General features: G+C 55.6%; 4 protein-coding genes and 1 long non-coding RNA gene across 9 annotated transcripts; 3 read left to right on the top strand and 2 right to left on the bottom strand.

Annotated features, from left to right (window-relative positions):
* Window positions 1-846: 846 nt before the first annotated feature.
* CFAP73 (cilia and flagella associated protein 73) lies at window positions 847-7,663 on the top strand. Of its 5 annotated transcripts, XM_019467394.2 has the most exons (8): window positions 847-1,062; window positions 2,673-2,787; window positions 3,306-3,410; window positions 3,739-3,939; window positions 4,444-4,665; window positions 4,953-5,111; window positions 6,656-6,741; window positions 7,611-7,663. In XM_019467394.2, exons 1-7 carry the CDS (start codon window positions 1,007-1,009, stop codon window positions 6,728-6,730), a joined length of 933 nt encoding a protein of 310 aa, XP_019322939.1. In that variant the 5' UTR covers window positions 847-1,006; the 3' UTR covers window positions 6,731-6,741; window positions 7,611-7,663. The 5 variants fall into 5 exon arrangements, with proteins under 5 accessions (XP_019322939.1, XP_053758034.1, XP_053758036.1 ...); XM_053902059.1 differs by having other exon boundaries at window positions 6,656-7,657; XM_053902061.1 differs by having other exon boundaries at window positions 5,043-5,111; window positions 6,656-7,657.
* Window positions 7,664-7,671: 8 nt separating this feature from the next.
* On the bottom strand, window positions 7,672-26,816 carry DDX54 (DEAD-box helicase 54). Its single transcript, XM_053902057.1, has 20 exons — window positions 26,604-26,816; window positions 23,647-23,776; window positions 22,202-22,272; window positions 21,441-21,629; window positions 21,303-21,352; window positions 20,466-20,507; window positions 20,246-20,341; window positions 19,472-19,593; window positions 19,300-19,361; window positions 19,088-19,219; window positions 17,486-17,696; window positions 15,199-15,333; window positions 13,534-13,764; window positions 13,365-13,438; window positions 12,435-12,641; window positions 11,216-11,358; window positions 11,006-11,119; window positions 10,236-10,340; window positions 9,897-10,009; window positions 7,672-7,956 (listed from the first exon to the last, which is right to left on the bottom strand). The coding sequence occupies exons 1-20, from the start codon at window positions 26,775-26,777 to the stop codon at window positions 7,724-7,726; spliced, it is 2,634 nt and encodes an 877-aa protein (XP_053758032.1). The 5' UTR covers window positions 26,778-26,816; the 3' UTR covers window positions 7,672-7,723.
* Window positions 26,817-26,921: 105 nt separating this feature from the next.
* RITA1 (RBPJ interacting and tubulin associated 1) lies at window positions 26,922-31,574 on the top strand. Its single transcript, XM_019467397.2, has 4 exons — window positions 26,922-27,263; window positions 27,432-27,578; window positions 27,987-28,352; window positions 30,793-31,574. The coding sequence occupies exons 3-4, from the start codon at window positions 28,042-28,044 to the stop codon at window positions 31,298-31,300; spliced, it is 819 nt and encodes a 272-aa protein (XP_019322942.2). The 5' UTR covers window positions 26,922-27,263; window positions 27,432-27,578; window positions 27,987-28,041; the 3' UTR covers window positions 31,301-31,574.
* A 1,202-nt stretch (window positions 31,575-32,776) lies between these two features.
* Window positions 32,777-39,385, bottom strand: IQCD (IQ motif containing D). Its single transcript, XM_019467389.2, is given in 5 exon segments — window positions 32,777-33,279; window positions 34,056-34,127; window positions 36,242-36,475; window positions 38,656-39,132; window positions 39,134-39,385. Coding segments are annotated over 5 exon segments (1,365 nt in total). The 3' UTR covers window positions 32,777-32,949.
* Window positions 37,868-40,682, top strand: LOC109277623 (uncharacterized). The gene is made up of 2 exons (XR_008422123.1): window positions 37,868-38,219; window positions 39,064-40,682. It is a non-coding gene; the product is annotated as an uncharacterized LOC109277623 (long non-coding RNA).
* Window positions 40,683-55,008: the final 14,326 nt, after the last annotated feature.

Genomic DNA, 55,008 nt, shown 5'->3' on the forward strand with positions numbered 1-55,008 from the left:
GCTCAGACAAAATGCTTAGGAGTTGCTTTAAGCAATGTAGGCATTATAAGCATGGTTTTTCCTAACAGTGTTATTCTGCAATGAGAAAATATATTTCTTTACATGAAAAAAATTACTTAAAATAGAAAAATAAAACGATCGAAAGCACAGACGATGAGATGCTAGCGTGTATTATTTCTGGGTGGAGGACCCATGGGTATCTGCAGTTTTGGTCTGGGCGCTTTTCTCTAATACCGTCCCCCAGGGTGCCGTTTTTAGGAATTAACTTAGACATTGCATAGAAAGCGCTTAGCACAGTGCCTGAACAACAGTAATCGCTCAAGGTATGTCAGCTCCTCCCCATCCCCCAAATCTGGGGCTCCTCCAGCCCGGCCTCCCCTGGGTGGTGCTGATCTCCCTTAACCACACTGGGAGCTCCACGAGACTGGGCCAGGGTAGTCCCATCCCCAGCAAAAGGTGTTGACCCTCGGAGGGATGGAACGTAGTAGGCCCTCGGCACTTTGCCAGGGAGTGAATAGCCCTGCCCAGGACCTGGCAAACAGTGGGTGCCCAATAATTACTCTTTGAACAGACAACTAACCGTTACAACCATGATCGAGGCGTCCCGTCCCATCCCACCCGGCCGGGAAGAGGCTTGACCAGACATGCGGCACCAAATGGGTAAATTTTTGGCTGAAGGACCCACCTCCTCTCCACTGCACCCCAGTTTACATTGGGACTTAAAGCCGTCTCTGGAATAGGCAGAGTCTGCTCTCCGCCCTACCCGCCTTGGGCGGCCCCCTGCCCTCTCCCCTCCCAGGATGGACTCCTGAGGCCTCAGGCCGGCCCGTGGAATGTTGTGTGGTTGGTTGCCCCGGCAACCAAGGCCGGCTAGGTGGCCGCCTTCTCGGAGCACAGAGCCCGCTGCCACACAGCCCTCCATCAGAACATCAGAAGCCCCCAGGGCCCCCTGGGCTGGGGCAAAACTCCATCCGTGGAAAGAAAGCCCGGGGTGAATGCCGGCACAATGGCGGTGCCCTGGGAGGAATACTTCCGACTGGCCTTGCAAGAGAAACTGCCTGCGTGAGTGTCTTGGAATGGCAGGGAGGGCTGGAAGGAGGGCAGAAGCGGGCGGGATGACCCGTGCCTTCCTCTCGCCCACCGTCTGGTGGTGAAGCGTCTGGCTTCCTTGGGCAACTCCTGCTGGGGTATCACCGTCCCCACTTCACAGAGGAAGAAACTGAGGCTCAGAGGAAACCGGTCTCTGGGCTAGTTAGGGCAGAGCTGGGTTAACAGCCTCTGCTCCGGATCCCCACCCCTGGCTGCCATCCGGCTGCGATTCGATCCTTTGCACTGAGATGGGAATCCCTGCAAAGCTCTGCGCTTTAAAGGAGGAGTAGAGGAAGCTTGCCGGGTGCCTGCTTTGGGCTCAGCAGTGACCGAGGGGCCCAAGCTCAGTGTCGGTCTGGACCGGACCGGTGCCGGGAAGGCCCTCCGGCACATTCTGTTGGAGCCTCCCTTCTGCTCTCTACACAGCGCCGTGGAGGGCTGTGTGCAGCACTGTGCCCCCCCCCGCCCCCCCCCCAGAGCATGCCTCCAGATCCCAGCCTCCTCCTGGAGCCCTCCCAGGGACGTCTGAGGGAGGCCGAACAGCCTTCCCAACGCAGCTTGGCCGCAGCAAGGAGCTGGTCTCCCCTGCGCCCCATCCAGACTTCCACCAGCACCCGCCTTCCGGCTCTGAGTTCATCCTTCTCTCCTTTCCCCCCACCTCCAATCACGGCAGCAGCTCTGCTCTCACGCTGTAGCCGGAACCTACCCTCCTCGCCTCTCCCCTACAACCACCTGACCAGCACCACACTATCTCTGTGTTATCCCGGAACCCCGTCACCGGTCCCCCGGCGGCTGCCCTGCCTCTCTTACGGCCCTTGCCCCCCAACAGCAGCCTCCAGCTCTTCCACAAACCAAGATCCTCCTCTCAGGGCCTTCGCAATGGCTGTTCCCTGCAGGTGTCCACATGCTCACTCCCCCTTGCCCTTCGCGTCTCTGCCCAGACGACCTCAGAGTCTCCTCTGAGACACTTTTTCATCTCCCTATTGAAAGATTTCCTTTTGGGGCGCTTAGATGGCTCAGTCGGTTGAGCCTCCTTAACCGACTTGATTTTCGCTCAGGTTCGTGATATTGAGCCCCGTGTCAGGCTCTGCGCTGATAGCTTGAAGCCTACTTCGGATTCTCCCCCTCTCTCTACCCATCCCCAATTCGTATGCACGCTCTCTCTCTCTCAAAATAAGTAAATAAACTTAAAAAAAAAAATTCTTCCTCCCTCCCGCTGCCCCTCCGCTTGTGTGCACACTTTCTCTCTTTCAAAAAAAAAAAAAAAAGGGGGGCACCTGGGTGGCTCAGGTGCTTAAGCGACTGCCTTCGGCTCAGGTCATGATCTCACGGTTTGTGGGTTCGGGCCCCGCATCAGGCTCTCCGCTGTCAGCTCGGAGCCCGCTTCGGATGCTCTGACACCTGCACCCCTCAGTGCCTGGAAAGATGCCTGGCACAGAGTAGGTGCTCGGTACAATTTATTGAATGAATTCAATAAATTCAGCAGCTAGCGTGGGGCCAATGGGGGTATTTCAGGCACTAGTGGGGGGGGGGGGGTTGGGGGCCCCACCCTCTGCCTCCTTCATCCCTGCCTCCTCCTGGAGCTCCTCCAGGAAGATCCCGGAGCAAAGCGTGGACCACTTCCCGCCGGTGCTGCGTCTCCTGGAGAAGAGGCAGGAGCTGGTAGACGCAGACCGAGGCCTGCAGGCCCAGAAGGAGGTGAGCCTCCACTGCAGTCCCGGAGACGTTTTGGGACCCCAGACCAAAAAAACCACAAGTGTCCAGGTGGGGAAGCACTGAGAAGACGCTGCGGGAGCCCAGAGGAAGCCTCTATCTCCACGAAGGGGTGGTCAAGGAGGGCTTCCTGGAGGAAGTAATGTCTTGGGATTGGGAAAGGGCAAGCGAGTCGGCTTGGCCAGTAAAGGAGGGTGGGGTGAGGAAGGAGAAGCAGGCAGAGGGAACAGCACATGCAAAACTGGAAGGCAAGGACAAAACACAGGTGGATGAACGTCTGGAAGGCAGAGTGTCAGAGGAAGTAGGTGAGACGAGGCCAGAAGGACGCACAGGGAAGCTGGCTGCGGGGGGCATTTGGGCTTCATCGGGGGTGGTGGGAACCATGGGTGGGTTCGAGCAGGGGTGTGCGGACAAGCTCAGGAACAACAGATAAGTGGGATCCTGGAAGTTCTGGATAACCTGGACCCCCAAACACACAGACACCCACTCCTCCCCTCCCCCAGGTGTTCCAGACCACGAGAGCAGCGCTGAAAGAACGCTGGGAACAGTTGGAACAGAAGGAGCAGGAGCTACAGGGGTCCTTTGTCCGCTTTGACAAGTTCTTGAAGGTGGGTGGAGACTGCTGGGGGGAGGCAGGTCAGCGGGTCACCGAGTCTCTCTCCTGCAGGCGCAGCCTCGCTCGGGAAGTTTAAAAGTGTGCTAATACAAGAGGTTGTAGAGTAGGAAATACACACGCACCGCCTGTCGTATTCGAGTTTTCAAAACGCGTGGGGGGAGAGGAGAGGGACCAAAATCAGAGCTACTGCTCACTCTGCCCACGGGCCACCTGGCTGCTACCACGGCTGGGCGCGCCAAGGGTTGGGGCGGTGGAAGCAGCGAGCCCCGCGGGCTCCCGGGTCCCGAGGGCGGTCGCCCCCGCTCCGTCCGCCTCCTCAGGACACCGAGGCCCGGCGCAGCCGCGCCCTGCGGAGGGCGGCCCAGGAGCGGCTCCGGGCGGACCGCCGGGAGGCGGAGGCCCGACGGCTGCGGGCCCAGCTCGAGGAGCTGCAGCGGGAGCGCGCGCGGCTGCGGTGCCGGCTGGAGCGCCTGGAGCCCTGCGCGCGCCTGCTGGGGCGAGTGCGGGAGCAGCTGCCGGAGGTGAGTACCCTGCGGAGGCTTTGGGTGTGCACTACTGGAGCGCTGACTGTATGCCAGGAATCACCACTTATTGAGCACTGACTGTATGCCAGCGACAAGGTTTGCTCTGAATTCTCCCCAACGCCCGGTGATGTAAGTCCTGTTCTTGTCAACCGCATGGGGGAAAAGCCGGGTGCCCCCGCCCATTTTTACAAACGAGGAAACTGAGGCTCAGAATGGTAACTCTCACTCAGGGGCACACAGGAGAAGGAGGGGGTGTGCCCAGGCACTCAATAGGTACCGGTTGAACGGAACCATAAATTAATACTAATCACAGGCAGTGAAGTTGGCTAGGCTTTATGCTGGAGTGGGGAGGGGCGACAGTAGTCCTCGTTTCTGGGGTAGGGGCCGTGCGATACCCTCATTTTGCACGTGGGCTAACCGAGGAGGCGCCGCAGGGCCGGAGGGCGAGGGGAGGGGAGGGGGCTGCGGGCCGGCTGAGTCCCCATCTTGACCGCACCCTAGTTCCAAGAGGTCCCCGAGCTGGTGGCGCGCTTCGACGGCCTGGTCGATATGCAGGCGGCGCTGAGGCTCACGGAGCGCCAGCGGCTGGCGGAGCTGGAGGAGGCGCGCGCTCGGCTGCAGCGGCTGCGGGACGCGGGGCAGGGCGAGCTGCTCGGGCAGGGCCAGCGGCGAGCGCAGCTGCTGCAGCGCCTGGAGGCCGCGAGGGAGCGCACGCTGCGCTGGGTACGGCCGGGAGGGGGGAGGTGGGCGCCCGGGACCCCAGCCTCCCACCTCCGGAGAGGAGTGCCACGAGTGCTAAGAGCAGAAGGCAGTGGTTACCCCGGAGGGGAGCTGCGCTAACGCGCTTCCGGACACAGGAGGCCAGTCCTAGTCCAACCTGACGCCCAATTCCTGCACTCCTCTCCCGGAGGCGCCCCGGCGCGCCAGACTGGAGGGAAGGGAGGGGCCTCCCCCCACCCTCCTCAGCAGGCCCAAACCTTGATCGGGGAAGGGGGCGGGGTGTTCTGCAGGAATCCAAGTGGATTCAGATCCAGAACACGGGGGCAGAGAAGACCCTTCTCCTGGGACGCACTAGGATAGCAGCGCTCAACCTGTTCCAGCTAGTGTGCCGGCACAAGACGCACCCCCCTGCCCTGGACATCGAGGACACTGAGGGGCAGCTGGAGCAGGTGCGCTCCCTCCTTACGTGCCCTCCAACCCCCAGATTCAGAACTTCACAGGGCCTGAAGTCTCCGGGTTCAGTATGACCCTCTGTGATCAGGGCACACGCTTCCAGCCCCCCCACACCCCGGGGTGGGGGGGACGTGGGCTCTGTGGCCACCTGGGAACCCTGCCTAGGCGGCTAGATTGGTCTTGGCTCAGCGGGGCATCTGCTCTGTGGCCAGAAGCAAGCCGCCAGGCCCCTCTCCGGGTCCCAGGCCTCTCACTTGCGCCCAAGGGCCGAGGTGTGTGACGATATTGTACTTTAGGCCAAGAGTCTGTCTTTCGTCCCAGGCTCAGACAGCATTAACAAGTGTGACGTCAATAAGAAACCAGGTTGAGACTCACCCTTGCTCCTGGCAGGGACAGGCCTCTGCTTCCCCAGGGAGAGGGAGGGCGGGGCCGTGCCCTCGTCTTTCTGCACAAGGGCACCAGCAATGGCACTGTGGCCCAAGTCGTTCAGGTTTGCAAGGCTGCAGAATATGTGACATGGTTTACAGAGGGAGGGGGTTTCGGACCCCTCTGTTGTTCCTAATGGGGACCCAGAGCATGGTTCCTTTAAGCGGAAGAAACACAAAAGGAGGCACCCCAGCCCCTGCCACTCCTGTCCTGCACCCAGCACCCTCGACCCCAACCAAACGCCAGGAACTGGGGCCCCGGGAGCCTACCTTTGTTCCACACCCGGAGAGGGATGGATGTCTCCGCTTCTCCCAAGTGTGGCCCAGCACCCTGCGGTGCACGACTCCAGAAGGGACAGAGGCTCAGTTATGACATAGCAGGCAAATGCCCGTCCCTTTTCAACCAACCCCGATTCTACCAAAGAGAAAGGCTCATTGTGGGGCGACTCTACCTTTAACCCCTGTAGTGCTCTCTGGTCTCTGGGCCTGGGCCTCACACCCCGTGGAGGCGACAGCGGCCGACCAGAATGCAGAGACTGGGTTTTGTGTTCATTGTAGCATTTTTCCAGTTGTCCTCCACTTACGACAAGGGGTAACCTCTCTCCTATCTTTGTTAGAAATATAGTTTCCCTCTCTGTGACAAATGCTAAGGGAGAACCCAAAGATAAGTTCATTCAAGCTCTAGCTCTTGGCAGTGGACCCATGGGCGTTCATGAAGTTCGTATCAATAAATAAGTTTAATTAGGACAAAATCTGGGAGCGTTTGGAGAGGAGAGCAGACCAGACACCGGTGAATATGCCCGATCTGTTTAAAAGGGGGGAAACGAATCGTTGCAAATAAAAATACTTTTAATTGTAACGCAAGTGATAGCCAGCTAGGAAACTATGAGGGTACCTGCCGACAACCACAAATCATTTCGGGGGTTGGGACGGAGACCCGAAGAACCAAGAACAGTTTAGGGCAGGTTCGCCTACCTACGTGGTAACCAGCACGTTGCTGGCTTTTAATAGGGGTCTCCACCCCCAAACCCTGTGTTGCAGCATCCTGGGGTGGAGGGTGGGGACGGGATACGCGGGGGCTGGGATGGGACTCTGGCTGTGCTGGGGACCCCCAGGTGAAGCTGTTCATTCTGGACCTCTCTGCCATGCTGGCCAGTCTTGGGCAGGCCAAGCCCACACCTGCCTGCTAGCCCTGACCCAGGTAAGCAGGGGGACAGGGGGGCCCCCTGGAAAGGAAGTGCACACTTCCTGCGGGGTATGTGCTGAGTGGCTCTCACCGGAAAGTTGGGACGGCCGTGCCCGCTGGGGCTGCCGTGGGAAGTGCATGAGAGGTATACAGCAAGAACTAAATAAATGTGGGCTAGCTGGGGGGCACCAGTCCCTCATCCACCACATGGCCTGGCACCGGGTCCTGCCTCCCAGGACAGTCACGGCATTAAACAAGCTGATGTCTGTCAGGTGTTTGGAACGAAGCCTGGTGCAAATTCTGGCAAATTCTAGGCGGGTGTTTGGTGAGTAAAACAGCCTCGGCAAGAGAGCCACACAGCAAACACCCGTTCGCGGGGCGCCTGCTCACAAAGGCTCTCTTGCGGACAGGCACAGGTGAGAACCCAGCTGCTGGGGGCTGCCTTGACCGTCCCAGGACCCCAAGGCTTGGAGGGCAGAGGCCAGTACAGCTTCTGACCTCTGCCGAGCGGTGGGGACGTGTTAACCCCTTCACAGCCGGAGGGGAACAGCTGAGCCCTCTGCCCCCCACCCACTTCCCCTCCCCTCCCCCAGCCCATGCCCTCACAGCTCGTCAGGCCCCTGTCCCTTCCAGCTCCTTGGGCCGACTGCGCTCCTGCTCCACGGGGGGTGCTTGATAAAGATTTATTACATTAAAAATACATCACCGGGCCTTAGGCACTCAGGGCTCGGACCCGTGTGGCCGCCACCTCCGGGCTCAGGAACCACCCAGAACGCGGGGAAGTGGCAGTGGCGGGGTCGCCAACTCGGGTTTTGGCCGTCCCGACCTAGCTGGCAAACTCCCATGCGCCCTCAAAGACCGTTTAAATGTCTCGTCTTGGGCAGAGGCTGCTGGCGCTCCGTGGCCGCACGACACTCCTCACGGATGACGGCGCCCGGTGTAGACAGGGGACGTCTGCCGATGTCCGCGCTTGGGCCCGGGGGCCGGGCCACCTTCCTTACATGCTCTTCCTCATCTTGCCCTTCTTGGAGCGCGCGCCCCGGCCGAAGGCGCCCTGCCGCAGCTCCTGGGCGCGGCGCCGGTTGCGGGCGGAGAGCTGCTTGAGGCCCCCACGCTGCAGGAAGCGCAACTTCTGGGCTCGGCGCCGCTGTTTCAGAATCTGCTGCTTGGTCTTGAGCTCTGAGCGCACGCGGCCTGCAGGGCCAGCTGGGGTGCGGGGCTGGGACGCGCCTGCCAAGACAGGGATCCAAGGAGCTCAGCCTCCGGGATGGCTCCCGGCTCCTCCCCTTCCGGGGGCCTCCAGACCGCCCCTCGGGGGGGCCCCACTCCCGTGCTGTGCTCACTGCTGTGGCCCCAGGGTCTGGCACGTCGTAGGTGCTCAATAAAGCTTACACAGTCTGCTGCTGTGGTCAATAGCACGGAACCCCAAGCCAACCCTGCCAGGGTTCAAATCCCAACTGGGACCTCTTGGACCTCGGGCAAGTCACTTAACTTCTCTGAGCCTCAGTTCCCCACTCTGAATGACAGATAATAGCACCTGCCTACTGGGTCCCAATGAGGAGCAGACGAGTTACTATGTGGACAGTGCTCAGAACAAGGCCTAGCCCAGAGGAAGAGCCTCCTGAGGTTAATTATCACGACTACAGATCATCCAACAAAGATTTCTTGAGCATGTGCTCTATGGCAAGCAACTGGGGACCCAGCACTGGCGGACAAAGACTCCAATCCTTGTCTCCCTGGATTGCATGCCTTAGGCTTGTTAGCTTAACCTTCCTTTGGTAGCAGAGCAGTCACAGAAGGCCAGAGAGGGGAAGGGACTTGCCCAAGGTCACGCAGCAAAGTGGCAGCAGCCCAGGTCAATGGCCTCACCTAGGCTGCTTTCCCAGGTCTCCAGAAGGGCACTTAGCCCCTGCCTCTTGGCTCCCCACGAAGCTCTGGGTCCCCCTCCTCTACCATGTTCCCTCTCCCTGCCTGGCTCCTCCCTTCCCACGAGAGTGACCTTTTCAGGGCTCCCACACGGATGATCATTAAAGCGGCCCCAGATGTCTCCACTGGGGCCGGGGTGCCTGACAGGGGCCCATCACCTCCTATGGGGACAAAGCTAGGAGGGAGAACAGCTGCTCCTTCCCAAGGCCCCCAGGCCATATTCCCCTCCCCACAAGCCGCCCGCCCGCAAGCCCAGAACAGCGGTCTGCTCCATCCCAGGTGGGCAGGGGCTGGGCAGCGAGGGGTGAGAGAGCCCAGCGGAGGCAGGGCCACATCACAGAGGCGCAGGGAGATGGAGACACAGACAGAGACACAGAGAGGGAAAAGAGAGACCTAGAGACACAGGGAGGGGGAGAGACCAACACTGGGAGATGTGTGTGTAGAGAGAGGAACAGAAACAATGAGGGAGACAGCAGAAGACAGAGAGGACAGAGAACAACCGAGAGATGTGAAGAAAGAAGACAGAGAAAGAATGAAGAGAGAGACAGGATCAGGGACAGGGATCTAGAGTCACAGATGCAAAGACAGAAACTGAGACCCAGAGAGAGGACGCTTCTGAGAAAACCACAGACAGACCGAGAGGGATGGACAGGGCAGGCCCAGCCCAGGAGGAGGAGTGCCGACAGAGAGGGAGCACGGCCTCCAGGAGGCCCGGAGTGAGGATGGGGACGAGTCTAGCAGCTGGGACATGGAACAGGGCCCGGATGCAGAGGCACCCAAGAGGCAGTGACCAGCCCTGCAGGGTTCCGGGGAGGCCTTGGATGGGAGCACCCAGGCTGGGTCGCTGCCCTCACCTAGAAGACGTTGTATCTTCTCGCCCCCAGGTCACGTGTGGCATGCCCAGCATAGAGGCCGTTCCCCCAGAGCAAGGGGGAGCCCTCTGACAGACAGCAAGCTCACTCCCAGAGGTGAGGGCAGCACGGGGGCCATCGCCCCTCAGGCCATGGCAGGGGTCCTGACTGCTGCCACCAGGTGGCCTTTCTGCCCCACAGGGCCGACCCGGCCCTGGCGTGCAGGGCAGCTGACCACGCCGTGCCTGGGGAGCGCAGGCCCTGCCGACACAGCCCGTTCAAATCCCACTGCAGCCTGGCGCCGGCCCAAGGGCTCAGGCCCCGATCAAAGAGAATCAAATGCCCAGATGATCTAATGGGCCACTTGCCAGTCTGTTCTGAGGACCGTCCTACCTTGGCCTCTGCCCCGCTTCCCCCCTCTTCGCTCTGGGCCTCGCTGCTGGGATGTCCCTTCGTCCTCTGAGTCACGATCATCGACTTTCTGCTTCTGTTTCCACTTCCGGTAGCTGGGAAACGGTGTTAAGGAGGCTGCGTGCTGGACCCTGGTGCCCTAGACACCTACGTAGCAGGTCCTGCCCCGCTGGCAGACACAGGTCCCACCTCTGGGGGGCAGGGGCAGCAGGAGCCGCTTGGCCCCACCCCCTGGGCCCCACGCCCCCACCCAGCTCCCACCTCCAGGGGACGCTGATAGAAGCCGCTTGGCCCCACCCCCTGGCCCCACCCCCCGGATACAGGTCCCGTTTGTAGGAGCTGCTGATGTAGTGGCCACTCTCCGTCTTGATCTTCTTCTTGTCTTCCTGGCCTGACTGTCCCACAAAGCGCTTCTTCTTACGGTCCCTGCGGGAGAGGGACTTGGGAGGGCTGCCATGGAGGGAGGGGGCCGGGGCGGCCCGCTTGCCCTCGGTGCCTGTTTCCACCCCGGCCCTCTCACTGCCTGGCTGAGAGGACTCAAGGGAGGCAGCGTGCCTGTGCCTAGCACGCAAATGCTCAGTAAAGGCCTGTTCCCTGCCCCTGCTCGTCTCTTCCTGGCAGCCCAGGTGTGGGGTCACCGGGAACTGGGGGGCCTGGAACAGTCTTAGGGGCCCCTCTGGGAGGGTCCCAATCCTACTCTGCCACCTCCTGGCCCTGCGACCCTGGGTGGGGTCCTATCACTCCTCTGGAACCAGAGTCCAAATAGGAGGAATGGGTCACGGGCTCTGTCTAGAAAGACGAGCTGGCAAAAAGGACAGATGGGTCAAGATGGATCATACCCTGTTGTGTATGATGAAATTCAGGGGGCGGGAGGTGGGGGTGGGGGTGGGGTCACTGTCCTCTCTGTGTGTGATCACGTGGGACAACACGGGGGGGGGGGGTCACCATCTAGGCTGTGCACAAACGGGGCGGGGGGGGATTTCCCGCTCTAGAGGATCAAACAGGAGTCAGGATGGGCAGGGGGCCACGGGCCTGTTGTGTGGGACCACGTGGCAGACGGGGGCACGGAGGGCGCTCGCTCGCTCGCTTACCACTTGAGCTGCTGCCGGCCCCTGGTCAGGTTCTGGTCTTCATCCCCCATCAGGTCCAGGACAGCACCAGCCACCTGCTGCTCGAATGCCCCCGCAGCCCCACTGATGCTCAGGCTGCAGGGGGCGGGGGGGGGGGGGAACAGGTCACAGGGTCAACGGCCAGCCCATCAGGCCCGACCTGCCGCACCCCAGGACCAGCCAGCCACTGACCCCCGCTCGCTGTCAAAATCCTTGGGCCGGTAGTGGATATAGAACTCCCGGTCCCGGTGCCGGGCCTCCTCCCTCCGCCTCTTGGCTCCCCGCTCAGGTCCCGGCTGCTGCCGCTTCCGGCCTATGACCTCTGTGAAGACATCCTGGCGGACAGAAGCCCCGGTCACACCGGCAGCCCCCGGGGAGCCCAGCTGGCCTCTCCACCCTCCAGTCCAGCCGGAGTCGAGAGCCAGGGGCTAAAAGTTTGGTACTGCCAGTTCCGCCCTCAGTTTCCTCGTCCGCGTTCCGGCACCGCCTCAGCACCGGCAGAGCGGACCGGGTGGGGGACAGGGGGGCTGTGGTGCCAAGCGGGGCAAGACCCACCCTCCAGCCCCAGGCTGGTCCCTCAGACTGCGTGACCAAGGCCCTCTCTGGGCCTGGCCTGGCTCTACACAGTATGGACTAGTCCCAGGGTTTTCACCTGTAGTTTCTGGCCGCTGAGCCCTCTGTCCAAATCAAATAGAAAAGGGGCATGCTGGTGGACGAGCAGATCCAGGACCTCGCCCACCAGGTGGACAGGCTGTCCGTGTCCCCCCGGCCTGCCTTCCGGCACGAAGGTCCCACGTCTGAAGCTGCCTGCGTCATGCCCCACTGCTCCCAAGAGTCCCCTCTGCCCCTTTCCTCCTGCCCCGGGCCTCAGGCTGAGACGGTCACGGTGACCATGACAATGATACAGCCAGCACTAGGGACCCTTGGGTGCCGCCGTGAATCTGCCCTGCGGGCCCAAGACCAGGGACCGTTGTCAACTGGCTGCTGTGCCCTGGTCCACAAGGTTCTGAAAATGAGCTTCCCTGAAATGCACTTGGTGGCAAAGGCCGAGCTGAGCCACCAAGAGGCTGCCCGTCACCTCGGCGTGGGGGCCGCACGTCACGTCCTGTTGCAGGACCTCCGATGCCTCCGACAGCAGTGACCCCCCAGACCTCCGTGGGGTGTTAGGTCTACACAGGGCACCCACCCTGAAGATCCTGGATCCTGAGACACCTCCAGCACCGGGCTTTTGGGCGAGGCACAGGGACCACTCGGCGACGGGGAGGCTGAGGCTCCGAGTTACCGATTCGCACGTGTCAGGGGTGGGACCCGGCATCCACCCGCAGCGACTGCTCAGAGCCCTGAGAACAGCCCCCACTCTGCCCTTACCCCCCAGGCCCAGAATCTAGGGTCCCCAGGGTGGGGCCCATACCTCCAAACTCTCTCCCGCTGCCTCTTCCTCCTCCTCAGGCCTCTCTTCCCGGGGTGCCGGGCAGCCTGGGCCTGGGCCGCCTGGGCCCTCCTGCCGCCCCTGCCGCCCCTGCCGGAAGGTGGCGATGGCCTTGCGGTCCTTCTGCCGCTTGGCGCGCATCACCTGGCTGCTGAGGTCCCGGCTGGAGGCGTTGATCTCAAAGATGGTCTGCGGAGGGGACACAGGAGTCCTTCACCCACGGGCCGCCTCCTCCCCGGCCCTGCCCTCACCAGTCTGGGGGGCTCCCTATGGCATTTCTCTCCAAGTCCTTTCAACGAGGTGGTTATTCTCATTACCTGCGTTTCGCCACTAGAAATGGGAGGCCCAGAGAGGGCAAGTAACCAACCCAAGGTCACACAGCTGAGACAAGCCAGGGTGGGATCTCAAGCCCAGTTCACGTGGCTCTGAAACCAGTGCTCGTAACGATGACACTCTCCAGCTCTCCTCCCCTGATACCGGCTGCCTGGCTTGCCCACTCCCGGGAAGGTCTCTCTGTGTTTCCACGTGTGCCCCGCACAGGCACCAGGTGGGGTGCTCAGGGGGCGTCAAGAGGGGATGACAGGCTACTAAAAGCCAGCTCCGGGCCTCTGACACGTCACTCCCCGCTGTGAGCCTCAGTCTACCCCTCTGGAAGTGGCAGGAGATGGCTACCACATGGTGAACCTACTGCAGACCAGCCGGGAGGGTTCTAGAACGGGAGGCGTGTCTAGAGATACCGATGAACCAGAGCTGAGAACAAAGAACCTGCAAACTCCGAAGGAAAAGCCCCCCCGGGGTCCCGCTGGGGGCGGGGGGCTCGGCCGGAGTCCCGGCTCCACGGCGGCCACCGCGTGACCCCAGGCCGCAGAGGGCCTCGCCCCGCCCCCCGTGTGCTCTCACCCCCTTACTCACCGCCCGCGAGCGGTAGTGCTTGACGGTGTCCACCAACCTCAGCCGCTGCAGCTCCTCCTCCTCGAAGCGCGAGCCTGGTGGGCGTGGGGAGGAGGTGTGAGGCCAGCGGCAGGCTCAGCGGGGCCCACCCACCGCCCCCCCCCGTCCCGTGTCCCAAGTGGGGACTCACTGAAGAGGGGGTGGAGGCCCAGCCCCGCGACGTCCAGCTCCTTGGCCCTCTTGATGGACTCGGGCGAGGGCGCGGGCCGGGAGCGCACGTACTGCTGCTGGGCGTTGTCGGCCACCCGGCCCAGGCCCCGCAGCTCCAGCGACGCCGACAGGGCGCTCCGGAGGCCGCCCTCCTCGTCGTCCACCACGCTCTGCGGCACCCGGCCCAGCACCCCGTCCCCACCGACCGCACCTGCCGGCACACACGCAGAGCCCGTCCGGCCCGGCCCCGGCCTGCGGCCGGCCCTCCCCTCACCGGCCCCAGAATCACGAAATGAGCCGCAGGTACGGAGCAGCTCCCACCGCCAGCCGCGCGGATGTGCCCAACCGGGCGCCCACGGTTAACGGCCCCAGGGCCGCCGCCTGTGTTTACGAATATAGTCGTACTGGAACTCGGCCCCATGGATCTGTTTTCTCACTGCCCCTGGCTAACTTGTGCTCCAAGGGCAGGGTTGAGCAGGTGCCACGGACCATATGCCCTGCAAAGCCCAAGCTGTTGGCTACTGCCTTCTGCCGACTCGCCCACAAGACCACCGAACCGCCACGACACTCCCCTGTTACAGAGGAGGAAACTGAGGCTCAGCAGGGGTCGGGAGTCTTGCCCAGCAGCTCTTCGGCCCCCACGCTGAGTCAGGAGCCTGCCGGCCGGCCTTCCTCTGCACGCAGTGGGCCCCGGGCCAGGCCACCCACCCTGGCTGGCGCTCAGGCAGATGCAGGATGGTCTCCACTGAAGGCCAACCACTCTGTGGGTGGCGTCATGCTGGGACGCTGCTGTGGGGGCTCCTTCCCTCTCCCTGCCCCTCCCACCCCCGCCGCCCGGTGTCGATCCGGGCCTGCCACAGGCTCCAGAATGGCATTTGGGTGCCGGGCCCAGGGGCTCGGCCACAGGGGCTCCTGACGCTCCGAGGCACAGAGGCGGCGCACGGTGGGTGCCCGGCGAGCACGTGCAGGGCTGTATGCCGTGTCCAGGCCCCGAGCACAGGGTCCGTTTACACCGGGCCTCCCGCCTCCCTGCTCGGTAACAAGGAACGCGGGATGCGTGGCTTGGCCTCACAAATTCTCTGACGAACGCACGAGAACGTGTGCGTTGAGGGCTCGACGGGTGGCAGGCCCATAGGTGGAGGCTGCCGTGACCGCCGTTTCCTGCCCTACGTGATCCCACCCCACAGAGAGCGAAGGAAAGTTCTGTGAGCTCGGCCTAAACCCGAGTCTCCCTCTACCTGCCTGAGACTGCCCCAGAAACTCAGTTAAGTGCAGGGTTTCAAACATATACCTCCAGCGGCTGGGCACACACGAGAAGTGGGGGGTGAAGGCTGCGGTGAACCAGGGGCGGGGGGGGGGGGGGAGAGGAGGGGGGCATCTATCCAGGCATGTGGCCTAGCACTGCCTATACAGCAACCCCAGGAAAAGGCAGACTCAGCACAGGCAGACCTGACTGTTTTCCGAAAGACATCAGAAACCTGGATTTTTATGTGAAATCCTGAATTTAAAATACGGGGATCTCGCCCCGGGGCCAAATCGAGGCCTACCTCCTCCCCAAGCCAGGACAGCGTCACCCCGGGCTGCACCAGCAACCCACAGGGGACCCACAGGGAACTCCTGTCCCGGTGCCCCGGCCTCTGCTCACCTGAGGGCCCTTCATGGGGGCGGGCAAGGGTGAGGGCACGGCCGAGGAACAGGTGCAGGTCCAGCAGATAGGGGACCTCGTCTGGAGCCACCAAAGAGTAGGCTGTGCCACTTCGGCCCGCCCGGGCCACGCGGCCTGTGGGAAGAAAAGGTCAACTTGAAGCAAAGACAAGGGACTCCACGGCCCAGCATGAGTCCCACTGGCCCCACTCTAAAGCAGCAAGCCAGGCCAAGGCCGCACCTCACCGAGCCGCTGTCCCCAACTACAAAAGGAGAAGGGGCACCAACGATCACCGGGGTTCCCTGCACGAGCGCATGAGTCAATACCGCGCTCTGGGAAGTCGGCAGAAACAAAGATAAGGCACCTCGCTCGTCGTCACTATCAGAAGTGTGCAGTGTCCCCACTTTGGGAGATCTTCCCCCAAAGACCTGACAGAGAACTGGCTAAATGAACGAGCTGGAAACCCCAGGGTGGGACTTACACAGGCGAGGAAAGGGGCCAGCACACTGTGGCCGGTGACCAAAGCCGGACCCCTGCCTATTTGTATAAATAAAGTTCCACAGGCACACAGCCACGCTCCTTCATTTACGTATTTTCAAGGGCTGCTTTCACGCTACAACGGCAGAGATCACTGAGACTCTGAGCCCCCAGAGCCTCAAATCTTTACTTTCTGGTCCTTTACAAACACAACTTGCCCACCCATCATAGAATGACGCTTAATGGTGAGCGAAAAACACGCACGACGTACACTGATGGAAGAAACAGGTTACAGGAAGGAATATCCGGCGACTCTCGTTCTGTGGTAAGCGAACCCCAGTGTGACCCTACTTTGGGCTTGTTTCTGCCTCTCGTAAAAACAAAGTGTCTCCATATTCAGGAGGTTCATCTGGGGTGGTCTGACTCACAGTTGGTCACAGAGCACAGGAGAAAGTCCCCTTGGGGGTTCTGTGGACCCCACAAGGAACCTGCAAGCCACCCCTCCCCAGAGCCATGGGAAGGAACCAGGGCACCACAAGCAGCAACCAAAGGGAGACCAGGCCCCCTGTCCCGCAGCAGGGGACCCAGATGGCGCCTCCCACACACCCCGAGTGGAGGTGGAGGCGGTTCTCCCGGGGCCCACCACGGGTGGCCACCGTTTACTCATTCAACGACGTTGAATACACGGAACCTGCCGGCCAGATTCTTCTCTCACGGACGCGTGGTTTCCTTACCGGCATTTACAAATGCAACTCGCACGTTCGTGAGTGAAAAGGAGACAGAGAAAGCAGAATGGTGGTGGCCAGGGCTGGGGGAGGGAGGATGGGGAGCTCGTGTTTCATGGGAACGGAACTTCAGTTTGGAAAGAAGGAAAGGTTCTGGACGTGGCTGGTGGTGATGAGTGCACAGCCATACGAACGTACTCCCTGCCCCTGAACTCACCCCTAAAAACGGTAACTGTGTGTTATGTATGTTTTACCGCTGTTTTTAAAAAGACAGCAGTGACAAGGGACACAGCAAAGTGACAGCCATGTCACCAGGGAGGCAAGAAGGGATGGCGGTGAAGAAGGGGTTCCAGCCCCAGCTGCCCCACTTTGCTACCTGTATGACCCCTGGCCAGTTATTAACCTCCCTGGCCTCAGCTTCCTCATCTGTGAAACAAGAGCCGATGCCGTCGACACCCGCTACGTAAGGCTGTCACAAAGACAAAAAGAGCGAGTAAAACATTGGCACCTGGCCCCGCAGGAGCGCTGGGGGACCATCGAGTGGCCATCACATCACTAACGAGAGGCACGTGACTTACTGCCTTCCATTGCTCTGTTTCGTTTTGTAGTTTTCCTGCTATGTGCGTGCCTTACTTTTATCACTGGAGATTGAAGAGTGCTTGGCCGGGAGGGCTGAGAGGAAGGGGGGCCCCACGCGCGGACTCGACAAAGTCAGGAGCTCCTGTCCGCCGTGGGTGAACAGGAGGCAGAGGGGTCTGCGGGTGTTTAAATTGTGTGAAGGTTTAAAGGAGAGGAGCTGACCAGACAAAGTGACAGAGTTGCAGGGAGGGGGCTGTGAGGAGGAGGGGCTCAGGGGACGTGTCATCGGGGACCATGACAGCAAAGGGAGGCAGCGAGCCCAGGACGGGGAGTCGAAGTGGGAGGGGGATCGGCGCTCAGAGCCGTGGGAATCGTGCCCGCGCCCTGCCCCAGAGATGCGAACGCACGGGCCCTTCCCCGTGGGCCCTCGAGTTCTCCAGCTGTGGCTCCAAGCCCCGCGGTCGCGGCCCCCGCCCGGGGCCCAGATCCAGCTCCCGACTCCTCACCCACGCGGTGCAGGAAAAGCTTGCCCTTGGCAGGAAAGCTGTAGTTGATGACGTTGTCCAGCAGCGGGATGTCCAGGCCGCGGGCCGCCAGGTCCGTCACGATGAGGGTGGAGCACTTGCCGTGGGTGAACTTGGCGAGGTTGATCTTGCGGGCCGTCTGGTCCAGGGCGCTGTAGATGTGCGCGCAACTCACCCCCTGGGTCGTCAGCAGCTGGGCGGAGTGAAGACGAGAGGGAGGGAGAGGGGTAAGGAGACTGGCGGGAGGCGGGAGAGCAGGCCAGGCCATGGCGGGGGTGCCACGGTGTGGTGGTAGGACCAAGGGTTCTGGGGTCGGGTCCCTGTGGTACGAGTCCCAGCTCTGGGGGTAGGTCCAGCCCGGTGTCTTCATCAGCACCAAGGGGACTTCACCCCACGTCTCTGCAGGGCTGTTTTGAGTACCGAAGCAGAGGACAGGTGCTGAGGTGTCCCCTAGAGAAGTACCGGCCCAGGACACAAACTCTGCCGCTAAGAAGCTGTGTGACCTTGGGCAAGTTACCTAACCTCTCTGTGCTTTAACTCTCCTTATCTGTAGGATGAGGAGACTAAGAGTTCCCTCTTTGTAGCCTTGCTGTGAAGATTAAATGAGCCAATACGCACACAGGGCTGAGCGCAGGGCCTGGAACGCAAGAAGGGCCGTGACGGTGTGAACTGCTCTTCAACAACTACTACTTTGGTTTTACTCATCAGTGATTCCAGCAGCTGCACAGAGGAACCACCGTTAAAAGCGCGTCAGCCAAGTGAAACCCAGTGAGCTGCGTCCTCAGAACACAGACCCCAGGTGGGGCCGACCCGGGGTAGGTGGTGACGACTGGCAAGGGGCCCCGGCAGCCTCCGGGGCACGCGGACTGCCCCACGCCAAGGGTCACAGGTATGTACGTATGGAAAACTCATTAGGCTGCTCCCGTAACGGGTGCCCGGGTGGCTCAGATGGTTAAACATCCGACTTCGGCTCAGGTCATGATCTCATGCTCCGTGGGTTCGAGCCCCACGTCGGGCCCTGTCCTGACGGCTCAGAGCCTGGAGCCTGCTTCGGATCCTGTGTCTCCCTCTGTCTTTGCCCCTCCCCTGCTTGCTCTCTGTCTCTTACCTCTCTCTCTCTCAAAAATAAACACTAAAAAAAAGAAAAAAAGCTGCTCTCGTGAGCTTAGGACGCCTTCCTTACACAGCTTCCAGCTTGCAGGGTACGTCTCCACTTTAAAATGTGAGATCTGGGGGACACTGAAAACCTACAAGAAACGGTAGGATTGTGGGGGATGTACTTCCAAATAACCTGGCTGCGGGGGAGGGTCAGAGAACTCAAGACCGGCTGCGAGCTGATACCCGAGTACTTGGGAGTCAGTCACGCCACCTGCCGATGTTAGTGTGCGTTCAGAATTCTTCACGATAAAAAGTTAAAGAACAAAAGGGCTCCGGCCCTGGCCTGCGTCCAGCTCTGGTGCTGCCCTCTGGTGGCCGCACACGGAGCTGCAGCTCCGGGGGGGGGGGCCTCGGAGGAGGCGCTGGCCCCCCCGGGAAGGGCGGCCCTGGACAACCCCGTCGCGGCTCCCTCAGGGCCCCTCTCACCTCGCTGAGGTACTCCGCGTGGTGCTTCGTGGCCACAAACACCACCGTCTGGTCCTGGGGCCGCACGACGGTGCGCAGCAGGTGGAGCAGCACGGCGGCCTTGGTGTCCTCACGCACGAGGAAGAAGGAGGTCTGTGGGGAGAGGGGCGGCGGAGGGTGGGCTCCCGGGGCCTCGGCCGCGGGCCCAGGAAGGGGCACGGGTGGAGCCTTACCTTGAGCTGCTCGTTGAGCTTGGCATCCACGTCGAGCCGGATGAGCACGGGCTCCGTGAGGCCTGCGGTCGGTCAGCACAGGGAAGGGGGGGTGGGGGGAGGGAGTCACAAAGCCAAGCCCCCCCCCCCCCACACCCGGCCCCCACCCCCAGCGGCGGCCCGGCTCACTCACCGGCCCGGGCGAACTCCACCAGCAGCCTGGGCAGCGTGGCAGAGAACAGGACCGTCTGGTGGCCCCCGGGGAGGCGGCAGAGGATTTCCTGCAGCTGCTCGGCAAACCCCATCTCGAAGAGCCTGGGGGACAGAGGGCGGGGGTCGGGAGAGGGGCTTCGGTTCCCGCGAGCCCCCAACCCGCGCCCCGGCCCCCACCGCACTCTGGCGTGCGGCCCACGTGCTCGACGCGCTCTCCGGCTCCCCTTTCCTCCGCGTGACCTCCTCAGCCCCAGCAGCACCGACCTAAAAACTGTGTCTGTTCTCAGGAATGCGCAGGGTCCCGCTGAAGCCAGTGCGGCAGCCCCCGCCCCCGTCTCGTGTCCTCGGGTACCGACTCTCCCAGCACCTGCCCGCACAGGCCGCTGGGTCCCCAGCCCGGGGATGAGCCCGCCAAGGCCCACGGACCCTCAGATTCACCCGAGTTCACGGGGCTGCTATGTGATCCCACCCCTGTCTGCGCTCCCAGCCGTGTGCTGCTCCTTTCTAGTTCTCTGACACCGCCTGTTGGTTGTTTTGCTGTTGTCTTTGGTGCCCCTAAAAGCGAATACCGGAGGCAAACGCAAAATAAAAACCAGAAGGCCGTGTCAGCTCCGGTGCCGCCTCGGGTCTGTGGCCCACGTTTGGGAAAGCACTGCTCTGGGCAGGCCACGCGCGTCTCTCCCGGCAAAGTCCTTCCTCCCGGCCCTGGAGCCAGCCTTGACGCGGGTGCACGGCGGGGCACCCGCGGCCTCACCTGTCTGCCTCATCGAACACCACGTACTCCACGCTCTGCAGCTTCAGGTTCATCTCCACAGCCACGTGCACCAAGCGCCCGGGGGTGGCGATGATTCTGCAAGGGGGGGCGCGGGCTGGGTCACCCGGGGCCAGGGCCGCCGGCAGAGCCCTCCCCGCACGCCCCAGCAGTCGGCCATCGGGGAAGGGGCCCCAGACCGCCATCCTCAACCCAAACTCACACGTCGGGATTTTCGTGCAGGGCTGCAAACTGGTCTTCTATCCTAGGGGGGAGAGGAGGTGCGAGCGAGACGGAACGGGTCACTTTAGTCCCTCTCCATAACCAGGCACCCAGGCGAGGCCCACACCCCAACCCGAGGCTCAGACGCCGGGGAAAGGCTATTGCTGTCGTACTAGGCAGAGGCACTGCCCTGACAAGACTTACAAGTTCAAACATACAGAAGGACCGCTACCACAAAGAACTCCCAACGGGTTCCCGTCCTTGCCCTCAGACCCCTGGGCACACAGCCCTAACTTGAGTCCTCCTCTGAAACATCCTCGGGACCCCTGGCGGAGCCAGAATTTTGAGTGTGGCCTAGCACAGCCCAGGGAGGCGTTTCTGGCGATCACAAGCCCCCACTTTCCCAGGGTGCTCATCTGTGGGACAAGTGTGCTGTGTGCGCGCGCGCGCACACACACACACACACACACACACACACACACGCACACACACACCCGCCAGAAGGTGGTACCAGCACATTTTCCCACTGGGGCGATTACAGACCTCCCTGATGTCTGGGCAACAGCTCACAAGTACGTGCACGTATTAAAACACGTACAACCGAGCTACCCATTTAGTTGACCCTGCGCACTGGTGGCTCCTTCGGGAGCCCCGGATCCTCGGTCCGAGTTCCGGAACCTCGGTCGGAGCTGTGTGGGAAATTCCTGGTGTTTTACTGCACGTTTCCCTCCTTTGAGGAGTGTGCAGGGACACTGTTCGTGAGCAACCCAGGCTCAATCTGATACCCTGGAGACACGGGGTATGGTTCCATGGTGGCACGGGGCAAGGGCACACTTACTTGTCCCCGCCCAGGATCAGGGCGGTCCTGAGGCCTGTGAACTTGCCCAACTGGAGAGAGAGAGAGAGGGATGACTCAGCCCGCGCAGGCCTCCCTGACCGGCCCCAGCTCAGCCCAGCGGCCCCGGCCCCAACACACCTCCTTGGTGAACTTCATGGTCTGCAGGGCCAGCTCGCGGGTGGGCGAGAGGATGAGGGCACGGGCCCCAGTCTGGGCGCTGCGGGTCTTGAGCCGCTCAAACATGGGGATGAGGAAGCAGGCCGTCTTGCCGCTCCCCGTCCGGGCCATGGCCACCACGTCCTTGCCATCCAGGATCATCGGGATGGTCTGGAGAGGCATGAGCAGGGGAAGGGTAGGGTCAGCCCCACGCGATCCAGAGTGTCGAGTCCCCCGGGGTGTGGGCGAACTGGGGTTCTTGTTAAGTGGGAAGGGGCTTGTTGCCCAGTCCTGAGCCCATTCCTGCCAAGGCTTATTTGTACACTTGCAGGGACAGGCAGCTCACTACCCCCACCTCTTTCCGGGGCTGAAACACCGTTCTTTAGGTCAAGCCAGACTCTACCTCCCTGTCTCCTCCTCCTCCTCCTCGGGACCCCAGAGAATCGTTGTCTACATCTTGGCTAAATGTCCGAGGACAACACCCACAAGCAGGGGGTGACAATGGGGTGCCTGTGAGCTGCCCGGGCGGGGGCTCAGCGGTAGGCAGCCAGGGGGAGGCTCAAATGGCAAAGAGGCCCGACTTTCTCCACCTGTGAAACGGACCAGCTGTGTGGGGCTTCAGCCAGACTAAGAGGGGATCAACGTGACAGCCGGGACAAGGGGTGGCTGTCAAGAGGCTGGACAGGAGGACCAAGTCGGTCATCCCCTCCTCCCCAACTCCATTAACTTGCCCCATCTCGTACCTTCCTCTGGATGGGTGTTGGCACCTTGTAGCCCTTCTTCATGATGCCCTTGAACACTGGGTAGCTCAAGCCTGGGAAAGACACAGGGATGGTCAGGGGGAGGGGAGACCCTAGGGCCCATTACAGAAAACTACACGGGACAAATGACTGTGTCATCAACAAATTAACAGCCAGAAGAAAAGAAAAGCGACAGGATAAAACTGAGAGAGACTCGGGAGACGTGCCTGCTGACTGGGGGGGGGGACATGAACCTCCTGGGGATTGCTTTGAACACACTTAGTGCCACCACACAACTGGGGTCTGAGAGTGGCGGGGGCTCGCAGGGTGCTGGGGAGCTGTGCCTGTTCAGGCGTGGTAAGCTCCTGCGTCTCCTGGAGGCATGTGGGAATTATTCAGGGATACCAGAGCGGAGGTCTGCGATTCGCTTTAGAATCCTCCGGGAAGACGGGGACAGAGGACACAGGACTAACTGTTGAAACTGGCAATGGGTACTGGGAGCTCACTGTTTTCTAGTTTTTGATACGTTTGAAATTTTCTATAGATAAAAGAAAGGGTGGTAAGTTGCCAGGGCCCGTGATGGGCACGGGCGTGGGTGCTGACAAATGAAGCACGTGGTCCCGTGTGAGGGAGGTGGCCTTTAGAGACTGAATGGGACGGGCCTTGCGGCAATGGGACGGCAAAAGGAGGCCTGGGGACAGGGAAGTACCATGGTTGTAGCTGGTTTTTGGTCAATCCTTCATTTTTACAATTCAGAAAGGCAGAGAGTAGCCACGTGTAAATGTTTTTATTTGCTTTTTCTCTAATTATTGATGAAATTTAGCACAGTTTTAGTACATGAACCTGCTGTCTAAATTCCTTTTGCGAGCCGACTATTCATTTCCTTCACCCAATTTTCTATCAGGGTATCTTTTTCTTATTGATTCGTAAAAGCTCTTTGTATATCAAGGATATCAACCCTGTATCTGTCCGAAAGGTTGCAAGTACATCCCTGAGACAGCATTTACTTTAACTCAGTTCACAGCGTTTTTCGGCATACACATGTCTGATTGAAAACAAGTCAAATTGGACAATGTTCAGATCATACTTACAAAGGGCTTCTTTTTTTTAGAATTACAAAAATATTCACCTTGACATTTAAATCTTTGTGCCGGGTGCTACTGATTTGTAAAGAGCAAGAAAGAGGGTTTAGCGTTATTTCCGGTGAGCCAGTCCACCTTCCCTCCCTCTGCTCTGAAACGCATCCTGTCACGCAGGAAATCCCCGAATGTCCTGGCCCGTTCTGTCGCCAGCACTGCTTTAACCGCTCTCTCGCTGGGCCAGGCCTCAGTGCACCGAACAGCTGCCACGGTGCTGGGCCCAGAGCAGACATCAGTCGCGCACCGCAGAGGGCACGACGAGCCCCTGCTCCTACTGCCCCACTGTCCCCGGATGCCTGGCTCACCCACCCATGGACTGGAAGCCTCCGGATTTCTTCTTCTTCTTGTTCTGGGCTCGTACCATGTCCCGGGTGTCGGGCTCCACATCGGAGGTGCATTCCGAGGTGGGGAAGGTGGGCAGGGGTCTGCCAGGTCCCAGCTGGGAGGGAGGAACGGAGAGGCGGTGTCACTCCAGGCACAAACAGACCACGGGGGACAGGGAATGTCTTGCTGCGGACGTCCCCCCCACATTCAGGCCGATGTTGCCCCTGCCAGATCACGTGACTTCTCTGCGAAAGGGCTCTCCTACAACTGGGGCAGGGCAGGGCAGGGGGTCAGAGAGTGGGCTGTGTAGACGGACTGCCTAGCTTTCAATCCCCACTGTCACTTACCAGTTGTGAGACCTCAGACCAGAGACTTTACCTCCCTGAGTCTGTGTTTCCCCATCTGGGAAACGTGGAAGACGGACCACGGCACACGCCTCCCTCGGTGTTGTAAAGACTAAATGGGTTAAGTAGAAAGCCTAGAACAGCACCCAATACATGCCTGGGGTGTCACCATCATTGTCATTCTGGCCTGTCATTCAAAGCCCGAATGAAAAACTCTAGGGGCGCCTGGGTAGCTCCGTCGGTTAAGCGTCCGACTTTGACTCAGGTCGTGATCTCGCGGTCCGTGAGTTCGAGCCCCGCGTCGGGCTCTGTGCTGAGGGCTCAGAGCCTGGAGCCTGCTTCAGATTCTGTGTCTCCCTCTCTCTGCCCCTCCCCTGCTCATGCTCTGTTTCTCTCTGTCTCAAAAATAAATAAAACATAAAAAAAAAATCAAAAACTCTAGAGGGTCAACCAAAGCATGCAGTGTGTGTGTGGTACTAGACTTTCCAAGCTGCCCTGTTCTGGTCCATCACTTGTCCCCACTCTGCTCTCTCTCTCCTGTTGGCCTTCTTCCTGCTTATCCAGAACCTTCTCACTTGTGCTGGCACAGCTATACCCAACCCAGACACCTCCTCTGGGGAGCCTTCTCAGACCACAGGACTGTCCCCCTGGTTCTCAGAAATAACATTTCTGGGGGCGCCTGGGCGGCTCAGTCGGTTAGGCATCCGACTTCAGCGCAGGTCACGATCTCACGGTTCGTGAGTTCGAGCCCCACATCGGGCTCTGTGCTGACAGCTCAGAGCCTGGAGCCTGGAGCCTGCTTCGGATTCTGTGTCTCCCTCTCTCTCTGCTCCTCCCCTGCTCATGCTCTATCTCTCTCTCCTTCAAAAATAAATAAAAAGCATTAAAAAAATTTTAAAGAAATTAAAAAAAAAAAATTCTGGAGCACTAATTCATGATAATGGTTAAAATTTCCGTGGTGCTCCCTCTAAGCCAGGTGCTGCTCTGAGCATTCATATAAATTAGCTCACTTAATCCTCACAGCGACTCTGGGAAGTAGGTACTATTAGTCTGTCCATTTTAGAGAGAAGGAAACTGAGGCACGGAGCCATGAAGTGACCTGCCCAGGCTCACACGGTCAGCAGGGATTTGAACCCTGGCTTCAGAGTCTATGTTCTTTCCTCTGTGACCCTCTATCGTCCCTACAACTGTCTGGGCCAGAGCTGTGAGCTAAGAATGGATTTTACACATTTAAAGATTAAAAAAAAAAAAAAAAAAATCAAACAAAGCAGACAGTGCCCTTACGTGGCCCCATGAAGCCTAAAACATTTACCATCTGGTCCTGAATAGGAAAAGTTTGTCGGCCTGTGAAAACAAAGTGCTTGGAACACACTGGGGCCCCCGAAATGTTTACTGAATGAGCCGAATGCACGAACACTGTAATTTCATCCTTGCAACAGTCTTTGGGCAGCACATAATCATCTGCTTCCTATGCATGTGGAAACTTCTGCCCTCTCCAGATGTGGCACAGAGCGGTGAAGCAATTTCTCTAAAGTTCCACAGCCAGTACAGGGTTGGGCCACATTTGAACACAGGGCGAAGCTCTTTGTCTGAACCAGAACCATGGGCTCTTCTTTGGCACCTGCTCTCTGTGCCCTCCTGTGCCTTAGTAATTTCTCCACATTCATAGAGCACCTACTGTATGCCAAGCACTGGGTTCACTGGGGTGAGGCAACACGGTAAGATCCTGTCTGCTCCCTGACCTGGAGGAGCATAGATCCCTCTCTTCATATAAACATCCACTCTTTCATCTACTTATCCAGACCCTGCTCCGTGTCAGACACCGTCTGGTCACACGGCTGTGGGAAATAATGGGCTCTAGCTCTTTCGCATTAGTGGTGCTCACACCCGCCCCCCCCCCCCCATTTGCATACAGTTGGCACTCAGTAGCGGAAACAGTACAAGCCCTGGAACCGGAGGTCTGAATCCTGACTCTCCCGCTCACAAGCTGCGAAGTCTTGGTCAAGCTCCTGAACCCCTCTAGGCCTCAGGGTCCGCCTCTGGAAAATGGGGAAAGCCCCACTTGGCTCAAGGGGCTGGGGTGCGGATTAAATAAATAAGGCATGTAAAGTTCTCAGCAAGGAGCCCGGCACACGGAGCCTGGCCAGCAAACGCATGTTTAATTTACTATTGGTTACCCAGGGCGGCGTCAATGCCTCAAACCACGCGGCCCAGCCTCCCCTTAATTTAACCTCACAAGAATCCCGCAAACTCTCCAAGTCGGAGCTTCGGGACCCGCACTTTTCATTGGACCAAAAGGAGCGAGGACCCGCCCCCTGGGCGAGAAGTAGCCAATGAGGCGCGCGCGACCAAAAGCCGGCCAGGAAGGCCCGCAGGCCCCGGACCCCGGAACGCAGAGGCTCTGGGCCATCGCGAGCCGCGGCGTGACGGGCACGGGCGCACGTGCTCACGCCGGCGGCCCTGCCCCCGACCCCCGGCCAGCCGACCTCTCCCCACCCTCAGCTGTGACCACTTCCCCCGCTGGGGAAACCCAAGCGCGGGGCGATGCGGGGGGCTGGGGCTCGGGCTCCAAAGTGTGTCCCGGCCCCGCGCTCCTACCTTCTGGGCCCGGGCGTCATCTTCCGCCTGAATCTCAAACTCGCCGTCCTCTGAGTCGCTGCTGCGAGCCTGGGAGGCCGCGCCTCGGCGCTTCCGCAGCCCCTTCTTTTTCCTCCACTGGGCCATGGCAGCACGGGACCGAGGTCCGGCCGCCGGGCGCGTGCCGGCCGCCATGCGGGCCCCGGCGCAGGGAACCGGGGAAGGGGGCGGGGCCCGCGGGGACGTACTAACGGCGCGGCCGAGGAGGGGGCGCCGCGTCTACGTGGCCCCGCCTGCGCTGCCTCCCCTTTTGCAGTCCCGGGAGGCTTGGGGCGCACACACGGACCCACCCCTGACTGGCGCGAGAGGTCCCTCTCTAGGTTTTGGAGAACTCCGGGGGCGTCATAAACGGGGTGCCTCACCCCCGGTGCTAATGGTTCCGGCCGCGCCGCCCCGCCCCTCTCTGGTTGCCGCGGGTTGCGCGCGCCGAGCCCACGTCGCTAGGGCCTGGCTGCGGCGGCGCGTCCGTTCGCGCTGTGCCCGGGGCTGCCCGAGCAGCTTGGGGTCCCGGGGTCCAGGCGGCAGATAAACTGGGGTGTCGGAAGCACCCGCGGAGGAATCCACACCAGGTGGGGAAGAGGCATGAGGTTGCAGCCGACAGTCGCGAGCCGAGATGCTCAGGTAGGAAAACAAGAATGCAGGGGTCTCGGACATCAACTGGGACACTGACTTGGGGGTCGGGGCATATGGTGTAGTTGGAGGGGTGGGTGTGATCTGTCAGTAGTATAATGGTTAAATGCATAAGCTCTGGGCTCTTATGAGGTTCAAATTTCTCTTCCACTGCTTTAGCTTTACTTATTAGGTGTGGCTTACATATGTGACTTCAGCTTTTGAAGCTTCAGTTTTGTCATCTGTAGAATGGACATAACCGAAGCCACTTCGCAGGACTGTTAAGAGGATTAAATGAAACAATGTTTGTAAAGCTCTTTGCACAAGGTAAGCATGAGATGATACTGGGTATTATAGCCACCCCGTAAATATTTACAGCATGTAAAGACCGACCCTGTCTCCCCCGTCCCACCATGCCAAGTTTTCTTGTTGGTGCCAAAATAGACACAGACCCCATCTCTTTTTCATCCCTCTAGCATTCTATATTGAGCACTGTATGCTGAGAATGCATATTTATTCATTAAATATTTGCCAGGAGCACCTCTCTCCCTATTGTGATATAGCCAAAAGACAGTTGAACGAATTTCTGGAAATGTCTCCTGGGGTTGGAAGCTCCGTTTGAGGAGGACTGGTTGAGGGAGGACCTGGTCCTTGGGATGGGAACTTAAGAGACGGCCCATCTTCCCCTGCTGGCACTGCCCGTGACAGGGGTGCCTGCCTGATCCCCTTTCACAGGGAGTCCTGGAGGCAGGGCCTGGCAGGCAGAGCATGCCCAGTATCACTGGGGACCATGGGCAGCATGAAAACCCCCGTGGAGCTGGCCGTCAGTGGGATGCAGACCCTCCACCTTCAGCACCGTTGCCGGGGTGGCTACCGGGTCAAGGCCAGGGCGTCCTATGTGGATGAGACTTTGTTTGGCAGCCCTGCGGGTACCCGGCCCACACCACCAGACTTTGACCCACCTTGGGTGGAGAAGGCCAACAGAACCAGTCGAGTGGGCACAGGGACATCACAGGCCTTGGGGGCCAACGGGAGCTGTGAGAACACCTCCTCCAGGGTCAGCACCCCGACCCTCACACCGAGGAAGAAGAACAAATACAGGTAACCGAATGGGGAGGTGCATTCCTGTACTCGTGAAGCCACTTGGGTTCCTGTTACAGCCCTTCTGTTCACATGCTGTGTGACCTTGGGTAAGCACCTTGACCTCTCAGAGCTGCAGTTTCCATATGTGGAAGATGGGACCAAGCGGGATTATTGAGAGTAAACCAAGTGAGGTGTGTACAGTGTGACAGTGGTGACGGTGGAACACCTGTTCCCAAATTGCCACAGACCAGGCAAGTGAGACCCAGAAGGGTCCGGTGATTTGCACAGAGTCACAGAGCAATTTGCGTGTGGTTGATCCCCGAAAGGACAAGTCATTTGGAAATGGTTCTTGCTTGAACAAGTTAGAAAAACAGGAGTTGATGCTAACATTGTTGTAAGTTAGCTAGACGTTTATTATTGTAAATTGATTAGATTATAACTAGATTGTTTGGATTATTTCAGGTTAATATCAGCCTGGAGGGAGGTGTCTCGTGGTAGGCCACAGGGCTCTATCTTGTTTATTTTATCACGGGTTTGGACAAAAACAGAGAAGAGACTGGCATAGTAGTCATTTATTGCTGCCATAACAAAATACCATAGACCGGGGAGCTTAAACAACAAATTAATTTGAGTGCTGGAGGCTCAGAGTCCAAGGTCAAGACTGCCACTTTCTTGCCGTGTTCTCGCATGGCCTTATCTCTGTGAGCATGTACATTCGCGGAGTCTCCCCACTTCTTATGAAGGCACTAGTCCTATTCGATTAGAGCCCACCCTTATGATCTTATTTAAGCCTAATCATCTCTTTAAAATTCCGTGTGAAATTTTGGGAGGGCATCGTTCAATCCATAACAACTAGCCAATCGTATTTAAGGGTCCGTTCTGAGCCAGGAGGACACAGGTTGGTGGAAAGACGTGAAAATGGGAATAGTGCCTATTTAAGGAGATAAGATTCAGTGAGATAGAACCAAGATTCATTATTATTATTATCATTATTATTATTATTATTATTGTTATTATTATTATGCCGGGTTGAGCGCCATGCATCTGACATAGGAGCCTTAAGGTAGGGTCGGGTGACATTAGCCGCACTGACACCTAACATAGCTGAGAACGCTGATGTAAATGTAGGCCACATTAACAGAGGCATGGTGTCCAGGACAGGGGAGGTCAACCCCACGCTCTCCTGGAGGATAGAATTTTGTTCAGGAGGCTGACAAGTAGAGGGTGTCAGGTGAAAAGGTGCATAAGAGAGAGAGATGCTATTGAGTAAAACCTTTGACGCTGGACAGACAGAGGCAACAAGCAGATATGGTTTGAGCAGTGAACTCAGGCAGCAAAAAGTTGCCTGGCCAAAAACTATGGAGCTGCCACCTCATAGGTGTGTCACGAATATTTGTGAGACTAATAATAAAAAAAGAAAATTGCTAAGTGAATCTAATTAAAGCTGAGAAGTCACTTATATTTGATACACTGATCCCAGAGCTTGGCCCTTGAGCCGGGCTGGATTTGAATCTTGTCTCTACCCTCCTCCTTGCCATGGGGCCTTACCCTCCCTAGCCTCCGTTTTCTTGTTTGTAAGATGAGATGATCACATCTCCCTCCTGTGGATGTTTGTGAGAAATAATGGGTTAATGCACATGACTTGCTGCGTCCTGGGCCTGCACATGAAAAGCCCTCAGTAAACATCCAACATTTTAAAAAGCATCTCTGGTAGTAAGGCCAGGCCAGCTTTATAACAGAAGTTCAGACTGAGCGCCCTCTGTCTGCCAGGCACTGGGCCGTGTCACTTCAAATACAGTGGGACGGGCCACAGGGCTGCAGAGGGCTCAGCTGACAAGGCCCACTAGGAAAAAGGAGAATGGGGGGCGGGGGGAGCAAAAAGGTCATATTAACTGGGACTCTTTTGGATACAAGTGACAAAACTTAACACAAACTGGTTTCAGCAGAAGAGTAATGCTTGGGGCTTGTTTATCAGGGGCTGGGACTCTTGTGGGATTCCGTCTCTATCTTAGCGCACCTCCCTCCCCCCCCCATGTTCCAGCTGAGCCAGCGACCAGCTGCTTGGCCCTTTCGTCCTGCCGGCCTATCAGGTTGGCAGACAAACATCCTTCCCAGTAGTTTCAACAAGGGTCCTACGGCAGCTCTGGTTGGATAGGATGGGTCATGTGGCCAAGCCCAAGCCAATCAGTGTGGCGGGGAAGATGGAATATGCAAATTGGCCGGGCCTGGAAAGGCTGGGGTCAGGATTCTCGGCAGGGGAAAAAACGACAGAGATGGGAGTGGTGGGACATGAGAGGGCTGTGGCCTCCCTGTGGGTGCCAGGCTGGGAGACAGGGACTTCCACATCTACAGGCAGCCCTCTGTGCTACTGCAGGTGCCCAGCAGGGGGGGTAGGGGCTTACGGGTTTCAGGCTTTGTTCACTCCCCCAGCTCACTGCATTTCTCTCCCCTCTGCCAGACTGATCAGCCACACTCCTTCTTACTGCGATGAGTCGCTGTTTGGCTCCCGACCCGAGGGCACCAGCTGGGAGGGCCCGTGGATGGCAAAGGGGGATGCTGCAAAACTCCATGCCCTCTTCTGGACACCCCCAGCCACCCCCAGGGGCAGCCAGTCGCCCCGCCCCAGGGACACCCCGCTGCGAGCCGTTCACCCAGCTGGTCCCTCGAAGCCAGAGCCCAAGGTGGCGGCAGATACCCAGAAGTTGTCCGTGGACGGGTTAGACTCTCCACGCCCTCCGAGGCGAGAACGTTCCCATTCCCTCACACACCTGACCGTCCCCGGCACGGGTCGCCCACACACCAGTGCCTCCCACGCCAGTGGGCCTCGGGATCCCAGGCCTTCCCCGTCGGGGGTGACCTTCCAGAGCCCCCTCGTGACTCCCAGGGCTCGCTCGGTCCGTGTTTCAGTGCCAGCCGCCCCCCAGCGAGGTGGGGCCGCCCAGAAACCAAAGCCCCCTTGGAAATGAGTTTCTGGGTTCTCAGGTTTGCTCGTGGGTCACAGTGAGGGGCACGGTTTCAGAGGAGGGCACTGGTTGGGGGCGCCTCTGGAGAACCAGGGTCTCCTAGGTAACCGCGAGGCATCGGAGAAGCGCTCGTGGGGGCAGACGCAGCGAGGGCGGGCCGTGCCTCTGTGCTGACAATCGCCAGTTCCTACCTTTTACCCCGTCGTGTGGATTGGACGGCCGCCCCTTAAGATTCCTGTACTGGCGTTGCCATGGCCACAGGCCATATGAGCGCCAACCCACAACGTGTTGCCACCAGGTGTGAGTAAGTAGCACGATCGCCAGCCTAGAAGGTCCCTTCTTCTTCAAGCCAAGCTTCCTGCTCAGGATGAGTTTCCAGCTGAGTCTGGAGTTTTCCCAGGCACAGCGTGTGGACCGTGGGAAACAGGATCTGGGTGACATGTGGGTGGGCATTTTTTAACTTTAGTAATCATGTATTTGTTTCCATGTATTAAATATATCAGTAGCGTATCAAAGCCACGACTTTGACTGATTTGATTTTCCTTAGGGGAAAGGCCACCACAGGCCCGGGTGGAATTAAGTAACAAAGTTAAATAATGTAACAAGGAAGTGGCAGAAATCACGACAGTGGCGAGTTGGCCACTTGAAGTTTGGGAACATGGGCCTCGTGCATTTTCCACATTTGCCGAAAGAACAGTGACGAGGACCTTGCCGGGTAGAGGGGTCCAGGAAGGCCAGAAAGTTAGACGTGCGACTGGAGAGCCCTCGGGACAGAGAGGCGGAAGCCGGCCGGGAGCCCCTTCCTCTCCGGCCCTGCTGCTTGTCATTGGCCACCCTGGGCCGGAGCACTGATGAGAAATGGTAAAGCCTTTGCTCGATGGAGTTGCACCCGGAATCCCACGATCCTGCCGGATTGGGGTGGGGGCTGGGCTCTGGCCTCTCCGTGGCCTCTCCTCCCGGCTGCACTGAAGACGGTGACCGCCCACGTGGGAGGATACTGGGCAGCCGACAGCGAGGCCGTGTGTCTGGAGGGCAGCTGGGAGTGGCGGGGACGGGGCAGCCTGCGGTGTCTGCCATCTCAAAGGTGCCGCTGCTCGGCTCGGAGGACAGGTGGCCCCAGGCTATCCGGATGAGATTTTTCCAGGAAAAGCCAGATTTCTCTATGATAGCCCCTGATTTTTTAAATGCCAGTAGTGAATAAAAATACATACGAATATTCGACTACCTGGGCACCAAATAAAGCCGGCGTAAGGCTGGAGGCCCTCGAGCTTTCACGGCGCTGGATGAGGGAGAAATTGGGGGCAAATGGATAGCCCCAGAGCGGGGTCTGAGGGCAGCCTGAAACCCTGATCCTCCCAGAGCCAGGGCCCGGCTTGCCGCTGAGGCTAAAGGAAGGAATGGTTGTGTGCTGGCCCCCAGCGTGTGTGCCCTCCCCACGCAAAGGGCATCTACCAGCAGGACACAGACGCGGCCAGCAGCCCTGGGCAAAGCGACGTTTATTCGTAGGATGGGACTTGAGATGGTTTTTAACTTTGAAAAATCCCTCCAGCCAGGAATGGCCGGGCTCCCCCTCCTCGTGGCCCCCCGGCCTGCTCTCCGAGAAGTGAGGAGCGCGGCGACACGGGTCGGGAGTGGGGCGCCCGGGGGGAGACTCACTTCCTGCCCTTGCCCTTGCCCTTGCCCTTGCCCTTGCCCTTCTCCTTGCCCCTGCCCTTCTTGCCCCTCCCTTTGCTCTTGCTTCGCTTTTTCCTGGACCTGAGCACGGAACGGACCAGGTAGCCCTTCCACACGGCCTGGATGAGCGTGGCGGCCCGCACCATGCGCAGCATCTCCTGCTCGGCCTCCATTTTCTTCTTGGCATTGACCTCCCGCTCGGCCCGGATCTGGGCGAACTCCTCCACGAGCACCTTGTACCTCTGCCTCAGCTCCTCCAGCTGGACCTTCTCCTCCTTGTGGATGATGTCGAGCTCCTCGTACTCGTCCTGGGGTGGGGGGGCAGGGGGTAGGGGTCACCGAGCACGGGGCGCCGCCTGCCACCCTCCCCTGCGTGCACCCCCGGCCTTCCCGGAGGGGCTTCTGCCCTGGCAGTGGCGCCTACGGTCCCAGAGCTGTGGGGAGGCGGGCCTGAGGGCACCCTGTTTTCTAGGTCTCTGTTTGCTAAGCGCTTCCTCCAGGCCGCGTCCTGTGCCGGGTGCTAGCATTTGTGACCGTGGTGCCTCACCGTATCCCTTTCGTGGCCCCAGCGCAGGGATGACTCGATCACATGCAGAGTCAGGCTCAGAAAGGTCAAGCCCCTTGCTTCAGGTCACACAGCGGGTAAGGGACACTGGAGTAGAAGCTCCAAATGATAACAGGGACCAGCTTCACTGCGCTGTCCCGGCAGGCGGCACATCTCAGGAGATACCTGGGCGCGACTGAGGGAAGCAGGGGAGGCAAGCCCGCGCCTGAGTCTGCCCAGGAGGAGCCCTGGCTCATGAGGCTGCTGGCAGGAGCCGCGTGCGGAAGGGACAGAGAGTATGGGATGTGGACACTAGATGGAGCCAAGATCGTTGGGCCCGGTGACAAGTGCTTAGTGGCTTCCGGCTTCCGGCTCCTTCCTCTCCCACCTCTCCCCACGCTGTGCGAGGCCAGACAAACCCTTGGGCCTAAGGTAGGGGAGCAGGGAAGCCTGTCTGGGGAGGCCCAGAGCTTGGCACAGACCATAGACCTTTCCTAGAGGACCACGGGAAACGCACTCGAGAGACTACAGCACAAATACCTGCTTCTCGCCCATCTCCATATCGTATTTCTGGATCCAGTTCTCAATTTCCGTCTCCACTTTGTATTTCTTCTAAAAAAAAGTCAACAAGTCATTGTTTGATGGATTCATAGGAACAACAAACCGTGCCGAGCTCACTCTGCAGCAAGCTTTAACGTGCCTCGCCCACAAGGTAGCTTCTCCATTTCACAGATGAGGAAACTGGAGATCAGACGTGCTAACTCACTTGCCCGAGATCACAGAGCGAATGAGAGGTAGAGCCTGAATTTGAAGCCACAGGTGTCTGACTCCAGAACACTCTAGGCAGAGGGAGCAGCCAGTGCAAAGGCCCTGAGGTAGGAACAGGCTTGCGGTGTTGAAGAGCAGAAATTGAGCCAGTGTGGCCGGAAATGGAGTGGCTGAGGAGGAGCGGGGTCCCAGGGAGGTCAGAGTGAGAAGCTGCATCACCGAAGGGAATGTCAGCAGTGGAAGCAATTCGGATCCTAGCGTCAAGGAGACGGAAAGCCATTGGGTGGATTTTGATGCAGGAGAGGGACATAATCTGTTTTTTAAAGATCAGCTCCCCTACCTACAACGGAATGTTATTCAGCCATAAAAAGGAACGAAGTATTGACAAATGCTATGTGGATGAACCTTGAAAACGTGAGCTAAGGGAAAGAAGCCAGACACAAAAGGCCACATATTCTATGATTGCATTTATATGAAGTGTCTAGAACAGGCAAATCCATAGAAGCAGAAAGCAGATTAGTGGTTGCCAGGGGCTGGAGGGAAGGGGGAATGGGGAGTGACTGCTTAACGGGTACGGGGTTTTATTTGGGGGGATTGAAACGTTCTGGAACGAGATCGGGGGGTGGCTGCACAACACTGTGAATGTACTAAATGCCACCGAACCGTTCACTTTAAAATGGTTAAGTTTAGGGGCGCCTGGGTGGCTCGGTCGGTTGGGCGTCCGACTTCAGCTCAGGTCACGATCTCGCGGTCCGTGAGTTCAAGCCCCGCGTCGGGCTCTGGGCTGACAGCTCAGAGCCTGGAGCCTGCTTCTGATTCTGTGTCTCCCTCTCTCTGCCCCTCCCCCGTTCATGCTCTGTCTCTCGCTGTCTCAAAAATAAATAAACGTTAAAAAAAGAAATGGTTAAGTTTAGGGGCGCCTGGGTGGCTCAGTCAGTTAAGGGTCTGACTTTGGCTCAGGTCACAATCTCACGGTTCGTGGGTTCGATCCCCGCGTCGGGCTCTGTGCTGACCGCTCAGAGCCTGGAGCCTGCTTTGGATTTTGTCTCCCTCTCTCTCTCTCTCTCTCTCTCTCTCTCTCTGCCCCTCCCAGGCTCACGCTCTGTCTCTCTGTCTCTCTCAAAAATAAACATTAAAAATTTCTTTTGGTGGTTAAGTTTATGTTATGTGAATTTCAGTGAAGAACAAATAAACCAACTCCCTAATCCTACAGGGTAAGAGCTCTTGACTTGGGCACCATGGACGGGCTGGCTGCAGAGGGCCTGTGCCCCCCCAGAACCGCCCCCCGGACGTGCAGGTGTATCTGTGCCTTCCTACGGAGCAGAGGCCCATGGCTTCCATCAGATGCTCAGGAGTCATGACACTAAGACGAAAACTGGGAACAAGTATTAGAGAATTCCTTTATGAGGAAAGAGATCCGGAAGCAAGCTGGGTGTGTGCAGGCCCAGGGCCCAGAGGAGATGCTGGAGAAGGCAAGAGAAGTGATGTGTCCTGAGCACTTAATGCACTCACTTTCCACCTACCGTCTCATTCGATTGTCCTAATGACCCATTAGACCGATCTGCTCACTTTCGTTTTAAAGATGGCAACACGGGCTGGAGGGAATTACGAAATTCGCCTGAGGTTTAGGAGCTCCTTCAGGTCCTTTGCACGACAAGGTGGGTATTATCATCCCTCTGGGGCTCAGAGTAGTTAAGGCACTCGCCCAGGGTCACACAGCCAGCGTGCAGGAGGATAGGACCAGTGTCTCCGCCCCAGCCCCCAGGCCCATGTGTAGCACAGGGGGTGGGGGGTAGACACTGGCTCATTCCTGCACTTCCCCTGTTCCCAAGCCCTCCTCCTCAGGGGAGCTGTTCCCTGTCCGGCTGGGGGAGGCCTACCCTGCCCCGCCCTCCTGCTAGACCACCCCTCCCCTGCCCCCGGGGCCTCCGTTGTCCCCTCCCTGCTGTCCCCCGTACCTTCCTCAGCGCCTGCTCTGCCTCCCGGTTTTCCACGACCAGGTTGTGGTGTTGTGACCTCAGCAGCAGTATCTCCTGCTGGATCTTGGCCACCCTGGCCTGCGAGGCCCGGAAGTCTGCCTTCTGCTGCTTCTCGGCCTCCTGCTTGGTGCGAAGGAGGTTGTTCTCGGAGAGCCTGAGCACCTGGTGCAGGTGGTTTTTCAGTTCTTGGATCACGAAGTTCTCTTTCTCCACCTGGGCCAGGAAGACGAGAGGCTCCATCATTACCTACGTGATGCCCGGTAGTCGCAGGAGAACTGGTACCACACGCTCCCTTGCGGGGGGGAGCCGGCAACCTGCGCTGTTACCTGGCAGAACCCCGCCCCCAGTGCCCAAGGGGGACGGAGACCGCCTGATCACAGCCAAGGCAATTGAGGCTCAAGGGCATCGGCTCATCTGTCTGGGGCTGTACAGCTGAGCCGGGGAGGGGTGGGGGTACTTGAAGCCAGGTCTGTCTGATCCGGACCCCATGTGCTTGGCCACCCCCTCTGTCTCCTGGCTTGAGTGATGGGCACGGGCAAGCTGGGGCGAGGCCTCTGGGCAGGTCTGGACAGTGGCACAGAACAGGAGTATTCCGTTGGCAGAGACACTAGGAGTGTTTCATGAGAGCACGAGACACACGTACTGTGGGGATTGCCCCCCGCTAATGCTTGAGGGACAAAACCGCCCTCAGAAGGTTCTAGAACAGGAATGGGGGTGGAGGATGGGGCCATTCTGTAAATAAGCTCCAAAGGCTGGTCACAAGCCCCGGAGTCTCCGTGTGAGCACAGCAGTGCTGTGACTGGCTCCCGCCAGCAGCCTGGGGGGCTGGGGTCAACTGGCAGGGGGGACCCCTGGGGGTCTGAGCTTCTCTTGACCCCGCGGCAGCCCAAGGGTGTCACCCTCTCATTTCACACTGAGATCCAAGTGACACGATAACACTTGTCAACCCGGAGAAATGGAATTTGAGCCCAGATCCGTCCAACTTGGAAGCCCAAGCCGTCTCCACCACCCGAATGGGACCCACTAAGCTGTTTGGGGCCCCTCTCCCTGTCCCTCGCCGGCGCTCTTCCAACCTGTGCGTGGTCTCCCCTGACCGAGCGCCCCGGGCCGAAAGAGACAAGGCCCCCGTCCTCTTACGGGGTGCCAGACCCGAATCAAATCACCAGATAAATAATCGCATAAACATTCATCAACAAACTCTGCTTTCAAGGACAAATTCAGTGAGAACCTAAGGAGGTTCAGCCTGAGCTAGGGCGTGGGGGAGGCCGGGTGGCAAACAGTTTTGCAGGGCCTCGTGCTCTGTGTATCACAGGGGGCTGGAAATGGCAGTGCCAAGGCTGTGGAGCAGAATACTCCTGGGAAACGTGGCCCCAGGCACGGACGACCCTTCCCAGCAAAGCCAGCCACAGGGTGTGGCTAAGATCCGTGACCGTGGGCTACTTCCAGGTTGCATCCCCAAAGGGCCAGGGTCAAGGCCCTCCTCCCCTTTCTGCCTCCTGTTGGCTGGACCAGCGGTGACATGATGGGGGTCTTCTGGGTCCATGGTTAGAAGCCCTGTGTGGGGGGGGGGGGGGGCAGGGAAGGGTTGGGGGAGGGGCAGCAGAAAGGCCGGACGGAAGGAGCCTGGAGCCCTGACGAATTTACAAGGCAGAGCTTCTGTGACTGCTCCAGCTTTCCCACTAGAGAGAAACACATTTCCATCTTGACTAAGCCGCTGTCATCTTGGGTCTGTCTTGGGAGCCAAACCTATACTTGGATACCACCTCATGGGGACTCTGTAAGGCTCTACTGAGCAAACGTATGCACAGCATCATACATACGTGTGCATCCCGGATGGTTATTAGGCTGGAATCATGTTATCGTTCCCCCTTCTTCAAAATCCTTCTAGAGCTTCCACCTGTGCCATCTGCCCCTCGCCCTCCGAACAGAGATCACATTTGTCGACGAGGCCTCAAAGGTACCGTGTGGTCTTCTGGCAAACCCTAAAGTACTCGCTCCCCAGCCCTTTGTAGAAAGAGCTCGCCTGTTGCTGGCCTGGCCTGTTCCTCCTCCCTCTCTTGCCTGGTTCACTCCCTTTCGTTCTTCAGGCGTTGGCTCTGATGTCTCTGACCCTTTGGGTCTCTTGTCACACTGTCCTATGGCACCCTGCGCTTACCCTCCGTCCTATTTCTCAAAACCGTAACGAAATCAGGTCTTTAAGACCTACCTTCCCCCACACTGCATGAGGCAGGGACAATGGGGACTCATTTATGAGACCCGGCACCTAGTAAGTGCTCCTAACAGTACGCGTGGGGTGAGTGAATGACAGCAGGCGTTTAAGTCACCGAGACAAAAACCCGGCCGCCGAAAGGGTTGGCTTCTCCGTGTGGCCCCTTCCACGGTCTGACCGATACCTCTGCGTCCCTGTTCTTCATGCTCGCCGCCAACTCATTCTCCAGCGCATCAATGATGTCCTGGTTCCTCCTGTTCTGTCTACTGACATCCTGTATGAACTGAGTCTTCTCCCTGGCTTCCATGGGGCTGGTGAGTAGCTTCTCGAACAGGAAGCCCCGCAGTTCCATCAGGCAGTCAATAAAACGCTGGGCTTCTGCGCTTCGGCCCAGCGCGTGCGTCTCCGAGAGCTTTGCCGCCTGCGGGTTATCGAGCAAGAGTCTCAGGACGTCCTTGGTGGACTCTCTGATGTGCTCCATGAGCGGCAATAGGTTGGATTTCTGCAGCTGCACGGAGAGGAGGCGGTCTCTGAGCCATCCCTCGTCCTCAGACTCTTCCTCCTCCTGCAGCCGCCTCTCCTTATCCTGCAGGTAAGCGACACTGTCCAGGAGGCTGCGACACAGGTCCTCGTGCTCTCTCACCGCCCTCCTGACGTCCCCCTCCCAGAATCCCCTCCAGAGCCTCGTCCTTGGAAGCCAAATGTGAGAGCAGGGTCACCAGCTCCACCTTGTGGATGGTCTCGTCCAGTACGGACATGACCCTCTTGGTCTCGATGGTGGTGAGTTTGGACTTCGAGGGGACCAAGGGTTTTAGCGGGGAGGCCGGCTTTTTGGACAGCTCTGCCGTGAGCCTCATTCTGTTGATGTCAGGGCCCTGGTAGAGAGGGGCCACGGCGAGGACATCGAGAGCCATTTTCCGAGTGGTCTCCCTTGCCCCTGTGCGCCCTGGGAGGCGCAGACGTTGGCAGACTACGTAGGTCTCCTGCCGTTAGTGGCTCTGGCGACCCTGCGAAGGAAGGAGTAAGCGGTTAGTGGCGCGGTGCTGCACGAATGTGGCTGCTGTGGCCCGCAGCGGCCACAGACCGTCAACGCCGAGAGCTCGTCCCGGGTGCCCCGCAGCTTTTACGCAGAACCTCTCACTGAAGGCGGTTTCTAGCGTTGTGAGGGCATCGGACACGAGGGAAGGAGGACCAAGCGTAGAGGTGGGTCTCAGGCACAGATGTCAGGCAGGGCGCAGCCGGGAGTGCAGACGCCATTCTGTTGAAGCGACTTAACTAGGTAGGATATTAAGTGTCCCCGGAAATGGGTTTGTTCAGCCATTTACATTAATGAGCATTTAATCGCAACAGACATCGTTTCGGGTGACTTAACATGAATGAATAAAAGTCAATGCTATTGAATTTTTTTTTTTTTTAAAGCATCTAAATATAGAAAGCCAGTTACACGGGTGATGGAAAGAGTTGAGAGGCTAACCAGGGAAGGGGAAGCCACCCAGCCACAGTCAACGGCAGGAGGCCACCACAGAAGGAGCTGGTGGTGAGCTTGGAGGACGAGGGTCACCCAGGGGAAGCTGGAACCACACCCACTTCCTGTCCAGGCGAGCTATAGCCCCCCCAGGAGCTGTGGCCACCGCTGGAAACGCAGCCCAAAGCAGAGAGAAGAGGAAATACTGTGGTTTCTTCTTCCTCCCACCCTCCAATCCGACACCAGCGCCTCCCATCGGCCAAACCCAGGGGGAAGCCAGAGGACAAGACGAGTGGGCACAGCAGCCTGCAGGTGTCAGCAGCCCGAGACAGAGCAGCACAGGGACAGAGGGAACAATGTGGCTGCGAGCAAATGGGACTGGGACCAGCACAGCACATCTGCGCTGGTTTTTAAGTATGGATTTTAAAAGTCGGGGGGGGGCGCGAACAGTGACTTTGAAACACAGTCTTTCGAACTTGCTTCGCTACGTGTGATGTTGTATCTCAGACTGGATCCTGGAATGGGAAACGGACATTAGTAGGAAAATGTAAAATCAAACCAAGCCGATGGTGTCGTTAACAGCATTGTACCAACGTTAGTTTCTTGGTGTTGACGGACAGACCCATCACGGTTATTGAAGATATTAACGTTGGGAGAGCTGAGTACAGGGCATTTGGGAATCCTGAACTATCTTTGCAACTTTTCCGTAAATCTACGGTCATTACAAAATAAAAAGTTGAAAAGACTCTCTGAGAAATTTGTGGCAGCGATCAGACATCGATCAGACATCGATCATGGATGTTGTGTACCTGGCACAATGGCTGAGTACTAGCTTCGCAATAGCCCCACTTGGGTTTAGACCCTTGCTGGGGGGACCCTGGGCTACTTGTCCAATCCTCCTAAGCCGGGGCTTCCTCAGCCATAAAACAGAGATCTTAAGATCCGGTGAGAAGTTGCTGGCACAGGGCCTCTACATGGTAAGTGCTCAATAAATAATAACTAGCATTATTAACCCAGGGAACCCCGATCCCAGGTCCAGGACTGTGGTGATTTCCTGGTCTGAGTGTCTGGGCTTGGCCGGAGATCCAGATGTACCATCGGACTTGCCTCCTGCCTCCTGCCCAGGATTGGCTGGGCCTCCCAACATACCATGTCTAAGAGGGACCTCACCGCGTCCCCAGCCCTTACCCTGCTCCTTCCTTATCCTTTGTCCTGGCGATTGGCAATTCTGCCATCCGACTTGCTCGAGCTGGAAACCTGAGTGCCACCCCACACTCTCCTCCCCCCCCCCCCCCCACATCCCAGTCTCTTCGTTCTTTCTCTGACAGCGCCCCCTCCTTTCCTTTCCTTCCGGGCAGCCTTTGTGCCACCGAGTGAGGGCCTTATCATCTCTCACTCGGATGATGAAAGAGCTTCTTAACTGGTCTGCTTACGTCTCCTCCTGCTCCCTGCAGTAAGGGTCATCTATCTGGGTATTTATTGAGCTCCTGGGGATATAAAAGAGATACAAGGAATGGTTCCTGTCCTGCCAGAGTTTATAACCTAGTTTGGAATATGAAACACGCACGCGTGAAAGTTCAACAACTCTAGGAGGAAGGGCATAAAGCTGTAATCACAGAATAGGTTGAGATCATGCCCAGCTTTCAACATAGAGTGGGGACTTTGGAGTTTATCTTGTAGGAGATTGGGATCCATTTTGATTTTGGGAAACAGGTAACAGGATCAACTCAGATTTTCGAGAAAGATTGGTCGTAATGGATGATTTGTAGGGAAAGGGTTGTGGCAAGTAGAGAGCTTGGGGTATTATAAACCTTCCACCTCAGGGCCTTTGCACATGCTCTTTTCGTCTTCTTGAAACATTCTTCTCCCTCCTCATTACTAATTATTTGCACTCAGATCTCAGTTCACATTGTCACTTCTTCAGGGAAGACTTGCCTGGGCTTCCAGGCTGGGTCGAATTCTTGTAGTTGATTCTTATAAGGCCAGCCTCTTTGTGGCAGCCACCATCCCCATCCCAACCTCCTTCCTTCTTGCTTGCCTGTAATATAGTGGCTGGAAATATTCAGTCCTCAACTTCTCAACCTCCTTTACAGTTCTGAGTGGCTATAGACACTGTTAGAGCCAATGAGATAGAGAAGTTTTCTAGGGGCTTCTAGGAAACCTTTTACCTTCCCCATACAAAAGAAAGACATTGTTGGCTTCACCTCCGTTCCTTGAACTTGGGCTTTAATGCTGGAGCAGTGGCAGCCACTTTGTGAATGAGAAGGAAACTGCAGGAATACTATTCCTGATGTCATTCAGCCACTGGACCTTCCAAGGGTCCATCATCTCTTACCCAGATGACTGTGAGAACCTCTTCACTGGTAACCCTGCTTCCGCCCACGTCCTCCACGGTCTCATCACAGCAGCCAGAGGGAGCCTTTTAAAACGTCAGATTCTTTTACTCCTCTGTTCAAAATCCAGCTCACGAGGACCGGTTATTAAAATTTCAGGGTATTTGTGAGGTTCCTGTTAAGCCATTGGTAACTTGACTTTTTTTTTTTTAAGTTTGTTTCATTTATTTTGAGAGAAAGAGAGAGAGAGAGAGGTAGAGAGAGGGAATCTCAAGCAGACTCCGCACTGTCCGTGCAGTGCCCGATGTGGGGCTCGAACTCAGGAACCGTGAGATCGGTGACCTGAGCCGAAACCAAGAGTCAGGTGCTCAACCAACTGAGCCACCCAGGTGCCCCGAGCCATCAGTAGTTTGAAATCAGCCATGGTGGGAGTATTTACACACGGAAACTGGCAAATACTACAGATCAGTGCCCCCTCCCACCAAACTGGTTGTTGGACATTTACCAGAACCCCCCGCTACCAACAGCTCCCCATCTCACTCGGGATAAAAGCCAAAGTCCTTACAACGACCTAGAAGGCCCTACGTAATCTGGCTGCTGCGACCACTTGCTCTTCTGCACTCAGACCGACCCTTTTGCTGTTCCCTGAACATGTCAAGTGTGCTCCAGCCTCTGACAGGGCCTTTGCACTTGCTGTCTGTGCACCACGACCCTTGCCCCCCGCCAAGCCCCAGGGCTGGAGCATTCATCTAAATATCTGCAAAGCTCATTCCTGCACTTCCTCCTCTGCTCAAATCCTGGTGTAGTAGTGAGTGCTCTCCGGATTTCCTTCATAAAACGTAAACCCTCTCCTCCTCCTTGCCCTCCCTGCCCTCCCTTTCCCCCATCCTGTTTGCTTTTCTCCCAGCTAGGTTCTCACCGTCTGACATCCGTATATGGGCCTGTTTGTTTATAGTCTGTCTTTCCTCCTCCCCTAAAAGGTGAGCTCCAATGAAGGCAGGGGCTTTATCTATTTTGATCACGGCTACATACCCGGCACTGAAAAAAACATCTCAACATCGTTTTGGGGTGGGCCTGCCACCTCCAGGTTCCCTGTGCCCTTCTCCTTGTCATATGCTGTGGATGCAAGAAATGTTTTGGTTTTTTTTTTACAATATATTTTTTTATTTTTTTAATATATGAAATTTACTGTCAAATTGGTTTCCATACAACACCCAGTGCTCATCCCAAAAGCAAGAAATGTTTTGAAGACGGAGTCATCAAGGGGCGCCTGGGTGGCTCAGTCGGTTAAGCATCCGACTTCGGCTCAGGTCATGATGTCTCGGTCCGTGAGTTCAAGCCCCGCGTGGGGCTCTGTGCTGACAGCTCAAAGCCTGGAGCATGTTTCAGATTCCATGTCTCCCTCTCTCTTCTGACCCCCCCCCCCATTCATGCTCTGTCTCTCTCTGTCTCAAAAATAAATAAACTTTAAAAAAAAAAGAAGGAGTCATCAGGACTTGATGAGTGAGACCGTTTTGCGTTTGGGGGACTGGGAGAGAAAGATTGGGCCCTTTTGAGGGACTAGACAAATTGGGGGGAAGGAGGTGTGGAAGGGAGGACAAAGAGCTCGTTTTTTTTTAAATCTACTTTTAAGATTTATTCATTTTTCAGAGACAGAGCATGAGCGGGGGAGGGGCAGAGCGAGAGGGAGACACAGAATCCGAAGCAGGCTCCAGGCTCCGAGCTGTCAGCACAGAGCCCGACGTGGGGCCCGAACTCACAGACGGTGAGATCACGACCTGAGCTGAAGTCGGTCGCCCAACGGACTGAGCCACCCAGGCGCCCCTCGGTTTTGTTTTTTTTTGTGTGTTTTTTTATTTTTTATTTTTTAACGTTTATTTATTTTTGAGACAGAGAGAGAGACAGAGCATGAACGGGGGAGGGGCAGAGAGAGAGGGAGACACAGAATCGGAAACAGGCTCCAGGCTCCGAGCCATCAGCCCAGAGCCCGACGCGGGGCTCGAACTCACGGACCGCGAGATCGTGACCTGAGCCGAAGTCGGATGCTCAACCGACGGAGCCACCCAGGCGCCCCTTTTTGTGTGTTTTTTTTAAAGTCTATTTATTTTTGAGAGCAAGAGAGAGTGTGCTTAGCCACGGTCGGTGTCTGTTGCTTACAATCAAAGAAGCCTAGCTGAGCGTGCTCTAGGCATCTGACAACACACATCCAGGGGGTCCTGGGAGGCCTTGGGGACAGAGACATAAATGCAGAGGGAGGAGTCGCGGACGCTTGAAGCCCCGAGAGATATTCAGTTCCCCGAACCGGAGGACACGAACAGAAGAGCGGGAATCCGAGGAACATCTCGAGTGACCACGAGCAAGGAAGAAAGGCAGCCAGATGAGATGCTAAGGACCCTTGCTTCCTCGGCCAGGCAAAATGGGTCCCAAAGTCAGAAGGCTCTGGGAGTGGAGGCGAGGAGGGCCCTACCTGGCATCTCTTTGTTTCTCCGCCCCCACTTTCTGCCCCCCCCCCCCCCCCCCCCGCCGTCAATCTCGTGAATCCCCTTAAGGCTTTTCCCCCCCGAAGATCATGTTTCAGGGACAGCCAGGGAGCTTCCTCGGCCCCTCTGAAGATCTTTGCTCCGTGGCCACGGGATGAACGTGAACAAAGTGCTTCACGAAGCTCTCCCATTGTCCCCCAAAGCTCTCAGGCGTAAATCAGAAAACGCCTGAACTCTTCAGAGACTGCAGCTGGAAATGCAACGTTCTATGAAATGTTTCCAATTTGCTTTCAGCCAAATTACCTCTTTTGCTTTAAAGGGCAAACTTGTTTTCTTTGATTATGATGACGCCCATCAGTGTTTGACAGCTCATTTGGGTGAACACAGAGAAGCCAGCGGAACGACGATTCGGGGGGGGGGAAATGCATCTCGCTCTGATGACAAAAGTCACTGGAGAATCTCTTTCCCTTGAATCCTAATATGATCATTTCATGTCCTTTTTAATGCCACCAACCTTAATATTTAAATCATTTCCAACTTAAGCCTCTCCTTTTAAAATTCCTGCCCTGAGAGTGAAGCAAGGTTGTTAATGGATGGGGAACTTTAATTGGGTCTTCCCTTTATTTGTCATTAATTCTGCTGATGAACTTTATAAATGGAAATATATCTTTATCATGCAAATTATACCTCGTCTTCATTCAAATGGGCTTGTTGGATATTTTATTACTTTTCACTCTCAGAACATTTTGAGAAAAGAAAAAAAAGGGTTTGAGCGAAATTACATTTTCTTCCCCTTGGGGAGAAAAAGAGGAAGAAAACCCGACCCTTGCAACTACCCCGCACATCTCACAATGGTATGTGGAGGCAGAGGGGGTTAAACAAAACTGGAGTGTGGTCGGGGGGGGGGGGGGGCCGGAATCTCATTGCAAAGAACGACATTTTGATATTAGCTAACTCTTGGCAACTGATTCCATACCCAACACTGTTCTAAATGCCTTGGGTGTGGGGCGCCTGGGTGACTTGGTCGGTTGAGCGTCCGACTTCGGCTCAGGTCATGATCTCGTGGTCTGTGAGTTCGAGCCCTGCGTCGGGCTCTGTGCTGACAGCTCAGAGCCTGGAGCCTGTTTCCGATTCTGTGTCTCCCTCTCTCTCTGCCCCTCCCCTGTTCATGCTCTGTCTCTCTCTGTCTCAAAAATAAATAAACGTTAAAAAAAAAAATTTCAAATGCCTTGGGTGTATTAACTCCCTCATTCCTTACAACAACCTTACGAGGTAGGTGTTTTCATTAGTTCTACTCACAGCCAGGGAAAGGGAGGCAGAGAGGAAGGTGAGATGTCTCCATGAATTTATAGCTACTAAGCGGCCACGCTGGGGTCTCAGCCCAGGCAACCTTTCTGGAGAGCCTGCCCCCCCCGCCGTAACTCCAACTGTCCGGTCTTACCATTTTCAGATCGGCTTTTCTAGTGGCCCAAGCACAGTGATACTTTGCCGGCCCAGTTTCAGTGGATCCCGTCAAGCAGAGACCCAGTGGACAGACGGGTCCCAGATCCGGTTCCCACAGCATTCAATCGACTTAGCGGCTACAATATGAATGCTCATACTTGTCGTTATAGGTATATGTACACGTCCCACCAGCAGTGTTCTTGCTGGTGTCGCATTCCCGTGGGCACACCTGGGATTAGACACAGGTTGCGACAACAGAGCTGTCGCCCCATCGCGCTCTCCCCGCTCGAGAGAGAGCGCATCAGGATGCAAATGAGTGAGTGGCTGAATTATTTTAGGGTGAGCTTTGAATCATCTCTCATTGACTTTAATGTTTTCGAGTCAATCATTCACCTACTTTGGAGCTTATTATAAACTAATTACCGAGACACCCGTCGTAACTGATCACGACACAGGACTGTCGAGCAGCATGAGGCCGTCGTGTGGGAAGCAGAACGTGGGGTCTGGGTCAGGAAAGCAGCCTTCGTGAGGGTTAGTTCTGATTCAGGGTTGTCCAAATCTCTCTCACTAACATGCCACCTTTGTGATTTCTGCCAAGTCTATAGACCAGAGCGTACTATTACCAACTCAACTTTTTTTTTTTTCCTGAAGTGTAAGTATACTTTCATTCTTAAGTACTTTCATGAAAAAGGAAGCTTTCTAACTAGAAAATCTGTATCACTGTCCTCACAGAGAACACAAGAATGTCTACATCCTGATATCAATTCACTCTAGCTGGATGCTATTGCTCGGGGACGATGAGCATGAGCCCAGATCTCTGTTGTTAAAAAGCGAGATTAGCAACTGGCAGGGAGATGTTACAGACATACGAAAAAAAAGAGAGAAGAGATAAATTACAAATGTCAGGAAGGAAAGAGAGGCCATCACTACTGATCCCATGGATGTTAAAATGATAATAAAGGAATGTAATGAACTCCTCTATGGCCATAAATTTGATAACCTAGATGAAATGGACCAATTCCTTGAAGATACAATCACAAAAACTCTCACGAGGAGAAATAGATAATCTCAATGGGCCTTTATATATTAAAGAAATTGATCAATAATTAATAACTTTCCCAAACAGAAAACTCCTAGATGATTTCACCGGTGAATTCTACCAACTATTTGAGGAAGAAATTATACCAGTTCTTTAACATTTCTTCCAGAAAACAGAAGCAGAAAGAATATTTCCTAACAGGTTCTATGAGGCTAGCCTTATTCTAATGCCAAAACAGACAAATACCCTATAATAAAAGAAAGCTACAGACCAATATCTCTCAGAAACATAGATGCAACAATCCTTGACAAAATATTCACAAATTGAAGTATATATATTCACAAATATATATAATATATATTCACAAATTGAAGTATAAAAAGATAATATATATAATATATAATATAATATATATTCACAAGTTGAAGTATAAAAAGAATTATATCCCACAACCAAGTGGGCTTTCTCCTGTGCCTGCAAGGTCCATTCAACATTCAAAACTCAATTCACGTAATCCATCACATCAACAAAAAGGAAAACCATGTCAATAGATGCAAAAAAGCATTTGACAAAACCCCACACGATTCAACGATGACACTAAACTTCTCAGCAAATGAGGAATATCATGGAATTACCGCAACTGGATGTAGAACATCTGCAAAAGCCCTACAGCTGGCATCATACTCGATTGCGAGGAACTAGACGTTTTTTTCCCTAAGGTTAGGAACAAGGCGAGAATATCCCCCCTTACGCTCCCTGTTTAACACCATATTGGAAGTCCCGGCTAATGCAATAAGACAAGAAAAGGAATTAAGTGTATACAGATTGGGAAGGAAGAAATAAAGCCATCTTTGTCTGCAAATAACACGATTACGTATGTAGAAAATCCCAAAGAATCTCTATACACGCTCCTGGAATCGCACAATTATAGCCAAGTTGCCGGATGTAAGGCTAACATACAAAAGACTTATTAACACCAAACTCAGATTTTCTCATTGATGTCATTGGAAAGGATCTTCAGCATAGGCTTCTCACCATGAGAATCAATGTAAGTGGTGTTAGTGCCACGTGCATACATCTCTTCCAAAAAGTATCGTTGAACCAACAAAACGAACTGAACGCACCCTCTCTTATAGTACCAGCCTACTGTTTAAAATTCCTAGTACGTGCATTCCTAGACAACTAAATATTTCCTCAGTGATTCGTAGCTTCGACTGAGATTTTTTTTGTTTTTTTTTTTGCTTTCCTGGCTCCATTCCTGCTACTTCCCATGACTAGACAAAAAAGGCTGCTTGTGGTTTAGATGGGAGAGAGCTAAGGAGGAATGGTTTGGGGTGGGAAATATGGTTGGAGGTGGAGATGACAAAGGGAAGTTTTCACAAGAGATGCTATTTGTTTTTACTTCCTACCCTAGTGGAGAATTTGCAGTTCCCGCCCAATTTCAGATCGAATAAGACCATGTTGTGGATTTCACGATTTGTGTAGTTGATTTCAAGTACTTAAAAAAATTTTTTTTTAATGTTTATTTTTGAGTGAGAGTGAGAGTGAGCCGCGGAGGGGCAGAGAGAGAGGGAGACACAGAATCTGAAGCGGGTTCCAGGCTCTGAGCTGTTAGGAGAGCCTGATGTGGGTGTCGAACTCACGGACCACGAGTTCGTGACCTGAGCTAACGTTAGAAGCTTAACCAACTGAGCCATCCAGGCGCCCCTGATTTCATGTACTTTTGACAGCTCTGTCCCGTTTCTGAGCTTTACAATTGCCACCCACCCCAGGCCCTTAGGACCCATCACTCTCTGCTTCATTCTTAACCTGAGCTCCTTCTTGGGATTCAAAGAAATCTTTGATGGCTAAGGGATTCCTGGCCACTTAGTTCTGATCTCACCACCTACTTGCTGGGGTAATAGGCAGAGGTTTTGCCTTTGAAACAGCAGGAATTTCCCTTTTAGTCTCAGGAGATCCCACTGGTCTGGCAGCCATGCAAATAGCTTTCTTCAGAACTCTGTATGCTTTATCTGAGCCTTCTAAGTCTAGAGCGGAGAGAGTGAGCGGCTGGAAAGGGGTAGAGAATCCATGACGGAGACTGCTGTCCCAAGCCAAGATCACGTAGTGGACACTCAACAAATCACTGTGGAATAAGAGAAGAGACGGCAAATCCAGCCCATTTCCTCACAAGGAACTGTTGGCATCATATGATAATGTTACTTCACGAAATACGTTATGTCCTGAATTAGAACCAGAAGATAGCGTCATATTTTAAGAATGAAAACTGTGGGCCAGCGTTTGGCCTATTTGTTTCCCATCCCTGTACTCGGGGCTTGGAATTTTAAAATAAAAAGATTTAAATCCAATTTGTTTTTTTCTTTTTCGTAGTTTTTTTGTTTTTTGTTTTTTTTTTTCTATCACCACTTTTGAAATATTACCCAATCCTCTCATGTCCTTTCGGAGAACCTGTGTTTTGGGGGTTATATCTGGTTTGCAAAAGATTCCCAGGCTGGAGCTGTTAGCAGCGAACGCTGGAGGCATTAACGGATAACAGACGGAATCTCATCTGCCGTGATGACTTCATGGCTGTGGGCTCCAACGTTACCCTGTGCTTTGGAGACAGAGGGCACTGAGTGGTGACGGAGGCTGGGAGGCAATGTGCTCCTGGGGACAGATTTCTAAACTGTTGGTTTTAATGAACGCTCTCTACTGGACATTGGCCATAGCTACAGCCCTGGGCAAGTTCACTTGACCTTCTGGGCCCTTATCTCCTCATTGGTGAAGGAGAAAAGAAAAACATGAGCCTACCACACACAGTGATTAAGTTTGTGGGTTCTAGATCCTTGCTGTGTGGCTTTGGGCAAGTCGATCAAACCCTCTAAGCTTTGGCTTCCTCATCTGTAAAATGGGGATAGTAAGGGAACCCATACTCAATAGAACTGTCATGAGTACGACATGAAATCCTGGCTCAATAATGTTCAGCTTGGGCGCCCGGGGGGCTCAATCGGTGAAGTGTCCGACTTCGGCTCAGGTCATGATCTCACGATTCATGGGTTCAAGCCCTGTGTCGGGCTCTGGGCTGACAGCTCGGAGCCTGGAGCCTGCTTTGGATTCTGTGTCTCCCTCTCTCTCTCTCTCTCGCTGCCCCATCCCTGCTTGTGCGTGCTCTCTCTCTGTGTTTCTCAAAAATAAATAGACGTTAAAAAAATAATGTCTAGCTTTTATTACTTTTATTATGATTTCAAAAATAATATAACTTAGTATTTTTTAATGTTTATTTATTTTTTTGAGAAAGGGAGAGAAGGCGAGCAGGGGAAGGGCAGAGAGAGAGGGAGACACAGAATCGGAAGCAGGCTCCAGGCTCTGAGCTGTCAGCATAAAGTCTGACATGTGGCTTGAACTCACAAACTGTGAGATCACGACCTGAACCGAAGTCACATGCTTAACCAACTGAGCCACCCAGGCGCCCCTATGGTTTAGTATTAATATTTGAATACTTCTTAAAATAGAAGATGTATTTTTCCTCAGTATGCAGAAGGGTTTATAAAGTGCCAAAATGGAACGACTTTTGACTCTTTTTTACTGTTTTAAAAAATTGTTTTAATGTTTATTTATTTATTTATTTTAAGGAGGGGGGGGGCACAAGCAGGAGAGGGGCAGAGAAAGAGGGAGAGACAGAATCCCAAGCGGGTGCCACATCGCCAGCACAGAGCCCGATGTGGGGCTTGAACTCTTGGAATGTGAGATCAGGACCCATGATGAAACCAAGAGTTGGCTGCTTAATGGACTGAATCACCCAGGCACCCCTACTGTTTGTTTTAATTCGACTGATTTCTACATTATTTTCATTTTGCTGTTGGTGATGAAGGAGGACTGGAGTCCCGTTTCCTGTCTCCTCCTCCTTACAAATTAATTCATCATGATTTTTAATTCCTCCTTTGGTTAAATGTCATTTTAGACGTGTTTATTTCTGGTTATATTCAACTGTGGGTAGTATCACTGTGGCTGTTTGAGACAAAAGGAAGAATTTCCTAGTGGTGCATTTAGATTCTTCTAAAATAAACTTCCTCCACCTAAGAAAATATTTAAATCCTAATCTTATCAAATGCGAAACACTGGTTTTTCCTCACTGCTTGATTACGTTCAAGAAGTGTCTTTTTTAAACCAAGGATTACGACCCTTCGGTGAGTAGTGAAATCAATTCGCCAGTTGGGACTGGCGTTAAAAATAAATGAAATAGAATGGGAACTATTAGAGTGCGTGGCGTGTAGTTAAGTATTCATGTGTTATTAACACGTGTGTGCTGAGCAGAGAAGGAAAATGTATTTCTTTGGTTTGTGGTTAAAGGGAAAAAAAATCTGTGTTGGAAAGCCACCCCCCCCACCCCCTCGCTAAAGGCATTTGATTGGTTGTAGAATATAACGTGCTGCTATTATTTGAAAGCTAAGGTCAAAGAGATACTTTCCCCTGATTTCAAATCATCTTGATTTGCAATCACATTTCCTTTCAGTTCCACTAACCAGGGCCTGAAGGGAGAAGTAGGGTTATGTGCACACGTACCTGTTCGCATGCAATACCATTTGCCTTGTATGGAAATATCAGTCTGGGACAAGGTTTCTTTCTTTCTTTCTTTCTTTCTTTCTTTCTTTCTTTCTTTCTCTTTCTTTCTTTTTCTTTCTTTCTTTTTCTTTCTTTCTTTTCTTTCTTTTTTTCCTTTCTTTCCTTCTTCCTTCCTCCCTCTTTCTTTCTTTTTTCCTTTCTTTCTTTCTCTGTTTATCTTTGAGAGAGAGAGAGAGACAGACAGACAGACAGACAGACAGAGCGTGAGTGGGGGAGGTGCAGTGAGAGGGAGACAGAGAATCCAAGCCGGCTCCAGGCTCTGAGCTGTCAGCCCAGAACCCCGACGTGGGCCTCCAACCCATGAACTGTGAGATCATGACCGGAGCCAAAGTCCGATGCCTAACGGACGGAGTGACCCAGGCGCCCCCTGTAGCAGCGTCCCTGGCCTCTACCCATTCGATGCAGGTAGCACATTTTTCTCATCACCGATTCTGACCAGTTGGAGACAAAATGTCTCTAGACATTGCCAAATATCCCCACATGGTGAGGGTGGCAGGTCGGGGGATGCCCCTGGTGGAGAATCACTGGCCTAGACCACAGTGGCCTTGCTCTTCTATAAAATTCCTGCCTCCCCCCACCCCCACCCCCAAGTCCAGCGCTCTATCCAGGTTCGAAGGAAGGCCTGTCCCTGGCCAGCTCAGCTCTGTCTGACGAGCTGACATCCGTGCCATCGAAAGCTTCCATCGGTTACGAAATCAAGATCGGGTTCACGAGCCGAGTGTCAGGAGACCCAGCTGCATGAGTCTCCCTGTTGGAGCTCTTGGAATAAGTCTGAGCACGTCCCTTATCTCTCTGGCATCTGGGGATACAGTACTTGTCCAAACCACATCAAAAGGCAACTGGGTGGAGGGGCGCTGATCTACTAGATGAGAAAGCCCTGTTGAGGGTTAAAAGCCCTCTTCAAAGGGGAGTGATAATTATTATATGTTGAAGCATAAATCAGGTGGTGCCTCATTGCTCTGAGTTCTTGTCTCCTAGGGAAAAGGTGTGTGTGGGGGGGGGGGGGAGGAATTTAGCACAGAGCAAGGAAGACTCAGCCTTTTCCATTTTTCACTGTAAATGAAGTGAAAACCCAAGCTAAAACCATGGCATTTACATCTGACCACGTGCGCCTAGAATGTTCCGGAGGGATGCCTTGCTCAGGGGTAGGGCAAATGCCCTGGACAGCCTATCCAGCCCGTAGGCAGGGAAACTGATGTTGGGTCTCTGTCGCCCCACTGCTTCCAATCTAAGGCTGTCTGGGGCTTTCTGGGTGGAGGGTGCAGTCTGGGAGAGGGAATGGTGGGGCAGATTCTTGCCTTCTAGCAACAACTTGTGTATGTCCAGACGAGGCATGAACAGTGACCTCAGACCTCACCCCTTCTCAAGTCTGCCTTTCCTGCCATTTTCAGTCCTTTTTGGTCGTGTCCCAGCCTGGTCATCTGGCTATCCTTCTATTTTCACTTCCCGTCGACAACCTTACTTTGGGGGTGGGGGGGTGGGGCAGGGAATAAGAAAGTCATCCTAACTTGATTGGTTAGAAAATCCAACCGTGGCATCTTCCCTCATTGCTCAAGAGGAGACATGAAAGGCTGGGGGAGGAGTTTTAAGCAGGGAGTGAGCGACGAGACGAGATCTACTGCCTGGATAATTGTGGTGAAAGGGTTGGCAGGGGCAAGGAGACAGAAGGATCAGGTTTGGAAGGCTGTCACGGTGTCTAGGGAAGAGACGTGGGTGGCCTCAACCAGAGACAAAGCAGTGGATGGGCCCTAGGAACACCGAGCAGGCGAATCAGTGGGATGAGATGAAGGAGTGGCTGTGGGGGCTGGGGGAGAAGGAAGTGGGGGATGGCGTTTAGAGTCCTGGCTCAGGTTGCCTGACGGATTGTTTCCGTGTTTACCCAAAAGGTGAACACTGGCAGAGAAGCAGGCGTTGAGGGGTTGGGGTGTTTACTGATGGCAGAACGTGCTATCCATTTACCAACTGTGGGGTTGTGTGTGCCTGGAGGGGGCGCCTCTTTCTAGGCACGATATATGTATAGACTAGCAGCCACCTGGGTGGGACATCTGTGAAATGTGGCGGAGTGGTTGATATCTGGAGTAGATTTTGTGTTTTATTGTTATTGTTTTTAATTATTCAATGTAATTAATTAATTTTAATTTAATTTGTTTTGGTGAGAGAGAGAGAGAGAGAGCGAGCACACAAGCAGGGTAGGGGCAGAGAGAAGCAGAGAGAAGGAGAGACAGAGTCCCAAGCAGGCCCTACACCATCAGCGCAGAGCCCGATATGGGGCTTGAACTTACGAACTGTGAGCTCATGACCCGAGCTGAGACCAAGGGTTGGATGCTTAACTGATTGTGCCACCCCAGGCGCCCCTGGAGTAGATTTTAAGAAAGACCCAGAAAGACCCAGAAATGTGAGAGCTGTTACTGCACCGATGGTGACTGAAGCCGTGGCAGGGACAGAGGGCAAGCAGAGTGAGAAGGTTGAAGCTCCTTCACTCTTTTAATGAGATTTGTTCTGATTGGCTTCAATCTCCCCGACCAGCCATCCCTCAAAGCCCTCCTGCCCTCACTCTGCTGCAGCCACACTGGTCTCTAAAGTGTTCAGGGGCGCCTGGGTGGCTCAGTCGGTTGAGCGTCCGACTTCGGCTCAGGTCACGATCTCGCGGTCCGTGAGTTCGAGCCCCGCGTCGGGCTCTGGGCTGACAGCTCAGAGCCTGGAGCCTGCTTCCGATTCTGTGTCTCCCTCTCTCTGACCCTCCCCTGTTCATGCTCTGTCTCTCTCTGTCTCAAAAATAAATAAACTTAAAAAAAAATTAAAAAAAAAAAATAAAGTGTTGAAAGCAGCAGGATCTTCACACACGATGTTCCTTTTCCCAGAAACCATTTCCCAACCCCTAGATTAGCTCTTTCTCAACCTTCAAGTCTCAGCTCAATGGCTACCTCTCCCCAGACTGGAACAGAGAGGGCACTGTGATCTGTGGAAACCCTCTGTACCTTTTCTGCATGGTACTTATCATGGGTGTAATTTTTTTTTACACTCTATTGAGGTATAATTTACATCCCCTAAGATTTGCCCATTGTAATTGTACCACTCCATGACTTGTTTGTAAATGTCCAAAGTTATGCCGCATCACCACAAAATTTCTATCACTTCCCCCCAACTTCCCATGAGCTAATTTGCAAACAATTTC

This window comes from Panthera pardus, unplaced genomic scaffold (assembly GCF_024362965.1).
Source record: "Panthera pardus isolate Hobbes unplaced genomic scaffold, ASM2436296v1 HiC_scaffold_15, whole genome shotgun sequence".
NCBI classification, from domain to species: Eukaryota; Metazoa; Chordata; class Mammalia; order Carnivora; family Felidae; genus Panthera; species Panthera pardus.

Excerpts from the sequence above, each read along its gene's own strand:
- CFAP73 (XM_053902058.1), top strand. The coding sequence starts at position 1,007 with ATGGCGGTGCCCTGGGAGGAATACTTCCGACTGGCCTTGCAAGAGAAA. Across the intron at positions 2,788-3,305 it reads GCCTGCAGGCCCAGAAGGAG|GTGTTCCAGACCACGAGAGC; the intron begins GTGAGCCTCCAC and ends CCCCTCCCCCAG. Across the intron at positions 3,940-4,443 it reads TGCGGGAGCAGCTGCCGGAG|TTCCAAGAGGTCCCCGAGCT; the intron begins GTGAGTACCCTG and ends ACCGCACCCTAG.
- DDX54 (XM_053902057.1), bottom strand. The coding sequence starts at position 26,777 with ATGGCGGCCGGCACGCGCCCGGCGGCCGGACCTCGGTCCCGTGCTGCC. Across the intron at positions 23,777-26,603 it reads ATGACGCCCGGGCCCAGAAG|CTGGGACCTGGCAGACCCCT; the intron begins GTAGGAGCGCGG and ends CCTCCCTCCCAG. Across the intron at positions 20,342-20,465 it reads CTGCACGAAAATCCCGACGT|AATCATCGCCACCCCCGGGC; the intron begins GTGAGTTTGGGT and ends CCCCCCTTGCAG.
- RITA1 (XM_019467397.2), top strand. The coding sequence starts at position 28,042 with ATGGGCAGCATGAAAACCCCCGTGGAGCTGGCCGTCAGTGGGATGCAG. Across the intron at positions 28,353-30,792 it reads AGGAAGAAGAACAAATACAG|ACTGATCAGCCACACTCCTT; the intron begins GTAACCGAATGG and ends CCCCTCTGCCAG.